A 60,948-nucleotide genomic window follows, 5' to 3' on the forward strand; every position below is an offset into this window, starting at 1 on the left:
GCTGCACCCTGTTGCCAGCATATACATAGAACCTCTTCGTCTGGTTGCTTATATAGCCTAAAACCACACGACTGTCTGTGTAGAATTCAACTGCTTCAAGATTTAGGTCCAGTTCACTTGTGATGACTTCGGCAAGCTCTGCAGCTAACACAGCAGCTCCCAATTCCAGTCTTGGAATTGTATGAGCAGATTGTGGGGCCAATTTTGCTTTCCCTAGAACGAAGCCCACCTGATGGTTCTGATTTTCGCCAGTGGTCTTTAGGAAAGCAACTGCTGCAATGGCTTTAGTGGAGGCATCTGAAAAGATGTGTAACTCTTTTCTGATTGCTGATGACATCGTAGCAGAAGCATAAGTTCTTGGAATATGTACATTTTTGAGATCGACAAGAGATTCTTTCCACGTATTCCACTCGGCCTCCCTTTCCCTAGGCAGTGGAGTGTCCCAGTCTAGGGCCTCACTTGAAAGTTCTCTCAGCAGCATCTTTCCCTGGATTGTAACCGGTGAAGCAAATCCTAAGGGATCGAAAAGACCATTGATTGTAGCTAAGACGCCTCTTTTTGTAAAGGGCTTCACTGTCTCTGCTACTCGAAAGGTAAAAGCGTCTTTCTTTAGGTCCCATATCAGACCAAGACTTCGCTGTGTAGGTGTCACATCAGTCTCCAGATTTAGCTCCTTAAGCCCCTTTGCACGGTCATCTGGAGAAAACGCATCAAGAACCTCAGAGCTGTTTGATGCTATTTTATGCAGGCGAAGGTTAGATGTGGCAAGCATTTCCTGTGCTCTCTTCATTAGATCAATAGCTTCACTGGCTGTGGGCCTTGACATAAGCGCATCATCAACGTAGAACTCCCTCTCAACAAAGCGTCGTGCATCTGATCCAAATTCCTCTTCACCATGAGCTGCTGCACATCGAAGGCCGTATATAGCTACGGATGGTGAGGGACTGTTGCCAAACACGTGAACCTTCATTTGATACTCACAGATGTCATTGGCAGGATTGTTGTCTTCATGCCAGAGGAAGCGCAAATAGTTTCGATGGTCCTCTCTTACAATGAAACTGTGAAACATCTGTTCAATGTCAGCGGTTACTGCAACAGTTTCACGTCTGAACCTCAACAGTACTCCCAATAAGTTACTATTGAGGTCAGGTCCAGAGAGGAGAACATCATTGAGAGAGACGCCATGGCACTTTGCACTTGAGTCAAACACAACCCTGATCTGATCCGGCTTCTGAGGATGGTACACCCCAAACGTAGGTAAGTATCAGCACTCCTTGTCCACCTCAAGTGGAGGAGCCAGTTCAGCATGGTCACGATCAAATATGTTCTGCATGAAGGCAAAGAAATGCCTCTTCATTTCAGGCCTTTTTTCAAGGGTGCACTGAAGAGAGGATAAGTGTTTGACGGCCTGATCGCGATTGTTGGGCAGCCACTGGCGAGGTCCCTTAAATGGAAGTGGCACCACCCAGCTGTTGCTGTCATCTATGAACATCTCTCTCTTTATGACCTCTAGGAACAGTTTGTCTTCAATAGAAAGGCCGATTTTGTTATCGTCCTCGGATGTATCAAAGATGGTGCTTCCAAGAGTGCATGCCTTAACTCTAGGTGTTTCGGTGGTAGGGAAGGCTTTACGCTCAGACTTGGACCCATAATTCTCTTTGATATGAGCCATATTTGGACATGGTCTGAAATAGGATGGGTGATTGTTCTCAAGCACATTAGTGTGATAGGCATCCACAGCTGCAGGCTTGTGAGCATCACCTAAACAGACATCACCAATGATGACCCATCCTAGGTCCAGTTTCTGTGCATATGGGGCATTATGAGGACCGTTTCTATGCTGCCTCGCTTTGTGGACACTAAGTAGGTCACGTCCAAGTAAAAGGAGGATCTCAGCTTTGTGATCGAGTGGTGGGATGAGATGGGCTATTGGCCTTAGATGAGCATGTTCTGCTGCCACCTCAGGGGTAGGTATCTCAGCTCTGTTACTCGGAATGTTATTACATTCAATTATTGTCGGCAGCATGACTGATGTGGTTCCATCTAGTGACTCCACTACAAAGCCTGTAGCTCTTCTACCCATCATTTCTGTCGTTCCCGCACATGTACGAAGTGTGAATGGAGACTCTGACCCCTCTATGCCAAAAACATCAAAAAACTCTGACCTGGCAAGTGACCGATTACTCTGATCATCGAGCACGACATAAGCCTTTGTCACTCGCTCTGGCTGCGCTTTTGGGAAAACCTTTACCAAGCAGATCTTAGAACAGGATCTTCCTCTCTGAGCCTCTCCACATACCTCGGTACAAGTCGATGTTATAGCAGGCTGAGTTGTCTCTTCTGTGCCCTCCCCGCCATGACCAAAGAGAGTTGCAGGAGGTGGTCCTGGATGAAGGGCAGAGATATGATTCCTGCTTTCACATTCTGTACACTTGATTGTTGTGTTACAGTTCTTGGCCATGTGACTAGTGGAAGACCAGCATCTAAAACAGATACCATTGTCCTTGAGGAAGGTCTTACGCCCCTCAATGGGTTTATTGCGAAACCCTCTGCAGCGATTGAGGGGATGTGGCTTTTTATGAATAGGACACTGCCTTTCCACATCACAGGTTTGCTGTCTCCCACTGTCTTGGCCAGCTTTCTCCTGTGATATTTCCATCTTGTGAACAGAGACCAAACCCTTATAGGGCTTCCTCACTGTAGCATCTGATCTAAAGTGGTCTGTTGTAGATGCTAAGAGCCTGAAGCCTGGGTCATTGCGGGCTTGTGCCTCTCTGCAGACAAAGTCACAGAGAAAGGAAAATGGCGGAAAAATTACACTATGGTCAACTTTATACTTAAAACCCTGAGAGAGCCACTTTTCCTGGATATTGTGTGGTAACTTGTCCACAATTGGAGCGACACCACGTGCAGTGTCAAGATAGCTTAGCCCTGGGAGATAACCCTCTGATTTTGCTGCCTCAACCTCTTGCAGCAGGTCACTAAGCTCTCGCAGCTTCACAGGATCCTTGCTACTGACCTTTGGGAAGTTTGTAAGCCTGTCGATCAGTGTTTTTTCAATTATCTCTGGAGAGCCAAAACATTCCTCCAAGCGCTCCCAGGCTTTGTGCAGTCCAACTTCAGAACGACAGACATGCACCGTCTTTATTCTTTTCACATGCCGTGCTGAGTCGTGCCCTAGCCACTTAATAAGGAGGTCCAACTCTTCACTGGGGCTGAGTTTTAGTCCACTGATTGCATTCAGAAAGGAGGATTTCCACGCCCAGTAATTTTCAGGGCAGTCATCAAACTTTGTGAAACCAGCATTGATAAGATCCCTCCGTGCCAAGTACCTTGCTATATCACCCACCTGAGCACTGCCATCTGGTAGGAGTTGTGGTGTGACTCGATCAGGCGACCTTTCCCTTGTGCTCTCTGGTGGGTGCGGTGTTGAGTGGGGGTAAATACCAGACTTCGGTTCCTGAGATAGCCCTGATGTTGGAATGGCTTTGTTTCTCATTTTGAACAAGTGAGATTCAACATATGGAGTACCAAAGCTTTGCCTGGGTGGAATCGTGGGCTTCAGCTCATGAACAGTTGACTCTCTATGCTCTGCCTCTGGTTTAGCGCTCTCAGTTGGCTGTAGATGCTGCTCCACATACTGGCGTGTCCTTTCAGCAGTCTCTTCAAAGGCTGGTTTCCTTTCAGTTTTGACAGACTCCTCTGCTGCAACCTCAAGGACGCTGGCTTCAGCCATAGCTGCTGCTACCTCCTTTTCATACTGTAAAGTGTTCAATTTGGCTTCTATGCGAGCCTTCTCAATCATCATTTCTGACTCTATTTTGGCATAATCGGCTCGTGCTCTAGCTGCCTCCAGTTTGGCGCGAGCTGCAGCAGCGGCTCGACTGGCTGATGATCCACTAGATGCTATAGAGGCCACTGACCTGGTCTCTACACTCTAAGAAATGACACACTGATGTTGGTAGCATTATGTAAATGTTTTATGTTAAAACTAATGCCACCAATTGATTTTTAACTTTAAACACAAGTACGTTGTTTTGAATTTAATTAACAACATAATATTTCAATACAACAAAATGCAGTATATTAAATCCAACGTAAAAAGTTAATTTAAAACGAAGAGTACTTTAATTTAAAGAGGATTGTCCTAATAGGCTATCCGTAGTTCTGAGTTTGCACATGTGCAGTGTGGAAGTTGGATCATCCGCCATTTTCAACTGAGACTTGCATATGCTTAGTATCCTGGATAGAATCCATCCCCGTCTGAGGATTATTTGGTAAGTACAAAAATTTAAGGATGACAAATTTGATTAATGTATACTAACTGTTAAACATTTGACACTTTCGGGAATACTTCTGCATTTTTTTTAAACAAATGATGCCTGGTAAATTTTTTAAAACTCTAGCTTGTATACCTCTCTCACGTGTTAGAAGTATGAAGACATTTAACAAATATTGTTGAACCTGCTTTGGTGTAATTTTCCAAAATCTTTTGCGATTCCTGTTAAGGTGAGACTTGCCTACTAAGACCGACAGTTTTAAAATTACTCCCAACATCTACCGCACCTGCCCCCTGACATCAGTAATGACCACCGGGAGCGCCAGCGATCCTGTCGTTTGAAGAATGAAATGAATGTATAGTGTATTTTAGAAATGTGCCTCAATTAAGTTGCTACATTGTTTGAAAGAATTCGACTCCATGTTGATTTCTGGTTTAGTGTCAAACGCAGGGTATAAGACATGCGTTCATCTGTTGTCATTGAAGTGCAGAATAATGTGTAATACTGTTATATATAATGCATTTAACTCCTTGTATCAGTTTCCATTGGCTATCATCGCTACCAAAGACAGGAAATCATCAAAGACATGCCATTCATTGCAGAGGTCAAAAACAGATGGCCTGCCCTGTTTTCAGAGACTGAGGTAATTCTTACTAACTTTGTTATTGCAAGTCATTTTCATAAGAACTTGTATTTGAAGAAGAACAAAGTACTGTAAATTGTTAATTTTAAAAGATAAAAAACGTTTGACTAAAAGTTGTAACATTCTTGCATGTGGCCTCTAATAACATTAATAGAGAATACTCTCTAGTTGTAATTTTTAATATGTTTCAGGTTGTTGCAGAGTTCGCCCGCATCACCATGGTCCCTTTGTTGTCGACTTTCATGGCCAAGCTGGACCACTACGCTGACCACCTTCTTAGAGTGTTCAAAAAGAATGGGGGAACAGCTAAACGCAATATCAACTTAATCATGGCAGCCATGGATGGGGTATGTATTTTAGTTGACCTTGATTGAGCTCTGAAATTATTTGAATGCTTCTTCAACTTCTGTGTCTGTCATTAATCAGAATTTTTTTTCAACTGAATATGTGTATATTTGAATATTTTGTGAATCAGTGACATGCAGTCAAGTGAGGCACCTTAGTGAGAAGTAAAATACTAACAAAAGAGAAATTCAATTTGTACACTAGATTTTAAATTTGCTTTCTGTGTGATTTCAATATTTTTATGGTCAAAATTGCTGTCATTACGGATTTTCTGTTCAAATACAAGGTAAAACGCTGAGAGGAGGCAATGATGATGCTGTGTGTCACCGCGACACACACATGCGCAATCCCACTGCTGTTTCTCTAAATCGCCAACGTACATGTTTGATTACACTTGTAATAGAGATGATGACTTGATGCAGACTACCTAATTTATTTGACCAATGTGTGTTACATGTTTAATGTTATCGGTCATAAATGTGCTGCAAAAATGCATGGAGTGAGGCTGATGGAGGGCAGTGCTGAACCCTAAAGGCAACATGTATAAGAGGTACACGTATATGGATTCAAAGTGTAATCACATTACACTGAGAGCGCCATTGACACAGTGGATAAAGCAGTGCACTTAGGGAACATCAGTAAATTTCACAAAGGACAAATTGACACCAAATCAGTCCAAAGCAATGAGACGCACCAATTTTATTTCAATGCATCTCCTATTTATAAATTAATAAATTGATGTAAAATGAATGATTTTTCTATAATTGTTTCCAGGTCATTTGACCAATTTATTTACTACACACAAAAAATGAGACACACCAAACCTAAATAAATTTTAATGCATCTTCTGTAGGGCTGGGCACTTATTGCATCGCTTATCAATATTGTGATAACACACATCCTATGTGATTGAAATGATAGACTGCTTTCAAACCTCTAAAAAAATATATGATAATTTAGTTGAGACTATTACTTCCATTAATGTCAAACTTATCATCAATTCAACAAGATAAATAACTGCTGGTTTGTCTAAATAGCACATTTGCTAAGTTTAATTTGCAGTACTTATATTTGTGAGGCTGCATTGATAGATTTATAGGCAAAAATACTATTATGATCTTTTATTGTAACTCTTATTGTTAAGAAGCTTGCAAAGAAAAGCGTCTGGACTTCTTTAAGTTGCTTGAAGACATTTCATCTCTCATCCGAGAAGCTTCTTCACTGAAGAAGCTTCACTTTTCTTTCCAAGCGCCTTAGACTACGATGACCTGGATGACTGAGAACCTTCACAGACTTATTGTTATCGCAAAAAATACCACAAAATGTCATGATAGGATTTTAAGTCCATATTGCCCAGTTCTAATCTTCTATTTAATTTTAATATTTCTAGGGACACAATTATTAAATATATTGTTGAACAATCTAGAATTGATTAAAGCAAAAATAAAAGCTTTCACGTAATGTCAAAATTGAAAAGCTTCGATTTTGGGGTTCATATATTTGTTGATCTGACTCAGAGGAGTCAGTGCCTTACCAATCACGAACCTCACTGCACGTCACTGATGTGAGTTATGAAACATTGCTTAATCACTTATCTGGATTATGTGTTAATATTTTTGACTTTGTTTTGTAAAGAGGTTGAAAGGAACCAAAATAGGAAACTTCTCTCATATTGAGTTCTTATCTCCACTAGAATCCCAGCGTAGATCTTCGACGGGAATGCATTCTGAAAGCTGTCTGTGTCTACTTAAATGAAAAGCCAGATGACCTGTTCAAGGAATTCTTGGTAAGTTAAAAAAGGAAAACGATCAGTTATTTTCCTTTTTTTAATTTGGGATTGGAAATGGAAGGTGGACTTACTTGTCCATATGTATATGTATGCAATTAACTTATATTTTCCTTTTATTTTTATTTAAAGGACATGGATCTTGGAGCAAGCAGAGAAACGGAGCAGCTGGCTTTGGGAGTCTATGTTGTCAGACATGAAGGAGCAAACTCTGCAGATACACCTGAGGACATTGGTGTCATCATAGAAGGATGCACTGTGCTGCAAGCTCTTAGTGATGTGGCAAAGGGATGTGCCCTCCTGCTTGGACTAATCTACAGTCTAAATCTGAGCTACCCAAAGCACCTGAAATACACATTTGAATTTCTTCAGAAGGTGCTAATGGAGTCGGATGGGAACAACCTATCCATGAAGGTGCAGGTTCTGAAAAACAAACTGCTTGAGTGAAACAGCCTGCACTGAACTATAGAGGACACTGAACATTAAGGTTCTCGAACCCTTCTCCATGCACTTCATAAACTGTTCAGTTTCAATTGCCACAAGAACGTCTGCAAGGCCTTTCACTTTTCTGCGTTCTTTGTTCTTGAACCTTTAGTAACATCCAACTACACTGAAAAAGACTGTTCCTAACTTTGGACTTCATTTTAAGTTTTGAAGCAAATGTTATTTTTCTAAATATGGACAAAAATGACACTAAAGTAAGTTCTACCTGCTGTTTGCAGGGCTGTATTGTGGGCTTTTCATTGTAGCCCAATCAAGTTTAAATTAAGTCATGTTAATGTTAAAAATGTAGGAATCACAACACTTTCCAGTTTTAATCATTTCAGTTTAACATGACATTCTGTATCTTGTCTTCCTGCACTTAAAATGCACTTGAATATATGTAAAGATTGTTTAGGAAAAAAGATCTAGAAGCATTTGAATTGCTCAAAGTGTGCTTCAACAAGTTTTACACAAAGTGTTATTAAAGTTAGGTTAACTTAATAAACTTGTGTTCGATTTGTTGTAATTTACAATCTTAAATAGAGTAAGTTGCAATTCTGTTAAAGTGATTTAATCCTATAGTTTCAGTAGAGCGTGTTTTGGGTGAGTAGACTTATCAGATTTACTTAAAATTTGTTGTTCAAATTAAATGTGTCATACATTTTATATTTCACTAACCCAGTTGTGTGGAACCGGTTGACATAACTGGGTGGAGTAAATACAACATGTTATTTCTTAAAGTAAGTAGAGCTTGTTTTGGTTGAGTAGGTTTTATTTAGTCTTCTCAATTTAAATCAACAAGGTTAGTTAGATCAACATTATGATATTCAGCTAATACAACATGATTCTTTTGATTTGCATTTAATTATCCAAATGTTATCAGATATACTTAAAATTTCTTGTTCAAATTAAATCTATCATACATTTTATATTTCACTAACCCAGTTGTGTGGAACCGGTTGACATAACTGGGTGGAGTAAATACAACATTTTATTTCTTAGAGTGTAGAGCCGACAGCTGCGTTATATCTTTTGTGGCTTGTATGTCCTCCATCCCACAATGCTGCTGTGTGGCGAGAGTAAGCAGTAGTAGGGATGAGACGTGCTGGCAGACAAGGTTGCTGTCTTTGATTATCTCTGCCCGCTGAGAAGCTGCTTTTTTACTGTTCTGTCCTTATTGTGCGTCCCTTTGCCCAACTTGACAGACAGCTAACGGTTTCAATGAACATTGGAGGCAGAAGTAAGTTTAAGGCTTTTTACTTCGTCAGTGGTTCAATGATTGACATCCTTTTCTTCTCGTAAAACTAAAAAACAAACACAAAGTAAATGTCACAAGATGTCTATACCTTTTTACACACACTTCTAGGATATGAACTATACTGTTATATAGTATGTGTAATCAACAGCGACTCAGTATTGATCACAATACAACTTAGCGAGTTTAGCTTCCTCAAAGATAAACATAGCAGATGAAATAACTGGTTTCTAAACAAATCTATGTAATAGAAATGCACCAAATAAACTTGTAAACATGTTGTACATTAATACTCACAAGCAATAACTCTCCAAGGCAGAAACGTTTTAAAGAGCAACAACATATTCTGCAGGCTAACAAGCGACCAGCTTCCTGTTTCCTCTACTCACGGGAACACAGAAAAACCCCACCAAAATAAAAGCTGGCGATTATTCCCACTATGACCAGCAGAAGGTGCTGAAGAGAAAGAACCTATGCATGTCATAACACTGCTTGTCCGTGATTTGAACCGAGGGAACAAATCTTGGCAGGATCAGCCTGATATTATTTGTATCCCGCTGTAACTTTACTGTATAAAGAGCTAACATCTCCAAAATGTCAGGAGTAGTTAGTCATTACAAGAAGTGTTTGTGAACTAAAAATCAAGAATGTGGGATACTGTTTGTCTGTGATTTGAACAGCCCAGCACATGCTCCCGATGCAGGGAAAACCAATTATGCAGGGGAGACCTACCTTGGCACTTGTGCAGGTGAAGCCAAAAGGAAGATATGCTTCACCATATTTTCTAGTCTTTGGTTTGGAAGGAAGTTGGTTCGGAAGCATATTTGGCGATGCTTCGTCTCCTGCTTTGCGTTTGTGTGGGAGCCCCGTCAAAAAAAAAAACTGTCCATTATGCTAGCAGTGGTCAAGCGTTCTTTCTTTCTTTTTTTTCATACCGCCCCCCCCCTCCCCCTTGCAATGGCTCCGCGGCCCCTCTAGGGGAACCTACAGCAACTGCAATATACTCCAGTCCTTCCTGCAACCCAGAAATGGATAAGAGAAGGGAGGATGGATGGATGGAAACTAGTTACAATATGATAATACCTAGCTAAGAGAGTAAAGGCAGTGATCAAGCACACCAAACACCAAATATCAAACTGCAATGTTATGCAGTTAAGTCCAATTAAATCATAGTCTTCTATGAGAAAACACTTAAAGACAACTGGCTTTTAAAAAGTGGGTGTGGATTTTATGATAAAATTATTTGAACTACAGACACAAGGGGAAAAAAGTCCCCACAGTTAGTAATTCGAATTTTGAGCTCTCGTGAGGGAAAAGGACATCCCCAAGAAGATGCAAAGATAAGGGCGATCGTGGCTCAAGAGTTGGGAGTTCGCCTTGTAATCGGAAGGTTGCCGGTTCGAGCCCCGGCTTGGACAGTCTCGGTCGTTGTGTCCTTGGGCAAGACACTTCACCCGTTGCCTACTGGTGGTGGTCAGAGGGCCCGGTGGCGCCAGTGTCCGGCAGCCTCGCCTCTGTCAGTGCGCCCCAGGGTGGCTGTGGCTACAATGTAGCTTGCCATCACCAGTGTGTGAATGTGTGCGTGAATGGGTGGATGACTGGATATGTAAAGCGCTTTGGGGTCCTTAGGGACTAGTAAGGCGCTATATCAATACAGGCCATTTACCATTTACCATTCATCATTAATTGACCTCATATACGGTTTGCCATGTGAGTAGATGATTATTAGCCCTTCACCTAGGCCTCTCATTCTAACATTGCTCGTTGCACACATTCAGCATCATTGCTGCTTCTGCGGGGGTGGTTTACAAGAGACTGCTTCACTTCAGTGCACATTTGTACTAGAGGAATGCTATCACAGTGTTAATAATGTTACGTACAATATTCTGTGTCAGCCCTAGAACTCGTTCAGTTTTACATAATTTTCTGACATTCCCAAGGATACATTATTAAGGAATAAACAAACTGCAGCCACTAGATGAGTAAGAACATCATTAGTTGGTGGCAACGCTTGAAATAAATAATGTAAATAATTAATGCCAGTTTACATACCACCTACCTGTTAAGGCTGACCTCGTGTACTTATATACAAGCACATGTTTTGGTGATTCCTTTACAGGCTCACAGTCCTTTCCACCACACTCGCAAAAACATGCAATGCATACATCATTTGCGATCATTGCACCAAATTTGAGTTATTTTTCAGAAACCTTCCAAGTGCATAGGCTGGCTTACATAACATCCCGTCAAAAACACAACACGAATACAATCTAAGTTCTCATTTAATTAATTTTATTTTTAGCAGAAGGAAAATCCCGCAAAACAAGCAGGAGCTTCGACGCAGATAGCGCATGTACATTTCCTATATTGTTCCCGGTGCTTTGTTTAGTTTTGAAACCTGATCACCCCTACACTCGCAGCACCTGCTTTTTATTGTGTGACAAAAACTCCTTTGAAACTGTGACAAACTGCGTTAACTCTGTGTCTTATCTTTCTGTCTGAAACTCTCCCCTTCTTCACTCCTCCAGCAGCTCTTTTGATAGCTCATCTGTCTGTCACACTGCTCATCTCATCTCCTCTCATCTCTTCGGCTGTTCTCTTCTCCTCTCTCCTGTCATGTTCACTCTATGATGGTTGAATCATAAACGCTTTTCTTTTTTTCTTTTTTTTTTAACCCCAGTTCATTTTATAGACGAATCTGACAACCACTTTGTGTGTTCCCGCCATTGCTGTGCTGACAGGTTATGGTGCTGACAGTGTCTGCTGGTGCCAGCTGACAGCAACAGCAGCAAGTAAAGCTGGACTGACAACATTAGGGAGAGACTGATAAAGGTACCAAACATGGAGCGTGGTGCACGCAGTTATTTTCCAACTTTGAATTTGCAACTAGTTTTTCTGGCAATAGACTGTATATAAAAGATGAACTTTAGATGAACTAAATGCTGTCACCGTTAAATCACACACAAATTTCTAGAATTGGTAAGTAAAAGCACTGACATTCTCGATGCCACATCGCTCGTGTATTGAAGCCATCTGTGGCCACTTTTAGAGGATTAGGGTACAATTAATCACAATGAGATGTATTATTTGTTAGGCAGTTCTATTAAATCTGTTCCAATTTACACCAACACTACAAACACAGTAGCGTTAATCAATTCAATTCTATTCTATTTTATTTATACAGCACCAGATTACAACAACAGTCACCTACAGTCTCTATACAGAGAGAAACCCCAAAATCATACGGCCGCCTATGAGAAAGCACTTTGGCGACTATGGGAAGGGAAAACTCCCTTTTAACAGGAAGAAAGCCCCTGGTTCACAAATTATCCCTACAGCACCCTGCTTTATCCTCCTTGCTGACTCTAAATGGAAAAATAATTTACAAAAATTTATAGCATGCTGTATGTATGTATGTAGGGTGCTCTAAACATGACTAAAGTTGGCAGTATTAGCATGAGAGCGAGATTCACTTATATAGTTTGCACTGTTTATTTGTCTGTTTAGTTGGAATAGCTGAGACCTGCACAGACTCTCTCTTATTTGCCACTTTCACAGCTTTACAAACAAAGTAAAGGCAAAAGTAGAAAAATGTACGCTTCTTAGAACTGCTTCCGTTAAAATTTTTATTTTATGTAAACACAGCCACACCTAATCACAGTTGGTTAACTTTGGTATTTTCGCAGATTCCTGTAGATTAATTACGAGTTTTTCTTCCAACTGGTAACTTTTATCCCTGCATCTAGTGTTTTTATATGTTTTCCATTTAAGCTTGGGCGTCAGGTTTTTGAGATACACATCACTGATGTTTTTGCACTTTTGAATGTGAATATGTAGCTGAGTGCTAAAAACCTTTACCTTAATAACGGAGTTTTCCATCTGGACTAAATAAGTTTTCTCTTGGGATGTTACAGTGCCACTGAACACGTTCTTTGCTGTTTTTTTTTTAATGTGACACGTTATTAATTTGTAGTTGGAAGGTACATTCACAAGATGTTACATACTTTCACCACAAGGTGGCAGCGTTGCAGAGAACAGTGGTAACCCCGTCCAAATTTTTCAAAGTTCATATACTGATGGTAGTGATCAGTATATGCCTCAGGTATTTTTTACGTTTGTTGTTGTTTTTGTTTGTTTTTGTTTTTTGCTTCTTCTTTTTTAGCTTCTCTGTATGTAATTAAAGTACTGCAACACTCTCTGTTACTTTGTCCTGTGTGGCAACTAATTTACCAGACTACAAATATATCAATAAAATACGTATAATTTTAACTATTTCCCACCAAAATAAATTGTGTTTATTTTGAAAACAAACCAGAAGACGGTATCAGAGATGCATTAAAGCATATTTCTGTCAGTTTAGCTCAAAAGAAAATGAGGTTAGCTAGACAAAAACAGCTTTCAGATTTGGAGTTGGAAAATGAAATTGGTTCAAGTACAGGTGAAAGTGGAGTATGGGGGTGCCTACTGGGGTCAGCGGGGGGAGCTGGCCCCAGGGAGGGGTCACTTGCCCCTCCCTTCCTTCCCTCCCCATCTCCAGCTGCCTCCCTCTTCCCGCTCCACCACAACCACCCACACATGCAGGGCCTTGGAGTAGGGGTGTGTCACCAGGGTGCAGAGGAGGCATCCCCCCCCCCGTCCCCTTCTGGCTGCCTCTGCCTCAATTTTATCCCACAACTTAGACATTCACATTACTCACACTCTCATTACACATACATATAGGATCTATGGGGTGGGCACGCTACACGGAAACCAAATTACCATCAGGGTGTACACCTCACCCCTGGCGTCGTTGCCCACCTCTCAACTTTAAATACACGTAGACATTGAGGGCTAGCAGGAGGGGCTATGGGCTTACCTGCTGGTCTCTGGCAGGTAGCTCCATGCCCTCCTGGGTTTTAAATGCACCTTAGAACACACATACATCAACACTACAATGAGCGGGTGGAGGGAGGTTTGGAGTCTTCTCTCACCCCCGTTCTCTGCGGCCTGCTGGAGCGGGGAGGGCTAGGAGGAGGAGTTGGCTGTCCGACTGGGGTCTGGAATGTGGGGCCTCCCTGCTGCTGCGGAGTCGGGGCGGTCTGCTTCTCCCCACCGCAGGCAAAAGGGTAACACCACCTGGGTCTGTGCAGTTCCCCCCTCCAGGGGCAAGGGTACCTAGACCCGGTTCGTAGAGTACTCTTGGGGAGTGTGATTGTGTGTACAGCGTCTCTTTATGTCTGTCTCCACGTTGGTTGAGTGTGGAGTGAGTGCATATGAGAGCATGAGGGTGGGAATGGATGTTTGTATCTGTGTGTGCCTGTATGTCTGTGTCTATATGTCAGGTTGGGTATCAGACGCCACCTCTCTGAGGACATCTCAGGCCCTCCAAGGTATGGAGGCCTATCTCCCCCCACCACTTCCCCTGCCAGTGGCAGATGCCCTCAGACATCGGTGCGTTGGTGGATCTTTGTGTCCGGGGATGGGCGTCCGGGTACACACCGGCTCACTCCTTGGTGGCTACTTGTCGGGGCCTGGAGCCTGGGGCTCGCTCGGGCCACTTCGGAGGTGGGGTGCCCCCAGCCTCTGAGCCTGGGGCTCGGTCACTTAGGCACAGCTGGCTGCAGGCGGAGCTCACGGGCACGTCACTGCAACCCCCCCTGGCTTCTGCTCCGCGGCTGCTGAGTGACGCCTCATCTGGGACTCTCCTCAGCTCTTTCTGGGACAGTGGCGCAGCTGCCCCTCAGTTGGTCTTCCTTGGTCTCTTGTGTTCTGGGGGCCTCTGGATGTCTGGAGTTTTGATCTCCTCCATACCTGCTTCATGCCCTGGAGGACGGGGCAGTGGCTCCCCACACCCTCTAACAGATCATTACATGAAGGAACCTTTTAAAAAACAAGCGCATCCATGCTCACAGGTGTACACATGGGTGATCACACACACACAAACTACACCCTTTTTGGCTCCTACCTCAAAGCACACTGTGCACTGTCGATCTTACGTGCTGCACAATAATGTTTAATATTTAGTATTTACTGTTATATTCCCATATATCATTGTGATGTTGTTTATTCTATGACTCTCGTTTTCTTCTGCTTGTTTTCTTTTTTTCTTTCTCAACAGGTGATCCAGGTGATCGATATATGTATTTTTTTTCTCTGCTTATTCTGTTGGTTTTTGTTTTTTTCCCTTCTCCCCGTCCCTCTTCTCAGCTGTTTTTCTTCCCCTCTTTCTTTCTCCCCTTTCTTTCCCCCAGTCAAGTCTGTCCCGTATTCAGCAAGTGAAAATAAAATAAACAATAAAAGGTGAATCAAATGGACCATTACGGCAAGGCTGGGATGGTCAGTTTGGTAAAGTAAATCCGTTGGGCATCTTTCTTCGCCTTTAGACAATAATTCTGATGGCAAAAGAGCCAAACGGGACAGGCAAAAGAAAAAAAAAGAAAAAGAATACCAGTACCAAAAATGCATGTTGACCAGTGTTATTTCAGGACAAACTGTTATCAGATTGCAGAGAACAATAATGCACTATTCCATCCAAAACAGACAAATATGTACCCTTGTAGTTGACCAATCTCTAAATTTTTGATAATTATTATTACATTAATTATTATAATTAGTATGATTATTCCAGCTGGAAGGCCATCCAATGATGCCTCGCCTTGAATTAAAGTGAAATAGGTACCGTGATGATGCCGGCCTGGTACTTGGTGCTCTCTCTCCCTTCCTCTCTCTCCCTTTTTATTTTAATTAGATTTCATAGCACTGGAACAGATTTTAAGCCATCATTTCCATAATACTATAAAACTAAATCTAATTAGGAGTCACACCTTCTGCATTAACTGCCTTTTAACTGAAAAGGTGAGATGAGTGGGAAGCAGCTGATTCTGAGGGTCAATGTATTCCCATCTTAATAACCCGTGTCAAGCATCATATCAGACAGAGTGGCACGAGCTTATCCTCTTCACTTGGCTCGTGAAAAAGCTCAATGAATGTGCTCCTGCCAGTTCCACTCCGTTACACAGTTACCCTTGTTTAAGTGTGTGTATAAATCCCAGACGCAACTGTGACATTTATATAGTGACTGCAATTACCGACTCATTATACCACTGCTCCCCAGTGGTGGAAGAAACAATAGGATGACTTGGTCTCTGCTTCCCAGTAGCATCTTAAGTCTAAAATGATCTAAGACAATCAGCTCAGATCATCTCACATTTCAAATGTTTTGGGAAAGAGGGCCCTGACCGGCAAAGGGAGGGCATCTGAAGAACTTGAGGGGTTTGTGTGGTTCACTTTGGTACTTTTATAAAGTAGTCAAAGACTTTGTTGAACTGCAGATGTGTGGGATCAGGAAAACAGGACAAGTTTCACCTGACTTTGAGCTACGGTTGGTAAAGAAGGAACTCAAAGTTTTTAACATTTGATTTATTGCCTGTAAAAACATGCTCAGGCTAAATAAGTTAGTGGAAACTTTAGGAATGACATTTCACGTTTTTAATGTGACTCTTTTAATTTTGCCTTTTGAAATGAAAAAAAAAAAGATGTTGAGTCAAACATTTTTTGACTGCCTCGTTTTCGGTTGCCTGTTGTATTTTTATAACCGTCTATGCAGTCCCTGCTGCACTGATGGAAATTCATGCAAACGCTTGGTGATTTTTACATGTTGCAAGAAGTGCACTCATACCAATTTCCATTCTGACTGCGGTTATATTTGTGGTATTCATTAGGTTGTGGACAATCTTATGTAGTTCTGATTTCTGCAAAATCACATTCCCAGAGGTGAAATTGCAGTCGTATCATAAATGCGGATGCTGTGAAAAGCTATTTTGGCGATATGATGCACCCGGATCCACATCATTAATGTAGATCGAGCTCATCGTACTAACATGTGTCTTTTCTAGGTTTTTCCTCTTTTTGTCTCTTTTGACCCGAAGACTTCCTGTATTTGATTCCTTTGCAGTGAAAAATGCAGACATATTTTAATCGATTGCAGTTGCAAAGATAACCTGTTTCTCTCTCATTGGCCTGGAATTTAGATGATTAATATCATGTTGTACTCAGTAAGACTTGAAACTAGAACCTTAGGTTGAAAGTGCTTACTGTGGTCATAGATAAATAGAGGAGAATCAAAGACTTGGTTTCCTGCAGATTTTTAGATGACTGAATGTTCCTTCGCAATCAGAGGAGTCGCCCCCTGCTGGACACCAGAATGAATGGGCACTAAAAAGCATTGGTTTAATCCAGTGCTGTCAGCGTTAATCTCGTTAGCTCAGTTAGCTCGTTAACGCGTTAGTCCCTCGCACGGGCCGATCCACATTAACTCGTTAACGGAGATTTGCCGCGTTATGGCGTTAATGTCCTTTTAACGAGATTAACGCTGACAGCACTAGTTTAATCTTTAAGAACAGGAAGCTAATTTAACCATTTTGTACATTTTATAATGAGAATAAATTAGCCGGATGCTACCATTTGAAGAAATAGTCAAAGGGTTAGGGTTAGGTTATTCGAATCATAAACATCAACAATGACATTAAAAATGTTGTTGCATTTACATTTAACAATACTTACTTTTCATGTCTTTAATTTGAATTGTTTAATTAGTATATTTCATTACAAAACGATGTTGTTGATAAATGTGATCTAGCTGCAGTAAAAGGCTGGTAAATGAACCGTGAATGCCTTGCTTGTAATAGCTATTAACCAGGGCATGGGTTTGAAAATGGAGCATGATGAAAAGGGCGAGAAAAAAGTGATCACCAACTTGCCATCTACGCTTCAGGGGTTAAACTGGAGCACACACCATGACTGAGAAAATGAAATAAACTTTACATCAGAGGTGGGACCAAGTCATTGTTTTGCAAGTCTCAGTAAGTCTCAAGTCTTTATCCTCAAGTCACAAGTCAAGTCTCAAGTAATGTCAGGCAAGTCAGAGTCAAGTCTCAAGTCACTTGTGTTTAAAAGTCCGATAAAGTCCAACAAGTCTGAAACTTGAAATTTCAAGTCCTTTCGAGTCTTTAACAAAAAAAAGAAAGAGAAGAAAGAAATGTTGCAGTTATATGCTAAATGTAAATATTATGACCATGTGATTTTTAAAATCTCTGTTTTTCTCAACACATGACAAAATAGTGAACTTAGAAAATATACACAAATTGTGAAATTGCACCTCTATAAAATGCAGCCTCAATTAAAACTTAGCTCCAAGAATAATTTTCACAGACAATTCTGAGATAAGCTGCATGTTATTCTTGGATGCGCTTGTAGGACCGGCTTTAAAATAGCATGTCAGAAATATCATACACATTAAAGTTAGTTGACATCACAAAGTTAGATGAAGTCAGCTATCTCATCGTAGCAAAAGAGAAGCACCACCTACCGTTCTTTATGCAACTTCAACTGTCGGACAAAGTTGGAAGTTGTTCTATCTCTGTCTATGATTCTTTTCTTGCATGTTTTGCATATTGCATTTCGTTTTTTTGTTGACTACTTCATAGTTTATGTACCTGAAAAAAATAACTCCTTGCAGCATTTTTGAGCGTTTTTTTTTTTCTTCTTAAAAAGATCTGGTTAATTGGATTGGCTGTGCTACAGCTCACCCACACATACGTACGGAGTGTGGTTGGAATAAATGAATGAATGAATTGAAGTAAATGGTGCACTGCTTTCTTATAATATGTGTGTTAAATTTTAGATTGGGGTGAAATATCAAGTCTTTTCAAGTAAACTGGTTCAAGTCCAATTCAAGTCCCAGGTCACTGGTGTAAAAGTCCAAGTCAAGTCACAAGTCTTAGAACATTTTTTCAAGTGAAGTCTAAAGTCATAAAATTAATGACTCGAGTCTGACTCGAGTCCAAGTCATGTGACTCGAGTCCACACTTCTGCTTTACACTACTATAGCTTTGTTGAAGCCCTTTGATCATTGGCACTCCTTTCTCTAAGGCCAGTAAATGTGTTTTGATTCAGTATGCAAATCATTCCGTGCAAGTCTCCGACCAGGGTTGGTGCCTGCCATTTCCAATCCTATTCTTCCTGTCATGTTAAGTGCTCCTGCTTTGCTAGATATCTTTTACTTGTGATCATCAGTTTTTGATCAAGCCAAAATTTTCTGAATGGAATGATTCCAATAATGGTGTAAGGGGGAAAGGGTGAAGTAACCCTGTAAACTGGTCAACAGGGAAGAGGACCAGATTTGTTTGAGCTGCTAAAGCCTTCGCTTCTGCAGCTTTATCTGCTATGACAATTTAAACACTGAAATGTCATTTTACACATATATTTAAAAAAAAAAAAAAAAAGCTCTAACAGAAAGAGACAATACACCAGGGAGACACAGCTGCTTTATTGCCAACAATTTTCATGGTATAAACCTGGGATCTGTGTGTAAAACAGCTGCCCAGTCAGAGTGTATAGTAGAGCAGGGCATTTTTTAGCCTGACATCCTGTATTAATGAAATGTCAGCCGCTGTGTCAACCTGCATAACGCGCACATGCCTCTCAATTTTATGAAGCACTTGTCCTTTCTGCTGCAGGAAAACCTCACGCAGGCAGCTTTGCACAACCAACATCGGAAGGTCCGCTTATGATTCTGATTTGTGTTGTTGGAGGGTTGCATGTGTGCGTTTCTGCTGACAAAATGGAAGCTTTTGAACGCTTCTCGGTTTTCACCGTGTGTGCGAGAATGTGATGACAAGGCTGAAACAAAATGCTCTCCCCTTTCCACAGATGCTGTATCTTAAGATGAAAGCGCCGGGGCTTGCAAGCAAAGAAAAGAAGCAGCATTCAGACTGACAGGGATGTCAGTAAAAATGTACTGTTTGGCAATTCAAGAGAAACTTTGAGTATTAATTTGGCTCACCTGTAGAGTTCAGAAGAATATATAATAGAGTACTGTGCAAAAGTCTTGAGTTACCCCCCATTTCATTTTATTTTGTTTTCCAATGAGTTCAGACTTTCTTGTCATTTTTAAAAACAGCCTTAAGCAACAGTTCTCCAAACTTTCTGAAGGTCTCTAATTGGACATTGGTTGTGGCAGATTGCTGCCCCTCCCTGAGCATGGCTCCTGCATGAGGGTTCTTCCTGTTAAAAGGGAGGTTTTTGCGAGCCCGCGGGCACATCACTGCAACCCCCTCTTGCCTCTGCTCCGTGGCTGCTGGGTGACCTCTCGTTTGGGGCTCTCCTCAGCTCTTCCCAGGAGGGTGGCACGGTTCCTCCCCCTTTTGGTGGTCCTCCTTGGGTCCTCGTATTCTGGGACCTCTGGATGTCTGGGGCCTGGATCTCCTCCATACCTGCTTCATAGCCCCCAGGGGACGGGGGTTATGGCTCCCCACCCTCCCTAGCAGATCGTTACATGGAGAAACCTTTAGAATAAAAGCGTGCTGATCCACACAGGTGTACACACGGGTGTACACAGATGCAAACCGCACCTTCTTGGCAGCTACCTGAAAGCACAATTGTGCACTGTCGATCTTGCGTACTGCACAATAACATGTAATAATTTAGGTATCTACTGTATTCTACTGTTAGATAGTTATTGTGATGGTGTTGTATTTATTATGTTGCTCTTTTTTGTTTGTTTTCTCTTCTGTTTTTCTTATCTTCATACAGGTGATCCAAGTGCTTTCTTTGTTGTTTGTTTTTTTTCTTCCCCCCTTTCCTCACCATCTCTTCTACCCTCTATTTTTCTTTCTCTCCCTCTCTTTCTTCATTCTTTTCTCCCTGTCCTATCCCCCAGTCATGTCTGTCCCGTCTGTAACAACCGAAAATAAACATAAAATAAATACATTAATTATAATAAAGGTCAATCAAATGGACCATAATGGTAGGCCTGATGATCCAATTGGTAAAGTAAATCTGCTTGGCATCTTTCTTGGCCTTCAGGCAACAATTCTGATGGCTAAAGATCCAAACGGGACCACGACACAAAAAAATTTTTAAAAGGGAGTTTTTCCTTCCAACTGTCGCCAAAGTGCTTGCTCATAGGGAAATGTCTGATGGGGTTTCTCTGTATTATCAGGTCTTTACCTTACAATATTAGGCAACTTAAGGCAACTGTTGTTCTGATTTGGTGCTATATAATAAAACTGAATTGAAATTGAATTGAATCAAAATGCTTAATGTTTATGCTTGAATGCACTTTGTTTAAAAGTTAAAAAAGAAAACATTTTAAATTGTATTTTCAGGCACTTTGTGACTGGCAGCTTCTTGCAAAAACACTTGCTCCCGAAGCTTTAGCTGAATCTACCGAAAACACAACAAGGAATTAAAAAACTCTCTAACATCAAATAAACTGAGGTGATAAACAGTCTCAGTGGAAGTGTGGCTGCTGAGAAGCCATTCTTAAGGAAGACTGAAAATAATCACCAACAGATCTTATAATGAATCCATATTTGAAATTTTTCCTTTAAATTTCTGTTAGTATGTATGAAGGGGAGTCAGGAGAGGATTACCAGTCACAGAGATTTATAGCACCCGTTGGGGATCTGCCCTGAATACCATCTGGAAAAGGATCTAATTGGCAGCAACTTCATCTTTTCCACAAAACAGTAATTTCAAACACACTGCCAATGCAGTTAAGCATACCTGGATTAAAAAAATACACACTAAAAGGAAACAATGTCAGTCAATGGATTGCCTCCCCAGTCTCCAACAATACAGAAGCAGTATGAGGTCATCGTTGACTGAGACCAGCCAACATCCAAAGAACAGCTTTGAATGTCCCTGTCAAGAAGCCTGGAGAGTTTTCCTGAGTTTTTCTTAAAGAAATTAGCTTGTCTAAGACATTTCAGCGTGTGCCGAAGAAATAAAGATGGTCATATACCAAATATTGGACTTCAAGCATTTGTTTTGCCATATATTATACAGTAATTTCAATAAATGCTTCCTCATATTTTAACAAATCACTGCACCTATTGCCCAGTTTTCTTTCAATCATGAAGGAATAAGGGGTGTTTGACCCCCCCCCCCCCCCCCCCCCAACCCTACACACCCTTAAACAAAGACCATCACAGATCCATAATCTCAGCACCTGAGCAGAATGTCAGTGCACTTTGTAACCTTCAAGTTGTTTATTTGTTTAGTTAGGTGCAGGAGAACTGGCAGGCCAAACAGTTGTGCTCCTAATTTTTTTGGCACTCCAAAATCTCACTTCATCAAAGTACACAGATGATAGCAGCCAGCTGTCTTATTCGCCGTTTGGAATGGGTTGCTTCTCAAGAACTCACTTCAGAGGTAAATAAACAGTAGTTGAGGAGCTTCATAATATAGAATTTTCTTACATTTTCAGTCCCATTAAGATTGAGTGGGAACATCTGTGTCTGGCAGATGCTAGGTTTTAATTCTGTGTGTGAAACATAAATGTTGTGATGTGTTCTCAGTACGGGATGAGTGGTCGACCTTGAAGCACAAACACTCTGACTGACTGTCGAAATGCGTATCACATGGATTTCCCTGCGGTCTCTATTGGAATGTGAGAACATGCTCAGTAGTGTCTGCTTCATCATAACTTCGGGCTTGACTTCTCATGCAATAAATCTGTGAATCATGCAGTGAACCCTGAAGTGATCAATGCAGGTCACATCAAGATGGTCAGTATCTTGTCCTGTCCATAAGACAGCACAGAATATAAAGTGCATATGAGCTGACCTATTTAAACACGTTTTTTTTGTTTTCCAGAAAAAAATATACTTATTCAAGAACATTGTACATATTATGTATTTAAATGTTTCTAACCTGTTACTGTAATGCACATTAGTTTGTTTTTTTTACATTTTTATCTATCATTCCTTTTATGCCTAAATCTTATCAATATCAACAATGAAGGTAGCAAACTTAGTTTTAATTAGCTCTTTATGGCATTATTATCAGATCAAGCTATTGACCTTGAAGGTAAAACCAAAGCTCAAAAGTATCATGACATTTGACCTTTTTAATGAAGTACTTTCTACAAGTTGACAATAGACAAGGCTTTTTGTCAATTTATGACCAATAAATCAGTAAATTGGAGACCTTGAAGACCGTGGTTAATGTAAGCCAAATTTTATGGATTGTTGGCATAACCCTAAACTACACCCCAATATAGTTTTATTTACATAGACTCCCTCAAGTCCACCATCAGGGCAGGGCCTTTCTCTGTGGAATTTGCATATTCTCCCCATGTTTGCGTGGATTCTCTCCAGGTACTCCAGCTTCCTCCCAAGGTCCAAACATGTGCCCTTTAGGTTAATTTGTGATTCTAACTTGCCCATAGGTGTGAATGTGAGTGTGAATGGTTGTTTTTTTTCTCTGTGTTAGCCCTGCATGAGACTGGCGACCTGTCCAGGATGTACCCCACCTTTCGCCCTGTGGTAGTTGCCATAGGCTCCAGCACCCCTGCAGCTCTGATAAGAATTACTGCATAAATACTACAGTTGCAGTTTATCACACCATCCAGCACTGGAATGCTCCCTCTTTCTTATTCCATCATCCACACTGCTCGGCCTCAGTCTGCAGCCCCTTACCACCTCAGCTCTGCTCCTCAAGCATTCTGCTCTGAATTTCACTCTACTTTCTCAGATTAGTGCTCCTTTGGAACCGGCTCATCCCAGTTCTTCACTCGTTCCTCATTCACCTCTATGACCCATCTGTGACCTGTTCACCCTGCAGTAATTACTCATCTTTTATCTGACTACAGTCTAGTCTAGCATATCTGACTAGCTCTTGCTCACATTATAGCAGCCTTTACATGTATGAGTGTAAAGAAAATGTGTTGCTAGGGAACCATGCAATATGCATCATGGTTGGTTATATATTAATTCAGAATTTGGTTGGTTATGTTTTTCGTTGTTGTTTAATGTCTGGCTTTTTTAGCATTTGAGCCTTGAAATTAAAACTCAATGTCCCTTGTCACAAGAGGATTTTCCTTTCCAGTGAGTTTGATTTTTTTTTATCTCGGACAAGCCCCCAATTTATGTCCTATCCATTCATGTTACATGAAAAAGGCATCCACATTTGTTGTTTATGCCCAGTTCTAAGCCTACTACCAGAATGTTTCAGTGGAACATCTGATCTACGGTATTCAGACCACAGAACATTTTTCCAATCATTTATTGTCAAGTTTTCATAAGAACATTTGAATTTTACCAACTGTTTCTCGTTCTTGGTTGACAGGAGTTTCTTTCTTTTTCTTCCCCATTCTGATGCTTACTTTGAACTTCAGTATATTATCTAAAACCTGAGCTCCTGCCAAGTGATTAGATATTTCCATTATTGAGCAGTTGAACAGGTGTACCTAATGAAGTGGCTGATGACTGTATATGAGAAACTAACTACAATTTTCAGGAAGTAAGCATTAATTTTACAAGATACTCAATGTAATATTTAACAGAATTTATTCCACTGCTTTTTTTACCATTTAAATCGCTAAGATTAAGGTACACAGCACAAACTTTTATTATATACAGGAGGTGTAAAGCATCCTGGGCTGTGCATTTTTACAATAGTGGAGGCTGAGAGTCAAAGCTATCTATCAGCAAGGCAAGATAATCTTAGTGTGCATGCCTGTCTCCACTGATGGTTTGATTGGTGTCACATTGGATTGTGCAAGTTCCTGAAAGGTTAGAAGTTGTGACGTCAAAGGAGTCAGCAGGATAATCTCAGTTATTATGTTTGAAAGCCCATTTTCACATAATCTTTTGTTCTGCACATATTTATAACTGGGAGACATCAGTCAGATCCATGTCCATAAGCTCATGCGATGTAGTCATTCAAAACGGCAAGGATCATAAAACTGAAAACCGTGTGGAGTCACCCATCACCACAAACAGATGTTTTTTTGCTTAAAAGCCGCATGACTCCTGACTGCAGCTTCTAGCTATCAATGTAAAGAGATTACAAATCACTATGAAAAATCTGATACAAATATGTTTCATATGGAAGGGTAAGCTGAAATTTGAAAATATACCCTCACCCAATATACCCTCTGCAGTGTGAGCTGTGCAAAGGAAGATAAGTATAGCCTATAGGGGAAAAAATCAAGACTGCAAAGCATTAATGGGGATGAATGAGACTAATATGGCTTCATATACATTCATCACTGTCCATGTAGTCAGAACTAAATTTGATTAATGTCAAAGATACCTCATACCTCAATGTAGCTTGCCATCACCAGTGTGTGAATGGGTGTGTGAATGGGTGGATGACTGGATATGTAAAGCGCTTTGGGGTCCTTAGGGACTAGTAAAGCGCTATATAAATACAGGCCATTTACCATTTACCATAAGGTCCACACAATGATAATGACTTTATGAAAACTTAAAATACTTCCAAGGAATAAAAGTGAACATTTTGCAATCAGTAAACACTCAAAAATCCCACAGCAAAAATATATTAAACATTTTTATTACTTGAAATCTTTACAATAATCCTCCAGGCAGCAGGTACATCATGTACTTGCTTTTGTTTTTTTTAACCAAAACTCTTAAAGAAATTTTAGTGCATTTGCGCAGTACTGATATTTTCAGAAATAGTACTGTCGCTTTCTGATGATGGGTTATTAGGCATAAAAAACTGAATAACATGTATATATAAAATATAATATATTCAGTAAAATGAGTCTTGATTCTCTATATATGACACAAGCAACAACTTTAGGCCTTGTGCAAGGCACTTTATACCCGGTCAGTGGCATCCTATACAGGACTGAGCTAATTCATCACTGTTATGTCTTTAAAAATGGCCACATCAAAGCGAGGACAACTCAAGAACAAGGGAAAAGGTCATAGAGACAAAGCCTTGGCATCCTCCTCATTTAGGTTGCGGGCGTTTACTGGTGGTTACATTAAACACTGGCAGGTTGTTTTTTATTTTTTTAACTGTGGCATCTTAAAAAGTCACACTACAGCACTGTCAAATAACCAGTTAATTCGGCTTTTTAAAAAAAAACTATGTGAAAAAATTATTCGGACATGCCTTCCTTTAATTGTGACTTTATTAATATCTTGTGTGAGCCGTTATATCTGTGACAAGCTCCAACAAAAAAGTCCCATTTCTGATTAGACAACAGGGGTCTCTTTTTACCTAATTATATCTATTTTGTATAATAACCGCTGTAGCAGTTTTCTGCCAGGTGAATGCAATTATGTTCAGCTGAATCAAGGTAATGAATATTTTTTATTAGAGCCTTTATTTATTCAGAAAGGTGAACAATAAAAGCAATTTCTTTCTTTTTTTTCCTTTTCTGTTTTTTTCAGAGTGCTTTCTCCAGAGAGTCAATTCAGCAGTAATCTCCATTACGCAGTTATTTACCAAAGGACTAACAACTGACGGTTAGCAGAGATAAATGCTTGATAATCACAACATGACCTTGTCATTGTAGCTGTTAATGTGCAATAGAAGTGATTGCCTGACTTTGATTTGTGAAGCGCTGGAAAGTATCGCCTTTTATGGTTAGGTGGTTGGAGCAAGAGAACTAGGATGAGAAATCGAGATGGACACGAGGTAAAACAGCGTATGTATTTATTTAGGTGGAATATAATTTCACGTGCAGATGAGGAGCCAGATACCTCTACTCATTATCATCTCAGGCATATTTAACTGTAGTTAATGTAGGTAACTGAAAGTACCCTTAAACTGTTTTGATTTAAAATATAGGATAAGCTGATGCATGATCTCATCTTCTATAAGCCAAGCAGATGGTCTGATTTAGTCCAGCAAATTAAGCATGAGTGACAATTATACACAAATCTGAATCAATCAAAATAAACAGAGCTCATCTGGCCGAATTTGACTCCCAGACTAAATATTTCTCTGCTGTCTTTTGTTGCTGCGTCACACGTCACTCACCAGCCTCTCCATGATGTACTGTGAAGTTTTCCTTTCCAAACTGACAGTTCAAATAAATGCAAAAGTGAACTTAGATGAATTTATTAATATCAAATTATACTGGGGTAATTTCTCAATGTTCAAATGGAGCCGAATATTTTTTTCCAAGGTCCAGCACAGGCCACAAATAAGAAAGTTCAGCAGACAGTGAAGGAGCTGGAGGACAAGAAGTCAAGCGTGACAGCAGTTCTGATTCGAGCTTTAATGAAAGGAAAACAAATTGCTTAGCAAGGAAACAAAGCCACTGGTTAAAAGGACCCTGAAGCAAAATTTTTAATTTCCATCTTTGGAGAATGTGTTTACATTTTGGACAAGAGTGTGTTGAAGAGAGGGGGGTAGTTGATAGTTGAATGGTCACTAAAAGTCTTCAGCATATATGGAGCTAAAGCCGATAAGGATTAAGTCCTGCTTTAACCTTTGTGGCGCTTTAGCCTCGGTCCTCTTGTGCATTTTAGGCTCTGCTAATAATTCTGCTGCTTTGCTTCTCCGCACACTCCTTCACTCTGAAAATGGTAATCACATGCTGCTTTGGTGTGGAGCAATTTTCGAAGCCACACCATCCATCTGCTTGCACTTCATGCCATTCGTTCCTCTTTTTTGTGTGTGTGCGTGTGTCCCGCTGGAAAAACCTCAGGAGCTCGTGACGAAACCAGTCTTGGAGAACTTGATAAGGTGTAAAAAAAAACCAACAACAACAACAAACAAAAAAAAACCCACTTTTCTTTTCCACTGGATTAGAGAGAACCTGCAGAGAGGTCACTTATCAGTGTTTATCCTCTTCTGTGTTCAGCTTGAGCCAAATTGATGACTTGACTGATAATAGCACAACTGAGCTTTTGTTGTAACAATTTCAACACAACCGTGATCATCTTTTTATATATGAAAAACCAGCTTAGAACGTGTTTAACATTACGATGAATATGGAAAATACATATGTTTTGATGATAATGAAGATTTCTGAGATTCAGAGATGGCATGAAGCAAATCTCTGTATTTGTGTTCCAGCGCCTTAATAAAACAGAGTTTCAGTTGTGTGTGGATCTATTTCTCTGTGTGTGTGTGTGTGTGTATGTGTGTATTTGACCTAACAAAACGTAAAGCGAACTAAGTTAATTTAATAGCCAACAATTACACCTGCAGATATACACAATAGCATTGTTTTACAAAAGGTCAAAAGTAGAGTTGGATCCATTCTTGTATTAACTGAGCATCAGGATAAAGACTCAAATTAAAACTCAAAAAGAAAAAAAAAGAATAATCTCAAGACAGTCTCTCAAATAACAAAGCAAAGGGCTTGACCATAAACAGAGCTACATGAGAAACAGTGCCTCACGAGCTGAGTAACTTCCTCTTCATTGTTAGAAGTAGAATAAATAGTATTAGTAGAATAAATGGTAGAATAAAGCAATTCTTGAACACAAACGTTCGTCTCCACCATAAGAGAAATAAGCAAGTACAGAATTTGCTGTATAATACATCAAGAATCCAGTCGTGGTCTCAGAGTGGAAGTAATGTCGCACTACTTGAAGGAAAACAAAGCCAAATGCTTAGGCTGGGCTAAAGGTCAATTCATGCTTTCATATTTACATGTCTGCAAGGAACTTTAAGGGGTTATTTTGCTTTCTCTTTGAGTCCATGCACATGTCTCTGCATGCAGCCTGAAAATATTAAGCACATAGTGCGATTACACTCCAAGCAGGCCGACTGCACGGTCACCAAGAACACATAGAGGACTGAGAAAATTTGGCCTTAATCCACATTTTTGTAATTTATTTGTTAAAGAGTTGTAATTAAAGTAGTTGGTGCCAAGCAACTTTGACTTTTAAATATCAACCACTATGCTTGAGATAGGGTGTCAACAAAATACAATTGTGGGCTTTTTCTTAGCACCTGGCACACCTCTCTGCATCTGTAATGAGATGCTATAATTTCTTGGTCAGACTTCCAAAAGAAGGTCCACAGGAGCCCCATGGATGTTTTGTGTTTTTCTTTGATAAATGAGAGGGGCAATACAACAGATCTACTATAGCAGACCTGGAGCAAGGTTGTAAATGGAATCTACATTCAAAGTCACCTCACACGTCTGTGAAAACCATGAACTGACCTCAACAAATACATTTCACAGTGGATGGCCAGGGAAAAGGTCCCAGTCTAGTTATTGGGAAGGAATAAGGAATTCTGGCAGCAACAGAAGAAGAAGGGCAAATGAGAGGGGAAAACATAACTAAGAATGATACCTCAGCGTATCAAAACTACAGTGAAACATGGCGGGGGGAATATTCAGGTCTGGGGGGTGTTTTACCCTCACTGGTGTTGGTTACCTTTACTGAATTAGCTCCACACTGGCCATGGTGAAATAGCATTTCATTTTTCAGAGACATACTGCACTGTTGGTAGGGAAACCGACTCCAAACACACTTCAAAGCTTTGCATGAACTACTTGAAGGCCAAAGCGGTTATAGAATTTCCTCCACAGCCACCTGATCTCAACCCCACTCACTATTTGTAGGGAGATTTGAAGCCTGACAAAACCAAACATTCCTGGCATGAAGTTCTTTGGAGCGTTGTCAGATCATGTGAGAGAATATGTGCTGTGGGGGGAAAAGCTGTGGAGTGCAAAAGGATTAATTCCTTGATGAATAATAAAAACTCAGCAAGCTTAAATGATAATAATAATAATAATAATGACCAATAATGGTTTTTAGAAAGTCACTTCTTTCAAAAGCACAGTCTAACACAGAGATATGCAGAATTAGAAGAAGAAGAACAGGTAAAAGTCTAGATAGTTAACATTCAGTTGTTCAGTCTAATCCTTCTTTGGACTTCTCATCAGCAGTTTCTGCAAATTGTTTTGACCCCAATCCAACACCTTTGTTTACCCTGAGCTTCCTATAATTGAAACTTAATCATGAGCATGTCCAGAAACTCTTGTGATTAATGAGAAATGAATATAGAGAGATTATTTTGGAGTCAAGGTACAAAAGGGACTGATATACTGAGCTGTGGATGGCTTTTAAGTCTTACCCCCACTGTAGTAAAATTGGAGCCATGACCCACATTTCAAACAATTTAGCAGCGAGATTAAGTACTGGTGTACTTCAAAGGAAGTGAAGAATGCGTGGCTGTGGTGCCTTGAGCATTGTGCACCGGTGCACCTCAAAGTTGGTGGCTACCTACTCCTCACATTTCTGCGCAAACGGTGAGTTAGCGGGCACTGGGGTTTATTTTAACATGGAAGAATGCGACACTGATATCCTTGGCTGATAGTTTTGGTATATTTTCTGAGCTGTCTGATTATTGCTTCTCACTGATCCCCATTTTCAGTTTGTCCTTCTTCTAGAGAGCCAATCTGTCGCTTTTACTCAGTCGGATATCTTATTTGCTTTCCCATCAATCAGATTTCACTTGATTCCTTTTCAGCTTTTTCTCCCTTCACGTCCCCCTGCATCTTTCCTCGCTATACAACACAATCCTTATTTATTGCTTATTATTACTCACTGTCTAATGCGGGCATTCGTTTGATGTGAAAATTGGCGGAATCAAGGATGATTGAGAAGAAAGTGCTGGTGTGGTATATGTGTGCATTTGTGCAGGCATGTGTGTGTGTGGAAGAGTGACTGAAAGCAACCAATAGAAATTGCAGTGTGCCATGTTGTTCCAGAATGGCGCTCGGTCAGATCTAGGGATGCTGTCACATCCTGTCCTCATCATCACTGGTCAGACTTTGTGTGCCAGCGAGATCTGCAAGATATTGCAGATGTGAATACTTCACCATCCTAACTATAACTTTTTCTATTGTCCTGAGCAGAGTTAGGGATAAAAGCAAAGCAACTCAGTAGGTAGAATACTTTTTGCTTTTACTAGTGACATGAACCCTTAGTTTAATAACTCTGGACTACTACATGAAAGATGGAAATAACTTCAATCAGTTTGTTCCTAGTGATGTCGTGTCACATTTCTGTTTTGATTAGTGCTTTTTCTAAAAAAAAATAAATGTTGTAGGGTCTCAGAAGACCCCAGTCAAAACGATCCAATTCTTCCATTGCAGTTTTAAGAAATGCAATTATTTCATCAGTTAATAATTGCCATAGATCCTAAATTAAGTGGAGTTATCATCTGAATTTCAGGAGCAGGACCACTCCTCCTTCACGCCCCTTCCGACTTCAGACTATAAATGCCTCCTTCTCCAATACCCGCTGTTCTCATTTCCATGCCCCACCCTTCCCCCCTTTTCTTTCCCTCTCTTCTCCTCGTCTCTCCTCCTCCCTTCTTTCATTCACCTCTCATTAGTACACGGGGTTCTGCCCGGCCCGGGAGCCGTCGCCACTCCCCTTCAAAGCCTTCTGCAGACCGCAGCACCAGTTCATACTCCCTCATCCCTCTCCGCTTATCGTTCAGAGGATGTGGTCCCAGCCAGTGGAATTAAGTAATCATCATCATTATTATGATCTGGAAGGGGAACTCCCATAATTTAAAGTTATCAGAATGTTGGAGATGCACCAGATCTACCAAAGATGACTGACTCGTGCCCTCGACGTACCACACATGAAAAAACAGAGCTGGTGCTTCTGCACTGTAAAGCCCAGACTTCACTTGACCCCTACTAGGAGTGAAGTGCTGACGTGACTGTCCAACAGTCAGCTGGAAAATTGACTTGAAAAAGATGTTTTGCTCCCAAAAAACAGATAAAAAGGTAGAAACTGTCTACTCCTCCATTTAATCAGTTAACGTTTGCTATAGATTCTTGATTAAGGTAAGTACTCATCATCATTGTCACATATTAGCATGCCCTGAACATAGCATGAGGCACATGTTTGTACTGCTTGTGGTTTGTTTTTAGCTGTATTTCTTGGCACAATGGTGGATGCTGGTCTCCACCTGGGCTGTTCTTCGTCAAAGATTTGATTCATAGATTTGCAGATGATGTGGTTCTCTTGGCTCGGTGTGTTTGTTCTGCTCATCTCTTCATCAAGAGGTGAGCAGCTGAGTGTGAAGCAGTGGGAATGAGAATTAGCACCTCAAAGTCAGAGGCCATGGTTCTCAACGGGCAAATGTTTAAACTCCTCTACTCTGGGTAGTGACTGAAAGAACTGCATAAATGAGCTTCTCTGTCTCAGAGTAGAGACACTACTCCCCCACATCAAAACTGACTGTTTCTACATACGTTTGTGAAAGAATTATTTGCTCTCAGGAGCACTGGTACTGTTACAGGACGCCTCCTGTGCAACAAATGCAAGTTGTGAATTTTTGTCGCTGCTAAATATTCCATAGTCAGCTGTTAGTGATTTTATAACAAAGTGGAAGCAATTGGGATCGTCAGCGCCTTACCCATGAAGTGGTAGGCCACATAGAATCACATACCGGGGTCGGCGAATGCTGAGGTGCATAGTGGGCAGATGTTGACAACTTTCTGCAGAGTCAAGAACAGTGCGTAGAGAGCTTGATGGAATGACTGAGCAGCTGCATCCAAGCCACTGAGTGTGCAGATAGAAGAGCGAATACTTTTAGCAATGTAGCGCAAGCTAAATATGTTGGTTACCCCCAACAGAGCCAAAATCGACAAGAAAAAACGTCATGCTTTAGCCAACCCACCTTTTGTCAGTCAGATTTTCCATTTACACAGTTAGTATAGTGAATATCTGCTAAATTTAAGATTAGATACAAACAGCTTTATCTCCCTACAACCTTGGAACCCAACACTGGTGCTGGAGTGAGTGAAGCTTCACTCAACAGTACTCCATTGTTTTTAATGGGTTCTTTAATTAGCATGAAATACTTGAAGGTTAAATTGGTAGTCTGTGGCTCATATGAATGATTTATTGGTAACATACAAGAAAGCATTTAAAATCATAATAATACAAGGATATATTGTGTATAGCCAGACGTCTGTGCTTCAGTAGATCAGGTGCATACCATCACCAGGAATTCAGATATTTAAATTTTATCTTTTATGCATTGCCAATGTCAGATTATGCACATTGACTGTGTTTCTGTTTTCCTTTCAACGTTCAATGATATGGCTTTTAATGCCCTTATTAGTGGTAACTGGTTAGTTCAGATTTTCTTTCAGACTACACCAGCATCATTCTAAGTTTTATCATTTTTCTGAAACTGCCCTTGTATTACTTTTTCATTTACAGTCTGTCTGTGGCACTCAGATCCAATCCAATTTCTTCCTGTGAGGTCAAGTTAGGTTTCTTGTGGAAAAGAATTAATGATTTTTTAAAGGATGAGGAATTTCCCATCAAGAAATAAAATAACACAAGAGAGAAAAAATGAAATGAAACGTGCACATGTTGGAACTTTTTTCAGCTGCAGTTAATACGCCTTTGGTCTCTTGATGGAAGTATATAGCTGTAAGCTTGATCCTTTAAATCTCTATTTTACCTTTAAATTTCATTTCTGGCTGTTTGTTCTGTGCGAAACGATACCTTATAAGGATCACAGAACATGACAAAAAATAAGGGAGCTGGCACAAATGTAGCAGAAGCCTAACCAGCAATGCACCACCTGACAAACATATGTGATCTAAGCCTGCTAGAGTGCCTGTTTGTTCATGATATTACTGTGACTGCATATTGTGAGTAGGAAGTGGAAAAATGAAACCTTATTTGGACAGCAGGTCACTCTGTATTGCTTTACTCTAAACTTGAGAAAATCCCGAGGATTTTTAAGCAGGTCAGTACAGGTCTGCCACATCAAGGAGACGAGAGACTGCTGAGAGATTACGATGCCTTGTGCCATTTGCAAACACAACAGCCATTTGGCAGCTTTGGGGGACACTGCTCATCCCACACTCAGATTGATCTTGTCATATGTAAATCAATGTCATTTGAGTTTTTAATTTAAATATGATTCGGAATTTAGATTTTTTTTTTCTCCTCCATTGTCTTTCTGCATCTGGCTTTCACTGTTGGCTGTTGCTAAGTTTGAACACATGGTGCTAATTAAGGATTGTTAAAGGAACATTGCATACATTTATAACGTGTCATACAAATATAAAGATGCAGAGAATCTGAAACTCACAGGCTGCACACGTGCTGAAGACAGCTGTCAGTCACATCGACATGAAGCTGCTGGGCAGTGATACAGAAAAACATGTAGATACAGTCTGCTGTGTGTGTTGGTCTCTCTCTCGCTCTGTCTGACACACACACACGCACGCGCACACACACACACACACACACAGAACCAACTCCTCCTTGTCTTTGTTTTGCACTCTAGAAAAACCATACACTACTGCCACTCTCTGGGCGTTAGTTTGAACTGCACTGTATTCGTAAGCAGTGTGGTCTCTCTGATCTCGGAGTATACAGTACAGATGTGTTTCTCTGTCAAGTAGCAGGAATTCATAACACGTTCAGCAAAACCTGAATTTTAAAGGAAAAGGGGAGAAAAAAAATCTGTCTTCACATTTCTCCTCTGGTTTCATTTCATTTCGTCAGAGAGCCCCATGAGGCACACGCACATCTCGGAAAAAGCTTGCTGACATTGAAATGTGATAGGAGTCTTTTATGTTGTTTTTATTGTTTGTTCACAGAGTTTTTCATTGCACCTCGATCCATACTTCGCAGCTTTGTACTCCATCTCAGTGCCTGATCTAAATGCGAGCGACCGAGTACGCAGCATGTGTCGTACCTGACTGTTGATCCAGGGCTTCTGGTTAGGGAACATTCTGACTTGTGTGGTGGGCACAATATTGTCTACACAGGTGCTGATGTACCCAGTCACATATTCGGCGTAGTCCTGTATGTTGACGGAGCAGTTCTCCATAGTGGCTGCAGTTTGAAACACACCCCAGCCTGCAGGATGCTCTCAGACTCTGGGGTCCACAGTTTAACAGGTCTGATGACAGGGTTGGATTGTTTCAGTTTCTGCCTGTAAAGTATTCAAAGTAACTGCAATTCACTCCAAAAGCCTTTTCAGTGTTACGTGGGAGGGTGCTGTCAGACTTCCAACCTCAGTATTACAACAGCAACAAAAAAACTCCCGGCCTTTCTGTCTGTGAGCTGTCTGCAGTTTAACCAGCAACTCAAACTGAAACAATATTTAAAAGACTGACAAAAACTCAGAAAAAAACCTACAAATTAGCCATATTTTGTTTCTATATGTCTTGTGAATCATCTCACAACCACTCAAATTCATCTTGCAACCCCATGCACGGCCCAGTTATGAACCTGTGCTATTTTGGCAACTGCACATGTACTTTGAACTGTCTGTTGTCCCTCTTCAGCAAACCTGCCTTTGCACACTTTAGAAACATTTGAACTTTGTCTAACTCAGAGTTAGCATTACAGCTGCAGAGCAGGAAAAAAAAAAGTTGTTCACAGAGAAAAAAAACACAAAGATTTTACAGCGAGAATCTGAAATGTTGTTGAAATTATTACGTAACTGCAGTGTGCTGTAAAATAAAATCAGCCAGACATGATGCGGTTACTTCAGCGATTAATGGGGTCAGTCTTCTGCACCCTTTCCAGGTCTTCTATCATACCAAAATGACTTTGTTTTATACTGAAATGCCCAATAAAGTGAACAGTTGCTCGAGGCTACTGTAAGATTAAATTGATCTTGACAGTCTTTACAGCCAATGTGGTTTCAAACTTCAACAACATCACACTGTATGATGATGTATCACATACTTTTCTATTTATAGTTTTATTACAGTGTTTTGATACTTTAATTTATTGCACATTATGAGCTCAGTTTGAGTAAATGTATGTGTTATTGTTATAAAGGTGTCCTGAAAAGTCATCTCTCATAATCCATCTATACTCGAGCCCCACATAAAGCTCCTCTATCTCAGCCATTTATTAGAGATCCTCAGATAAATGAACTCTTCCTGCTTCATTTAGAGCTCGGGCACCTCAGCTCTGCTCATTGATTAGAGATGTGCTCAATAATTTAAAAAATAGCATTGGGAAAGAAGATGCTATTCATCATCAGTCAAGTCATTTGGGTGTTAGGCAATGACCCTTGCAGGCGCACCTGCTAAATCATTCGATGACATAATGAATGGGGTCATTTGTAACTGTATCATGCTGTGATTACCTATTCTTACAGAGGAGCCTTTTTGACCTCAATTCTGATTTAGTGAGTTTTGGTCTTGATAGTCGTGAGCCTGAAAGTACACCGAGGAGAGTTTTAGAAGTTTTAGGAAAAAGTTTTAAGGACAAGTTTTTAGACGTGTGCGCAGAGCTGGAATGACAGAACCAACAAAGCTAAACAAAAGATGGATTTAGCCCAGAAGTACCTTAAACCTGACCAATAAACAACAGGAGGGGGGGTGGGGGGTGGTCTAGTTTTATAGCAGTCTATAAGAAAATGACCCAAGGCTAACTTTCTCTTTGACCACAGTAAACACTTTCCTGATTAGGTTTGTGGACTCATTATGAATTCAATATGATCTTCATTTTGTACATTTATGGTCACATCAGTGTCCACAAGAACAATACATAAAGGTATACTTTGGAGCAGGCCAGCCTTGTGATTGAGCAGAACTATGATCAGGCAGAGTATCTCAGTTCCACAGTCCACGCTTCCATGATGGTGGCCGTGTCGGCCGTTTCCATGCAGTCTACAGCCTCAGCTTGACTCGAGGCTACAGACGCACGAATGTGGCTTGTGAGCTGATGGATGATGTGGAAATTGACCGTTTCATATGTGCATCTCTCATATGTCCAAATGACTCTTTGAAATGATCCCAGAAAAACACAGCTTAAGCAACACTTTTTATTGGAGAAAGAATAGTAGGTTTTTGGTAAGTAAAGAAAATGAAAGCTACACATAAAGACAGCAACTATTTTCTTTTAAAGGGGGTCAATCCACAGAAAACACAATGGCTAAAGGTTGGAAATTACTATAGCACTGGAAACACTGCACAGTCAAAAGACAGATCTTGTTTGTACTGTAAGTGTAATTAATATCTTAAAGTGTGATTCAGGACTTCATTACAAGCTGATACAACAAAATATATATACATATATGTGTGTGCATGTACATAAGTTCCATTTTTAATCCTCCATACTGTTTATCTACGTTACACAGCCACATGCAAAATAACAGAAATGTGTCATACAAGGGTATAAACTCTTGCAGAGTGCATAGTGGATGTGAATCATCCATCCGTCTGTCATGTTCCTGGGTGCGTTTTGAGTTTTAGTTTATTTTGATGTTTATGGTTTATTTTTTAGTTCATTAGGTTATATAAGCTCATTTGTTTATTTAGATTCCCCTTGTGTCTTCTACCCCTGTGTTTTAGTCTCCCTTTGCCCTTTATGTGTTTCATGCTGCGTGTCTTATGTTATCAAGTTTGTATTATCATGTCTGTCTCATGTTTCCTGTTTTATTTTGAAGGAGTCGTGTGTTCTTTGTTCATTGTAATCATTGACCGCCTTACTTATCACCGCCTTTACCCAGGGGATGCCATACCCTGCATTTACGGACTTCCAAAAATCCACAAGGAAGCTGTTCCACTCAGACCCATAGTCAGTAGCATAAACTCAGCCACTTATAACATTGCAAAACACCTTGCTACCATCCTTGCTCCTCTCGTGGGGAACACCCCACACCACATCAAGAACTCCACCGACTTCACTGACAAGGTCCAGAAACTTACCCTGGATCCAGATGAAACCATAGTGTCCTTTGATGTAGTCTCTCTCTTCACTTGCATACCCACCACGGAGGCAGTGGAGACTGTCAGAAAACGACTACAAGAAGACAGCTCCTTGGAGGACAGGACCAACTTCACACCCGATCAGATTTGCACACTGTTAGACCTCTGCCTCACCACAACATACTTCAAATACAACGAAGGCTATTACAGACAAAAACATGGCTGTGTCATGGGCTCCCCCGTGTCACCTATTGTAGCCAACCTTTACATGGAGGAAGTGGAAAGGAAGGCTCTTGGCTCTTTCAAAGGAAGAGTACCCAGCCACTGGTACAGATATGTAGACGACACCTGGGTCAAAATCAAGACACAAGAAGTGGAATCCTTCACTGCGCACATCAACGCTGTGGATAAAAACATCAAGTTCACCAGGGAAGACATGAAGGACGACTGTTTGCCTTTCCTGGACTGCGCTGTGCACATTGAAGAGAATGGCAACCTCAACATCGAAGTTTACCGGAAGCCCACACACACGGACCAGTACCTCCTGTTTGACTCCCATCACCCTCTGGAACACAAACTTGGAGTAATTAGGACCCTACACCACCGGGCAGAACATGTTCCCTCTAAGCCTGAAGGGAAAAAGAAGGAACACACACATGTAAAGGAAGCACTCAAAACGTGCGGTTATCCTAAATGGGCGTTTTTAAAGTCAGCAAAGAGGCACAGAAAAGAAGATCAGACACCAGCGAGGGAGGATAAGAAGGACAGGCGCAACAACATTGTCATCCCCTATGTAGCCGGTGTATCAGAGAAACTCAGGAGGGTTTTCTCCAAGCATGACATCCCGGTGTACTTCAGACCCAGCAACACACTCAGACAAAAACTGGTTCACCCGAAAGACAAAACGCCAAAACACAGACTTAACAATGTGGTGTATGCCGTACAGTGCAGCGAGGAATGCCCAGACCTCTACATTGGAGAGACCAAACAGCCACTTCACAAGCGCATGGCACAACACAGAAGAGCGACCTCCACAGGACAAGATTCAGCTGTCCATCTGCATCTTAAGGATAAAGGACACTCTTTCGAGGATGCCAATGTTCACATTTTGGACAGAGAGGACAGATGGTTTGAAAGAGGAGTGAAAGAAGCCATCTATGTCCACTGTGAGCGACCATCTTTGAACAGAGGCGGTGGTTTACGACACCAACTCTCTGCCATCTATAATCCAGTTTTGAGATCCCTTCCCAGACGCCTTAAGGCCCACTCACACCCTGGGCCATCTGACCTCAGGAATTCGCATGATAAGGTGGGGCCAGGTTTCACAATGAAATCACCCGAAACTCTGGCTGATTGGGACCCACACCCAGTTCCACACCTTGGCTCAGGCGATTAGAGGATCATCAGGGGGTCCTTTTGTCCCTCTGTGGGGGGACACTCCCACTAGGGTTATATCTGGGACTCTCCACCATTTGACCTTAGAACTGAAGAAGCTTCTCGGATGAGAGGTGAAACGTCTTCAAGTAACTTAAAGAAGTCCAGACGCTTTTCTTTGCAAGCTCCTTTGACTTTGTTCATTGTATTTAGTTTCACTTCCCTTGTCCTGTCATTAGGCTCGTGTCAATCAGCTGTTCCTCCATGTGTTCCCACTTCCCCTAATTACCTCCTGTGTATTTAAGTCCTCTGTTTTCAGTGTGTCATTGTCAGGTCGTCTGTTGTCCACGCCATGTTTCCCATGCCATGCTTCCAAGTTTCATGTCTAGGGTTTTCTTGTTGTTTGTTTAGTTCTCCCAGTTTAGGTTAATGTTAGTTTTGCTTCACTTTGCCTTGCCCTTTGTTTGTACCTTTTTTACCAGCCATATTAAATGGTTCTCTTTTTGTTAACATTCAAGTTTTGTTCCCGGTTCCTTAGGGGTCTGCGTTTTGGGTCCACTCTTCACAATTAATACAGTCTGCCACCACCAGACTGTGACACCGTCCATTCTCGTAGACTTATCCAATTCAGGGTGCAGGGCGGCTGGAGCCTATCCCAGCTGGGAATCAAGATGAATGCTTTCTTTTTTTTCGTAAAATGGGTGTAACCTAGAAAATAATTATCTGTGACTGACTCCAGTTAAGTAGCTGTTTATCTCATTTTCCACAATTAATCAGTCGTTTTGAAATCGTCAGTTCATTTTTATTAATGTAACTCACAATATGGTGTAAATCTATACTTTAAATCTTATAGAAATAGTAGTTTGGAAAACTCTTTCTTTATATTTTGCTTTCAAGGATTTTTTAAGCCTCCTCACACTGACCTGTGAATCATTCAGCTCAAAGATGGACCAGTGCTGTGTCTACACACAACACAGCAAACAGCATTTCAGGATTCCTTTGTCATCTGTATTTATGAATATTTATCATTATGAAAATAGGAATTTCCTAAAATTACTAAAATATTTTTTAAAAATGTCACTTTGTTATGTGTCATTAGATAAAAACCATGCAGAGAAATTCCCCAGGATGCTGCATCAGGTGTTAGTTTGATGACGTTTGAGGCGTTTTCTTTTCTAATTTGATCACGATGCCCTTCTCTGGTCGTAGGATGAGCTCTCCAACCGGGCGGAGGTCTTCGCGTTTCTGACAGGCTTCGACTGTGAAGTTCCGCAAAATAGCCGCCAGCACCACCTTTTCTTCCATGAGTGCGAAACGCTGGCCTAAAGAAAATGACAGTAAAACAAACGAAGACGTGACGCACCTATTTGGAAACCTCACACAGCGAAGCGCGTATGGAGACTATAAATTTAAAAGTCCTTACCTATACAGTTGCGGAGTCCAGCTGAGAAGGGGACGTATGCATAGGCAGGCCTTCCCACCGTATTCTCCGGCAGAAAACGCTCAGGCCTGAACTCTTCGGGCTCGGGGAAGTACCGTGGATCACGGTGAAGAGAGTAGGTGATTATGATTGCGTTTGCGCCTTTAGGAACCTTGAAACCGTCTAAAAGTACGAAGAAAAAACTCAACTTCAGCTGAGATAAGTACTCGTGTCACCAAAAACAGGCAAAACCGATTACTCAGATGCATCTGTTACATGGCCACGACAACAGAGGAAGACTGGCTTCCCTTTTTGTGAAGAGGTATCAGCACCGTCGTGTGTTTGGGATCAATGAGCCATTTGTTTCAGGTGCCAACGATCTAATCTTTAACTCACTGATATAGCAGTCTTCACCGAGGCTACGAGCAAAGAAAGGCACAGAGGGAAACAGCCTCAGAGCCTCCTTGATCACACACTCCAGGTACTTGAGCTTCTTCAGGTCGTCAGTGCTGGTGGGCCGGGAAGATGTACCTTTGAACATTAAACAGCACCACTGCACAGATTAGAGTAGGTAAAAGTAGGTAAAAGTGCAACAGTACAGTATCCTAAAATTCACCTGTAAATAGGACAGCACTCAAGATCTGTAACTCTCTATAGAGCAATAATTTTTATCAACCTTGTGACTATACATCAACAATCATTAACATAACAAATGAATTATATAACCAGGTGTGGTAAGGTAATCTAATAGCTCAGACACAAGAGGATAAAAATAGGATAGTAACCTCTTTGCAAATATGGTGGGGTTACAAGGATTTTGGTAACTTTTTGCACTTTTAACAACCAATTGCACGTACTTGCAGTGGCCAGCTATCTCAGAACAACCACTTTTGATTCGAAGTCATTGCACAGGTCACATGGTGGGAGTCGACCTGTCTCCAAATAACTGTGATCCAAATCAGCCCATATGGGCTGGTGAAGGTTTGCAGACATTTGTGGCCAAATTTATAAATGCAGACAGATCATGAGGACATTGCAATCAATCTGGATCAGTCAGTGCAACTCATCTGCGATGCATCTCTTTGCAATCGGTGATTTCACTCAACTGGATACCAGTTGTTTCTTGTTATAGTCCTATATAAAAGCTGCATCTATGTCGGTAGTTAAATTGGAATTTTTCCCTCCCCACGCTGCCACCTACAGAAGTTCTCTGACGACTCAGCCATAGTCGGCCTCATCACAGGTGAGGACGACTCAGAGTACAGACAGTGGACTCTGGACTTTGTTGACTGGTGTCAGCAGAACCACCTGCTGATCAACGCCGGGAAAACCAAGGAGTTGGTGGTGGACTTCCAGAGACGCAGACCCACCACACTGACACCGGTGAACATTCAGGGAGTGGACATTGAGATAGTGGACTCTTATAGGTACCAGGGTGTTCACCTGAATAATAAACTGGACTGGAGCCACAACACTGATGCTCTTTACAGGAAGGGTCAGAGCAGACTCTACCTGCTGAGGAGGCTGAGGTCATTTGGAGTACAGGGAGCCCTTTTAAAGACCTTCTATGACTCTGTGGTGGCATCTGTCATTTTTTACAGTGTTGTATGTTGGAGCAGCAGTTTATCAGCAGCTGAGAGGAAGAGGATGGACAAACTCATTAGGAAGGCCAGCTCTGTTCTGGGATGCACCCTGGACCGTGGTGGGAGACAGAAGGACTCTGACCAAAATAACATCTCTGATGGACAGAGTCTCCCACCCCATGCATGTAAATGTTGCTGAACTGCAGAGCTCCTTCAGTGACAGACTGCTGCATCCTAGATGCATGATGGAGCGTTTCCGCAGGTCCTTCCTCCCTGCAGCTGTCAGACTGTACAATCAAAACTGCTCCCAACAAACACAGATGTTTACATCTGCGCTGTAACTGCAATAAGTTAATTAACCGATTCGCACTACAACCTGGTTTGCCTCTTATCTGTAGTTATTTTCATTTAATTTAATAACTGCACAGTACTCTCTGTATATAGTAACCATTGTCCTTAATGTAAATATGTAAGAAAACTTGTGTATGTTTCTGTTCCGTGTCCTGTGTACTGTTTGTTTGTATATGTGTCTTTTTGGCTGCTGTTACAACCAAATTTCCCCTTGTGGGACAATTAAAGGATTATTCTATTCTATTTTAAATTCTTTTTTAGATCTATGCAGTTCTTTCTGTAATCTGAATATAAGTGGTTGATGTCAGTTTCTGTTTAATATTAATTTCTGTGTATGTACATTTGGGTGATTCACTGCAGTAAATTGCTGTACTATCATAAACAGATTTAAAGTTATCGCTAACTTGCCCCCATTCAATCACAATCACAGTGAAAGCAGACTGACTCCATGTTATTGCTGTTTTATCACCATCTTAATGCACCACAGTCAATCTGAAGACAGCAACTGACCCTGGTCCCCGTCTTCAAAGCAACCATTTCAAAGACAAAAAGGTTACAAGTTCACTGCACACGGCTACAAAAGTCATGCCACGGTCTCCAATCACTGCTTCCTCAGGTGTGACTGTAGCATAGGGTTTACATTGGAAATATAAGTGATGACCATATGGCAAAATTATCCTTCTCTACTTGTGGACAAATTAGCCTGGTTTCCTATGGTTACAAGGCCATCAGTAAAGACAGTTTATTATGCCTGCACTTTTTGTCTGTGTATTCGGGCAGGTATGATCACAGCTCTTATCCCTGAAAAAGCTCCCCGTGCCTTACAAAGAACAAATGAGTTTGAACAAAGATGAGTCAAAAAGCCCTCAGGCAGGAACAAAACAACACCATTAAAGTGGCAGAGCCTGTTATTATTACCGAACACCTCCTGTAGCTCTTGTTGAACTTTCTTGTGCACCTCAGGGTGCGAGCCAAGCAGGTGGAGAGCCCAATTCATAGCGGCAGCTGTAGTATCATGGCCCTGCAAATAAAGAGAGTTAATTAGAGACTTTTTTTAAAGACCCTTTATTGAAACAGGATATGTGGATTATTCTCCCAGAAGAGGCTCACATCATTATCTCAGAAAGTAAATCCTTTATTGGCAACACAGTGCAGTTTTTTTTGGGTAATATAAATGTATTAATAAGCGCAGCCTTAAGTATTCCTTTTTATTGCTTAACCACCAACCCGAAACATAAAGGTGTCCACTTCCTCCTGGATGTCCTCATGGCTCATCTTGCTGCCGTCTTCATAGGTGGTGCTCAGGAGCATGTCCAGAAATGCCTGTCGTTTCCTCTTGCCTTGGTCATTTTCCTTGTCTGACTCGTTGCAGGACGTGTTCTCAGCTCTTTCATGGATCACCTGAGAATAAATGGCAAGAGAAGAAGAGATGCTTCTTCTAAACAATTTCATGATTTCTGCATGATCGCGCAACGTGGAAAAGCGTCCGGCTCCGTTACTCACTTTGTATGTAAAGGAGTGGAGGACCTCGAGTGTTTTGTCGTGGTCGCGGCCTTCACTAAAGTAAGTGTAAATGAAGTCAGGCCATAACCAAGGTGACCGCTGTCTGCGACTGACAATGTCGCTCATTCTGGGAATAAAGAGAAAGACAGCAGATTAGATCTTTTTCTTCTACTATAATTTGCATTAGAATGATAAAAGCAGTAACTCACCTGTACACGCTCCTAACATACTCCGAATCAGAGTTACTCTGTGCATAAATTTTCTTTCCCATTGCAGTTTCTGTCAAGAAATTAAGGGTATATAAATATAAAACACCCTTTTTCTAATTATTTATTTTGTATACCTGCATTTGTTAAGCACAACAAGGGTCAAAAGTTTATCCAACTCAAAAGGTTGACAAATGAAAGGAAAAACCTTTACAGTTCAAACCCTACAGTAAAGGGATCTGGTGTCTCCGTTATGTCGTTGCAGATTTTTCACTGGATTGGATTCGCCTTCCACCTTATAGAGAAAAATTAATCTAGAGTTGTTCTGGGAGATCACCGTCATCATTTGACGACTGGACTCGTCTCTTCCAGAATGACATAATGGCTCAAAAAATGCGACCGAGACCCACTCATCATTTCAACCCAATTAGACTGCATGAGTGGATGAATGGTCTCACTGCTAATCCCTACCATTACCAATTCTAATGAGAGAATATGTTTTGGAAGGAGAAACCATGCCATGCTGCATCTGCTCCGTTCTGGATGCGTATCACCTTAACGCAGGGTTTTCCTTTAAGTTGTCCCAGATTTGCACATTCTGCTTACCGCAGATAATGTCGAGAGCACAGAGGGTGATGAGACTGAAGCAGTTGAATGGACCCTTCCCTGCATGGTTTTCCAACTTCTCCACCAGAATCTCGGCCTGCTCGTTCATCACTTCCAAGAAGTCCTCCAGGATGGAGAAGTGAAAGGTGGGCGTCAGCATCTTCCTCCGCTGACGCCACTTGGTCCCAGTGCTGATCAAAGATAAGAAGGCGTTATGCACTTTATATTATTTCATTTGCAATAATAATACTGTAGATAGGAGCTTATTTTTGTTTTGTGCATAGTCTTAGCTCAAGTTTTGATATATGAACTATCTAAATCTTTTGATCTTTCCTGATGGACAGATGGAATGTTTGCTATGCCACAGTTGTACCTAGTAAGCAGACCAGTTCCCAGCCAAGGATGCAGAAACTTGTATGCAAAAGCTTTCTCCATGTGAATGCTGTTAGCCAGAACCGGCTTAAAGAAAAAGTAGACAGAAACATGTCATGAGTAATATTTGAGGCAAAAAGTTGTTTGCTTAAAGAAATCTTTAGTGCACAATCGAGCATGCTATGTTCCAACAGTCCCTGTCGTCACAGGGGGAAAGAAATGATTCACTCAGAGTGACCCTGCAAGCATCCACCTTAGTCCATTATCTTATCTAGATGTATGATGAAAACAAGTTACACGTACAGTTTAGGTGGGACAGATTGTAACCTCTTTAAGGAACATGAGGAATTTGTGCTAAGAGGAGTAACTGGCTTCAGCTTAATGTTTGAGTGGTGGGTGGCAGGAATTTTGTATCCTGCACTGTATAAAGTGCAAAGACATCTAAGAATTCATCACAGACTGCTTAGCTGATCTCAAAGACTTCAACGGGATCTCATCCAATCCATCTGTTAACGACAGTGCAGCTTCCACTTCAGTGACATGTGTGGTTTGTTTACCTGCTTCGCTGAACGGGGATGGAAATTATCCATAGGCTTACTCATCACAGGCATATTTACAGTATAAGACGTGCTGCATCCACTCTGTATTTTGGATAGGTGTCAGTCCGCTTACCTCAACCGTCTCAGCGTGATACAGAACCACAAAGGGGACCGGCCCGACCCAGAGTTTAAACAGCGGCTTATCTCGGAACTCCCAGGTAAAATCCTGAATTTGACGAAAGAAGTCTTAAAGAGAAAAATAAAGATGTTGGGTACAAAAATCATGAGAAACTCAATGTGCTTCATCGCTTTGAGTACTTTAAATGATCACGTTGCTTGCTTCCTTACCGCCCGCATTGTTTTTTGAACTGCAGAGCATTCCCGATGAAGGGGTAAGTGGTTCCCAGCTCAGGGATCGGCTTCATCTCAAACCATTTGTGCAGGTAATCGCTCAGCAGCTTGTAGGTTAAGTAGGTAAGAATACCAACAAAGATGCTAACCCCGAGTAAAGTTGTGCTGTAACTGCCAATTAAAACTGCCATTTTTCGTGCCGTGTGTGTGCTCAGCCTGTGTGCGCTGAAATGTCGGTTCCAGACTGTCCTTAAAAGCTCTGTGACATGTTTTTGCCCTGCCTTTTACTCCTCCTCGCCTCTACTGTCCTGTAGTGAGTAAAGGGGACCCCTGGTCTTACATTGCCATCTATTGCCCAGGAGGAGAGGAGGATGTGTGGGGAACTTCATAGAAAGTTTATTAAATTGACATTTATAGCATGGGATAACAGGTATATGGACATTTTAAAATATGAAAAACGTGCTCTCTGCTGGCACGAATTACATAACCCGTGTTAATTATTTACTGCGTGATCAAGAACTTTGTCCGATTTATTATCTCCGTGTATTTATCCACATTAACAGTTCGTGTCCTACCTGCCTGGTTAATAAGTGACAGTCTTATCTGTGATTGCCTTATGGTGTTTTTTTTTTTCTTTTTATGTCATCATAGCTCTTCAGCTTTGTACGCTAATTACCTTTAGCAATGGAAGGAGTGAGCCTGTAATATCTCATTCCTGTTTGAGCCAGGATTTCTGCTGCCCAGGCCACACAGCTACTGTAAGCACCCACACTCCTTTACTAGAGAGCCCTGCTTTAAAATATGTGGTCTGACAGTCTCCTTAATGTTAATGCTAACTTAATAGATGAACAATGTATTCTTCCCATCAACATTAATAAGCACTCATATCTTCCCTGATGCTGGATTTTGAACTGTGAGCTGATGGAAGGAAGGTCTCTGTTTTGACAAGGTGGTGCCCGAGGTTTCCAAAAAGGATTTGAAAATCACAGATTTTACGACAGGAGAGTTTTTAACTTTTCCTCAGTCGATTTAAACTGGAGATTTTGCTAATTTAGTAGTGGCTTTGACTCGTGCAGAGACTTCTCTGAATCTTTTAATAATATCATGTGTCTAAGTGATGAATTCGTAGATAAACCCTCCCAAGAAAGCCTGAACCTCTGTGGGAATGTGATTTGTTTTCAGTAATTTCCAGACATTGTAATCTACAAAGACTGTAAAAATGTCTGTCTGTGCTTTTTTAAATCACTTTTAGAAACGAACATCCTTAAGACAATTTGATCAGCCTTAAGAATGTTTTGAAAAAGTATTTGTTGGAAAATAAGCATGCCATTTAAATATTGACTGATAATAAGGTAAAAAAAAAAAAAAAAATGGTAGTTTTTATGGTAAAACATTTCCGCTGGTAAAAAAAAAAACAAAAAAAAACAAAAAACTAGGTAAAGACAGTGCACCTTAAAAACATTGCCTGAGTCGCTGGAAATATACCTTAAATTAGAACAACGTCGTGGCTTGCTTTTGACTCCTTAGTACAAAATGTAATACTGAGCTTTAGCCACTAGATGTCAGATGTCCAACTTCTCTTTTTTGTTTGTTTTTTCCATATTACCCTCTGCATTGGCATACAATATAAAATAGGACTAGACTGGAAACAACAATAAAGGAGGATGTGACGAATGAGCAAGCAATAAATGTGTGAATCCCACGAGTTTCATATTATTAATAAAACGTTTAATATTTTTATTTAAAATATTTATGCGGTTTTATTGCATTTTATTATGCAAAAATACAACTCTTGCAGGTCAGTCTCGTGCAATCAGTAGCGGTTTTTGATTACGGGCCGACACGGGCGGTTGCCCGGGGCGGCATCGTGGTGGGCGGCATCGTGGTGGGCGGCATCACGGGCATCGGGAAAAAAAATAAAAATAAAAAATTGCTCGTACTCATGCTGCCCCGACATCAGCCAGCGCATATTGGGAATGGCATAGGCACCGATAGGTTTTCTATCCGCCCATTTGCTGGGAGTAAGGGCGCCCTCCGTTTGTGAGGTGCGCCTGCTGCTTGCGGCACAGGGGGGGAGGGCGGGGCGGCGGGGGATTCTCTGGTGGCTGGAGCACCATCTAATAACCAACTCGCAAAATAAAAACAAACCAACAAACGCGAAAACACCAAACATCATGATACAGATTTATAATTTGCACCGATGTTTTTTTCGAAATTCTATACGCGAAAAGTGAGCGTGAGAGCCCTCGGTGCGCCTGCTTGCTGCTGAAGTCAAGTAAACCTTTATTGTCATCTCCGTTACATACAGTCCAGTATATAGAGAGACGAAGAACGACGAGGCCTCCACTTACAGCAGTGCAGTGAAACAAACAATAAATTATAGAGAGTAAGCAAATAAATATACACTTTAGGACTCGGGGTAAAGGGATCAATAACAATTAAAAATTTATAATTTACAGTTTGATAATTTAAAGTCTCGAAAGGGAGGGGGGCGGCTGCTTCCAAAATAGAGCACATTTCATTCATAATGTTGTAAATCCAAGCCATTATGTATTCATGATTTGAATCCTGGGTTGTGTGACATCCAGAAATAAACCTAGACAAAGTGAATCTGTGAACTAAGGTGTAGGTCTATTAGGTTATGTTGTGGCAATCCTCGAGTTGGGGGATTGTGTGTTCATACTGGAGTGCAAAATTAAAACCATGTAAGATGGGGCAAGGGTACCTAGACCCAGGGCTTAGAGTACGCTTGGGGAGTGTGATTGTGTGTACAGTGTCTCTTTATGTCTGTCTCCACGTTGGGTGAGTGCTGAGTAATTGCATATGAGAGCATGAGGGTGGGAATGGATGTTTGTATCTGTGTGTGCCTGTTTGTCTGTGTCCCATATGTCAGGTTGGGTATCCGACGCCACCTCTCTGGGGACATCTCCAGGCCCTTCAAGGTATGGAGGCCTATCTCCCCCACCACTTCCCCTGCCAGTGGCAGATGCCCCTCAGATATCGGGCGTTGGTGGGTTCTTTGTGTCCGGGGATGGGCGTCCAGGTACACACCGGCTCACCCTTGGTGGCTGCTTATCGGTGCCTGGAGCCTGGGGCTTGCTCGGGGCCAATTCGGGGGTGGGGTGCCCCCGGCCTCTGGGCCTGGGGCTCGGTCACTCTGGCGCAGATGGCTGCCAGCGGAGCTCCCGGGCACGTCACTGCAACCCCCCTGGCTTATGCTCTGCGGCTGCTGAGTGACCCCTCATCTGGGACTCTCCTCAGCTCTTTCTGGGATAGTGGCGCGGCTGCCCCTCTGTTGGTCTTCCTTGGTCTCTTGTGTTCTGAGGGCCTCCGGATATCTGGAGTTTTGATCTCCTCCATACCTGCTTCATGCCCTGGTGGACAGGGCTGTGGCTCCCCACACCCACTGTCACGGTCCCCGTGTCTCTCTGGCTGGCTCACGCTGGCTACAGGTTTTGTTGTTGTTTTTTGTTTTTGTTTTCTTTTTCTCTCCTCCTCCTCTCTGCCTGGGTGGAGCTCGTTACGGGCTCTCGCTCTTGGCCCACGCACCTGTGTGATTGTCTCCACCTGCTGCTGATCTGGCTGATTTCCCCAGCTGATATTTAAGGCAGTGGCACAGAGCAGCTCACCGCTGGAACATTGAACCTCCTGAATATCCCTCTTCTGGACCAAATCACGGGACCTGCCCGGGTGTGGCAGCGTGTGTGGAGTTTCGGAGCAAGTGCAGCTGAAGAGGAGTGTGTGTGTGCGGAGGAGCTGTGGCGGTGACTGTGTGGAAGAGGAAGTGTGTGTGGACCCCCACCCCCACCCCAACTCACTGTACATATATATAGCACTGAGGTGATCTCTGTTGTAAATAAATAATCTCCTTTTGTTCTCAAAGAAAGAACTGTCTGCACATGAGTCCGTCCCAGTAGCCATGACACCCTCTAACAGATGTAACATGTAGGAACTTTTTAAAAACAAGCGTGTTCATGCTCACCAGGTGTACACACGGGTGCTCACATACACAAACTACACCCTTTTTTGGCTCCTACCTTAAAGCACACTGTGCGCTGTCGAATCTTACGTGCTGCACAATAATGTTTAACATTTAGTATTTACTGTTATATTCCCATAGATCATCATGATGTTGTTTATTCTATTGCTCTAGTCTTCTTCTGCTTGTTTGCTTTTTTTTATCAACAGGTGATCCAGGAAAAGAGGGGGAAAAAAAAGGTGATGAAGCAAATTTTCATTGTCTTTTCTCTCTATCTCTTTTCTCCCTTTTCTTTCCTTCTCCTTCTGTTAACTTTCTTCTGAACTTTTCTTCTTGTTTTTTCTTTCCCGTCCCCGAGTCCAGTCTGGTTGATTACAATAACTTAGAATACAAATAACTAATAAAAGAAAAAAAGAAAAAAAAACAATGTAAGATGGACAAGAAAAGTTCAAAGCCATCAGGTGCTCATTTTAGAAAAAATAGAAAAGGAGGACAAACGAGCAAAAGATACAGGTAAGCAAATGTGTCATTGGATAATGGCAGGTCATCATGAAACAATCAGTCAGAATCAGAATACTTTATTAATCCATAAGGAAATAATGTGGATTACAGTTGCTCCAAAAAGAAATGGTACAAATAGTAACAGTAACAGTCTAAACTCCAAACAATACATTATGTTACAGATTTTGATATTAATTAGTCATTGTCAATTGTTGATTTGTCCTGTTCTCATTGTATGACGAATTATGATGGCTGTTTGGTAGCGGTTTGCATACAATGCATACTTCCTCTCTCTTCATATGTGTGTGTTTCTCTGGCAAAATTCAGTATGGTTCTGACAACAGTTTTATGTTAATGTATAATCCTTAATATGGTTTATGTGTGTGTGTGTGTGTGTGTGGTGGGGGGCAGAGGGAGTGTTCGCCCGGGGCGCCAAACAGGCTAGGACCGCCACTAAGTGCAATGTTTATACAAAAGGCAACACAATCAGAAATTGGAAGTAACATACAAACACTAGTTAATGTTAATTCTTTTACCCTTTAAAGCTTACGACGAATAACCCCTGAGGCTCTTTCCAAACGGAATGATTGCTGTCATATTTTAAGCTGCTTGTAGAATAAAATCACTGAGTGTGCATTAAAATTAAGTGAATGCAGTCTCTCACTGTATACATCATTACTGATATACACTGAGTTGTGAAACTCATCATTAAGAATAGACTTGAGGTCTTCAAATCCTGTCTTTATTGTGGAAGGAATGAAGAATGAAATCTGTCATGATTATCAAGGATAAACAGTCAGTCCTTCAGCCGATTAGTCAAGCCGAGGGCAATGAGAAGCTTCTGGTGAAATGCTGGTATCCTTTCCTTATGGACAGGCCAGTCCAGAATGCAACGTGAACGTAACATTCCTCTGCGGAGGAAGAGTGAGTGAAACAACTTGTGGTCGTGCACATCCTGAAGAAAGACCAGGATGACTGAGTCCCTGCTTTCTTCGACGACTTGTTGAAGTGCATGATAGACTTTAAATCTGGTGACAAGAAAGAGAAGACATTCTTCTATTAAACAATATTATCCGACTAAGATAATTTTGCAACTTTTGCAATAAATAAATGACTGTTTGATCTCAAAATTATAGAGTTAGTGTGTGAACATGTAAAAAACAATCAATTCGGAGACCTTAAATCTACAGGTGAATAGAGACAAGTTCTACATATTGCTTGAAATGAACTACTATTGCTTTAAAAACTATATCTTTTTCACTATATGAAAAGAGTAAGTGTACTGATTTTAAATCAAAGGAAGGACAATTTGATAAAACTGACTTACACATCACCATTTTTTTCTTGTACTTAGCTTTCACTTGATACATAAAGTCACAATAAAGCATAATCTAGTGTATGTTTTATTTACCGTCTACACCAGGGATCTTTGAGGAGACTTTCGGTGACGACAAACATGATTTTTCTGGACTTTTTCATATTTGTCACAATGGATTCCACCTGTAACATGCCAGCGACTGAATCTCGATCGTCTAAACAAAACTGGCACTTTTCATTCTCTAAAGGGACCAACCTCCTCTCCACCCAACTGGAGTCTTCCTCCGCATGTATGACATAAGCGTCGTACTCATATTCTCTGCTTTCGTCAACTTTGGCATCACTGAATCCTAATGTGCGATTGATCATTATGTTCCAGTAAAAGTGGATCCTCCAGTCATGAAACCGCACCGTGAGTGCGGTTACAATTAGCAAGATGACGGCTGTGCTGCTCACTATGTAAAGAGTCTGAAATGGGGTCATGTCTTTGCAAGAAAGGGGGTCGAAATCCATGATGGAGTGGTTAAAGTAAGCTCGTGGAGTGTTGCACACATACTCGTCCCTGACATTTGGCACACTCGTCGTATTTGTGGTATTCAACCACGTCACGAACCACAGGATGCTCTCGCATGTGCAGTCGAATGGATTTCTGCCATGATAAGCTGGGTGAGGTTGCTCATGGGAGTACGAAACACTTCAGGTCTCACGCTTGTGATCAAGTTCTTCTCAAAACGTAATACCTGCAGCGACTTCAGGTCATCGAAAACAGAGTCCTTGAGATTATTTATGAGATTGTTGCTAAGGCTTAGCTCCTTGAGGTGAGTCAAACCTTTCAAAGCCTTCAGTGGGATCTCATCCAGTCCATTATAATCCATCTGTAAGGATTCCAACCTCTGCGCATCTTTGAGAAACAACACCGGCCCACCAAGGTTGGCACTCTTCCACAGTCGGGCCAAGTTGTTGTGCTGGAGTTTCAACACCTTTAGGTTTACAAGCCCCTCTAGCAGATTGTCTTTGATGTTAGCAACATTGTTGTTGCTGAGATCCAAGACAGAGAGGTTGGTCAGGGGTTTGAATGGAGAGTGATCTAGGTTTAGGGCTAAAGCTTTAAGACTTCTCCCCAAAGTCAGGACTCTAAGGTTGGGCACATTAACAAAGGAACTGGAGCTTAGGTCAATTGACTGGAAGTTATTGCTCATGTGAATCTCCTGAACCTGATCTAGGCCTTCAAATTCTCTGCCTGTCAAAGTTTGCTTGATATGGTTGTAATCTAGAAGAAGAACGGTGAGGTTTCGCAAAACAGAGAAGCTTCCGGGATTGATCTGCGCTATATTTGTATTTATGAGATTTAGCCATCTGACTGGTGAATCTGCAAGAGATGCTAAGGTCTTGTTGGTGATGTTTCGGAGTGACGGACAGCTAATCCAGCTTATGTCAAGTTTTTTAAGACTTTTTAAGCCTGCAAAGGTGTGCTCTCCAATTTCCCGGATTGCAGTCCTCTGTAACATCAAACTCTCTAGCATGCCTAATGGCTGGAAAGCAAAATCATCGATAACTGGGGAAGCGGTACGACCTTTCACCAGTGCTTCTGTAAGTGCCAGTTTTTTCAATCTATTGAGCCCCTGAAATGTCCCGTTGGTTAGGTGCTTGATGTTATTGTGCGACAAATTTAGAGTCTGAAGTTTAGATAGCCACTGAAATGAGCCGTCTTCAATTTTACCCATGCCATTACTGGACAGATCCAAGAAGGTTAGATTTGTCTTCTGCAGTCCTGTAAAGGTTTTGTTTGTGACCATGACCAGACTCATTTTCCGAAGAGAGAGAGCATCGATGGCTGTCCCAGACAACTCTGAACATAGTTTGGAAACCATCAGAGTTCCCAAGTTGCCCCCATCCATGATTAAAGTGCGCAGGCCTGAAATGTGCTGAAAGCAGCCGGGCTCCAACTGCAAAACAAACAATCACAGAGATTTTTTTAGTGAGACGGAAAAAGGAAACAAAACAGACAACCGAAAGGAATGTGCTACAGTAACTCTACTTTCTACTGCCAGTTCCGATTTTGATGGAATTTCATTTCCCATTTCTGGATTAAACAAGTTTCTTACTGTTTTTAAAAACACAGATGACAGGTTGAGGACTTGCAGAGAGGATGAATGTGTCAAGAAATGAAAAGTCATCTTTCTTCAGAGTGGTGAAGTCATTGAATGCCAGGCTGAAGTTCACCAGGCTGGGCAGCTGAGGCTGGGAGCCGAGCTTGGGTGACTGCAGTTTGTTTTTGGAAACATCTAGAAAGGTTAGGTTCTGTGGATTATTAAAGAAGAGGGGGACAAGAAGAAGGGTTATTTAATGCTGTGCACAAGAGGCAAACAAGTGATCCACAGCATATGTCAGACAAAATTTCATAAGCAGCACTTCTCTCAGGTCACAGGATAGTTTGCTCCATCTCTCTACAAAGACAGCTCACATATGCACCATCCATCCATTTCATATTAAATTCCTCGGCTCTTTGTTTGTTTGTTTTATTATTGTTATTATTGTTTTATTTTATTTTATTTTATTTTTGGTGGTAGGTGGAATTTACGTTACTCATGTGTATTACTTTTGCAGGACAGTCCATAGTTATTAGGTTTTAACTGTTCTTACTTGCCTTTATTTCCATTAAGTACAAATTAAAGAATGGCAGAGGAACTCCAAAGGGTTCTTCTGACATTGTGCAAATTTTTGCACAGAAGTGTGGGTTAGCATTAATGCATGAGAATATCTGCAGCACTCTCATAGGCTGATCAGGTTTCCCACTCTCTAGGGACTGACTGCACTGTACGGGGGGGAAAATCCCCCCAACACCACCATCGTTCCAATCATAAAGAAAGCGTCCCACATTTTTCACTGGCTCTAGTTTTCCAAAGTTAACACTGCAGGGCGGATGCTTTTTTTGTGAAAAAGTCTGGCTTTTTTTATCTAGTGGCTGTGAAGAAACCAGGAAACATCAAGTGCAGGTTACCATGTCCGCGTCTTTTGTTGCAGATGCATGCAAAACTGAGAGAACTACAAGTCACCACAAAGATATGTGGTGCAGATTTTGTAATTTAATGGAAACAACTATTAAAAAAAGGAAATACGGCTACAATGAAGACTGGCTGAAGCAAGCGGAAAAAGACTGCCAGACTTTGTTGGGGTGGGGGTGAGTCACGCATATGAAATATGTGGCTTGGAAGAAATGTGCTGAGCAACAGATGCATCCCAGCTGAAAAGATGATTGGAAGACAGAATCCGTGATGAAACAACAGCTAACAACTGCTGTAACAGTTAGTTTAGAAAAAGTTGATGTATATACGTGTATTTAAGAAGGCCATCAAATAAGACTGGAAAAAAAACGCAGGAACTTTCACTTCCTGCTAATCATAGGAAGTTCGGAAAATCGAACTGAAATTTATACACAAACCTGTTCCATTTACATTTGTGGGACTTGATTTTTGAAGCTATATGTGGCAAAATTTCAATATCTCTCTCAGAGGAAGTAGGAAGTTCCACATTTCCTCACACACACATACTCTTTACCCCAAATTTAATTTGTTTGGATACCAACACATCTGTAGATATAAAACAAATGGCAGCAAGCTTTGGGCAGCAGGCTGTATAACCTAAATCCATAACCTAATCTAACCTAAATCCCCAAAACACTGATCACTGATGATTTGTATGATAAAAAGAAAACTTACTGAAACAGAGCTGTCATATTAATAATGAGGAGCAAACGTACAGTTTTTGCCTTGAAATATATATATATAATTGATAATTGAGTCAAACAATAATTAGCCATCTAAGTGATCCGACACATCCGTACCTGCAGTGACGAGAAGGGTTCTCCCTGCAGCTTTAGTCTATTACTAGCCAAGTTCAACGATGTCAGTCTGGTGCAGTGGCTCATATCTCCAGTCTTCAGCAAATGCACCTGATTGTGTTCCAGGTTCAACGTCTGCAGCAGAAGCAGTGTTTGGCACAAACTCGCGTCCACCTTGGTGATGCTGTTGTAACCGGCGTCGAGGTGCAGGAGGCCCGGGTACGGGCTTAGTGACAGCGGGGTAATCCCTCTCAGTATGTTGTGGGACACATCCAGGCTGGTGATGTTCCTGGGAAGGTCTGAAGGGATCGCACTGAGGCGGAGGCGACTGCAGTCAGCTCGGCCGTCTTCCACATAGCAGGAGGTCTTCTTCTCAGAAGCATCGCAACAGTACGGTCCCGTCAAAACACAACACGCGACGAGGATCCATGACAGGAGACGGGCACGATGGGCGCACATCATTTCAAAGACCTTTAACGAAGAAAGAAGGGTGGATTTGCATTCAAATTTGTTGCTGGGATTGTAAGACTAAAGAAAAGGCTGAGAAGCCCTCTGTTGGGCTGGGTGGAACTGAGACATGTTTTTCTTACTTTTTTTTTTTTTTTTACACTTTCCTCTATATTAATAACATTTATAACTCTACACAATTTGTTTATATAAAAATATAATATTTTGGTATACTGGGAAAATAAACACTGTTGTGCAAAAGTCTTGGACCATCCCTCACTTCTTTATACAAGTAGTTTGCTTCCAAGGAGCCAAACAATTCTTGGGCAGTAGTTTTGCTAGACTTTGCCTGCAGTACAGGCTGGATAAACTTGAATGGAAAAATAACAATAAAAGATCACGAGTCATGGATTGGCCTCTACTGAGCCCAGACCTCAATATTACTGAAACAGGGTGGGATCATCTCGACAGAGAACAGAACAAAAGGCAGCCAACATCCAAAAAAGAGCTCTGAATATCCTCCAAAAAGCTGGAGAACTTTTCCTGAAGACTACCTAAAGATATTAGAAGAAAGCTGCCTACGAGAGCTCAGGCTATGTTTAAAGTGAAGGTGATCATACCAAATATTCACTGTCGAGCTCGTTGTTTTTACCTTTTCCACGGTATTTCCGTTCATGTTTCAATAAGTCGCGGCAAACTTTTTCGTATTTCCTATCAAAATATAAAGAGATGAGCGGTGGATCCAGCCCTTTGCGCAGTTCTGTAACTTTGAAAGCTTTCAAAAATATCCGCCCTCGTAATTACAGGGTGACTACAGCGCTCCCACGCTGACCTTACAAGCACACTAATTTTTTGAATGCAGTCCATACAGATTTCTTACCAGATGTGGACATTGCACAATACCTTCGACAGTCAGAGTCCAGACAGAAGATTCCCCCTTGCAGCTGCACGGCTTCTATCGCTGAATGCACACAGCCACAGCGGCGCTTATGAGGAAAACGAAAACTGGTTTCGCTTCTTCTTCGGTGGTGGGTATCCACTGGAGAGCTAACCATTTCACGCAGGCGGATAGCCACAGATATTGAGATATTAAGTTTGCATAAAATTTATATGCATCATATCCTACACTCCAGAGACACTTCGGGTGATTTAACGTCTCTAGTTTCCGAACATAATTTTTGGACTTGCGTGTAGACCGTAGACAGGATTCAGGAAGGCGTGGTGTAAACAGGTTGAGTCAGTTTACACCCAGTCTATTATGTTCGTGCCTTCTGAAACAGTTGTCGGTGGTTTCATATATTAAACCGGGAACCGTTTTCAAAAACATGTTTAACATCTGCGGTGAGTTAAACAGGGACTGAGATGCGCCTGAGCAAATACACTGATGTGTAGGAAATGTGTCGTAAATATGTGCAGGTAACAACAGACAGCTGTAGTTATTTCTTTTTCTTTTTCTTTTAGGCATCCTTTAAATTAATAGTTAATTATATTTATTAGGTTATAAGTTATTAAAACGAAAAAAAAATACTTTACATTATATTTATTTAGTTAGTTAGTTTGTTAGTTTTTTTTAGGATATGAAACTAGTCAGATGTCATTTAGGTAGCCCAAAGTTCTTATGTGGTACTCTAAAACACACACTTATTATAGTGACAGGACCAGAATAAATACGAGGTTTTTACTATCCAAAAAAAACCCTTCTGTTTCTCTTTTAAGAGGAGTAGCATCTTATAGCTAAGCACTTGTTATAACAAGTGAACCGCACACCTGTGGGATATGGTTTCCCTTACCCTGATAAGGTTTCGATCGGTCACAAACACAAGGCCTGGGTGCCAGAATTGGCTCTGCTAAGAGTCCAATCCAACCCACTGCATAACTTTGGAAAATCTGTAGGACTTAATTTTGAACTTTTAACTGTTTTAAAGCTTTTCCTACATGGCCTCCCTCGTGGTCATTCATACGTGTAATATTCTTTATTTTGGTATCAGCCAGGCTCTGCTCTCTCATCTTCAGCTAATTCAGAATGCAGCTGCCTGACTCTTGACTGGCACTCGTAAACATGAATATATCTGTCCAGTCTTGGCTCGTTTATACTGGCTTCCAGTACATTGTAGAATTGATTTTAAGATTTTCTTGCTTGTTTTTAAGTCTCTAAATTAGCTATGACGGGTTAGCTCCGTCATACCTCTCAGACCTTTTAACTAAAAATACTCCAAATAGAACTCTCAGGTCAGCTAATAATTTGCTTGTAGTTGTCCCTAGAAACAAGCTAGGGCCTTTGCGAATGCTGTGCCCAAACTTTGGAACAGTCTGCCTCTTCATATTAGGATCTCTCCAACGCTTGACATTTTTAAAACCCATCTGAAAATGCATTTTTACTTAACTGTGACTGGGTTTTTGTGTGATTCTTTGTGTGTGTTTGTTCTGCTTTTTACTTTTTTACTATGTACAGCACTTTGGTCAAACTGTGTTGTTTAGAGGCATAAACACAGTCATTTAAGACTGTTTTTGTTAAGTTATATTTAAGAGTACACCCTGAACAAATGTACAGAAAGCACACTTTACAGTTTCTCTCTCTGCTTTAATTTTATTACATTTATTCACAGAGTATCAAGTTCTCGCTGATTGTTCCGAGGCCTGCAGGAACACTGCAGCGTACAAACTGACATCTCATTACATGACCTGATATGTCCTTATTCAGAACGACAGAGAAGTGAAATCTTGTTATTGCAAATCTGAACTTGGTGTTAGTAACCACTGGAGGGCAGTAAAACACTGCTATTAAACCATGAGCTTAAGTAATGCTGTGCTGTTTGTTGGTGGGCGCTATGAGTCCTCTTTCAGGGTACAGCACATATTTATAGTGACAGGTCTTTCAACAGAATGACACAACAAATGTCAATGAGCCCGTATTATACAGTTTGTATGCATCTTTGTGTTGGAGATTGCGTTACACATACTGGATAATATGCTAAAAATCTATGGATTTGTTTCTGTTTTGCAGGGTGCTTTAATTGAATATATTATCTGACCCCACATAAACTTTTCTTCTTATTATTCTATTAGAAAATAGAATAATAAGAAGGCCTTTTGGTAGGGACCCAGAACACAGTTCAGAACGCAATCATGTCTACACTATGGACATAAATTAAACATCAATGTTATTTCACTCCTGACTCTTGCAACCGATGACACTGATTATATTTATTTTAGTTCAAATTCATCCGAGTAATCTCAGACAGTTCGCCATAATTATTTAATGCAGGGAGTTAAAGATGTATGACTTCCACCAGAGATGTACAGTGCAGGTAATTTCATTTTAAAGTATAAGTCACTATCATTGCAGCTGTAGGCTGCAGCTAAGTGCATTACCGAGGCAGTCCAAATACCTATAAATTTGAAGGTAATCACCCTGGCAGGCCTTTAAAAGGTCAGCAGTGATAGAAAATCAGAAATTACTTACAGCTGGTGTAAGTTACATTAAAAAAATTAAATTAAAATAATGTTAGACTGACAATTATTCTTTAAACTGAATTTCACTTGAGATAAAAACCTTTATTTTTTTTTATGGAAGCATAAAGATACAAGTGCCAGCTGAGCCAAAGCATTTTCATTATCTTAACATCAATTATCATACTGCAGGGGTTGCATGTCCCATCTTTTGCCATATAACACTGCCATAGTTCAAACCTGCAATGAAGTGCTACTGAAATCGTTTTCACTGAACTTTAAAAAAAAAAAAAATCCTGTATTTTCAGCCATCATTTAGCTTTTTAACTGTGGTCTGGAAAAAAAAGGGAAAAAATGGACCAATCTTAAGAATTTTCACTGTCAGCGTGTTAACATTTAGCCTCAGAGAGCTGCAGCTGTGCACTTTCTGGATTTATAGTATCATAGAACTGCATACATAAGTACTATATTTTAAATGTGGAGATGGCAACGTGCGATTAACATCTTAAATCTCTTAAACTCCACAGACTGCATCAGCGTTTTTCCTGTCTTTTGCATTTTCCATCTCTCCTGCACACTGCTAATCGATTAATTATGCAGAGATGGATGAAGGAAGGTCACTGACCCTGCAGCAACATTTTAACACAGCATGTTTACTCTGTCTAGTAACTGGATTAGTGCTATGGATGAGGACAGCTGTGTTGCATGAAAAGGAGGAAACATTACATTGCTTCAGTTTGGAAAAAAGAAAAGCCTTCTTCTCTCTGTAGTCAGACCCGAACATATGTAAACACACAATTCTGTCACCTCCCTTTTCTCCTTCATCCCCCCTCAGATTATTGGGCTGCAGAGCAGGTACTTCCTGGAAAAGACCTGAGGCCACTGATTGGTTTACCCCACCGCTTAAGCTGAGGCAGTTTACAGGGCTTTGTGCCAACTCCTGGATTGCTGAAGACCTGTAAAAACTGAAGACAGCTGGCATGGTCAGCACTGTGGTGGTGCTGGTGGAGGTCAAGCTAGTAATGCAATAAATAAAAGCAGGAAGAATAGATTGAAAGGATTCAGCGGGGGGGTGGGCAGGAATAGGGGCAATCAAATGAAGTGAGATCAAAGGCGCATGGAGTGGAAAGGGCTGTGATGAGAACACGAGCCTCTGCCATAACACCAACTAACTCATGAGATGCACCTTGAACAGCTCGCGAAGAGAAGAAAAGTAACCATCAGGTAACCATCTGATTCTGACCAAGAGGAACAACTTGGCGCTGGAATGAGGGATTAAGAATAAGAAGAAGCACCCCTACTTACCTGTGGACAGTGACAGGCATTACTGTACTTATTTCACTTACTGTTGCCAGATTGCGGCCAGTGCGTGTTGTGCGTACGCGTGTGATTGAATGCACTCATGCAAAAGGGATAATTGGTGGGAGGCAACAGCTCCATCAGTGGGAGTATGTGTGCGGCTTGGGTTAATCTCCTCTCCCTCATTTATAGATTGAGTCTCCGGAGTGTTGGAATGCCCTAACACAAAAGGTGAGTTTGCCCTCTTGGCTCTTCGCTGTAGCGGTTGTTAACCTGTGCTATGTAATTATGTCAACAGCTTTAACTCGCAAATAAATCTTCATCATCAGCGTGTCCAAACCCTCACTACACACTGACTGAGTGACACCTGTGCTTTGGACATGCATCCATTTATTTGCTCTCAGAATATGATTGTGTGCGTAGTTATAGGGAGTTGCAGTTTTATAGCAGCACACTGCCATTGTTTGGTGGACATGTGTGGACTTAAAAAAGACAAGCAGTGTTACTTTAAGTCTTTGTTAGCCTGACATTTATAGCAGCGATGGGATAAATTCTCACAATAGGTGAAGTGGAAAACTG

The 60,948-nt window shown here is 41.2% G+C and overlaps 3 protein-coding genes across 4 annotated transcripts; 1 reads left to right on the forward strand and 2 right to left on the reverse strand.

Annotated features, from left to right (window-relative positions):
• Positions 1–3,925: 3,925 nt before the first annotated feature.
• LOC146517161 (uncharacterized) lies at positions 3,926–8,029 on the forward strand. Of its 2 annotated transcripts, XM_085163286.1 has the most exons (5): positions 3,926–4,277; positions 4,820–4,923; positions 5,115–5,270; positions 6,962–7,054; positions 7,187–8,029. In XM_085163286.1, exons 2-5 carry the CDS (start codon positions 4,867–4,869, stop codon positions 7,499–7,501), a joined length of 621 nt encoding a protein of 206 aa, XP_085019412.1. In that variant the 5' UTR covers positions 3,926–4,277; positions 4,820–4,866; the 3' UTR covers positions 7,502–8,029. The 2 variants fall into 2 exon arrangements, with proteins under 2 accessions (XP_085019412.1, XP_085019411.1); XM_085163285.1 differs by lacking the exon at positions 3,926–4,277 and having other exon boundaries at positions 4,609–4,923.
• A 28,413-nt stretch (positions 8,030–36,442) lies between these two features.
• LOC146517162 (cytochrome P450 4V2-like) lies at positions 36,443–45,838 on the reverse strand. The gene is given in 12 exon segments (XM_085163775.1): positions 36,443–39,926; positions 40,028–40,207; positions 40,421–40,555; positions 42,877–42,979; positions 43,186–43,359; positions 43,462–43,588; positions 43,671–43,740; positions 44,274–44,464; positions 44,647–44,732; positions 45,318–45,430; positions 45,533–45,548; positions 45,550–45,838. Coding segments are annotated over 12 exon segments (1,551 nt in total). The 5' UTR covers positions 45,727–45,838; the 3' UTR covers positions 36,443–39,747.
• Positions 45,839–50,401: 4,563 nt separating this feature from the next.
• On the reverse strand, positions 50,402–60,010 carry tlr3 (toll-like receptor 3). The gene is given in 7 exon segments (XM_085162331.1): positions 50,402–51,043; positions 51,427–51,988; positions 51,991–53,278; positions 53,438–53,488; positions 53,490–53,633; positions 55,177–55,644; positions 56,273–60,010. Coding segments are annotated over 7 exon segments (2,769 nt in total). The 5' UTR covers positions 56,297–60,010; the 3' UTR covers positions 50,402–50,811.
• Between the last annotated feature and the right edge of the window lie 938 nt (positions 60,011–60,948).

Source organism: Neolamprologus multifasciatus, chromosome 6 (assembly GCF_963576455.1).
Source record: "Neolamprologus multifasciatus chromosome 6, fNeoMul1.2, whole genome shotgun sequence".
Lineage (NCBI taxonomy): Eukaryota > Metazoa > Chordata > Actinopteri > Cichliformes > Cichlidae > Neolamprologus > Neolamprologus multifasciatus.

Excerpts from the sequence above, each read along its gene's own strand:
- LOC146517161 (XM_085163286.1), top strand. The coding sequence starts at position 4,867 with ATGCCATTCATTGCAGAGGTCAAAAACAGATGGCCTGCCCTGTTTTCA. Across the intron at positions 4,924-5,114 it reads CCCTGTTTTCAGAGACTGAG|GTTGTTGCAGAGTTCGCCCG; the intron begins GTAATTCTTACT and ends AATATGTTTCAG. Across the intron at positions 7,055-7,186 it reads ACCTGTTCAAGGAATTCTTG|GACATGGATCTTGGAGCAAG; the intron begins GTAAGTTAAAAA and ends TTTTATTTAAAG.